Raw genomic sequence first — 71313 nt, forward strand, 5'->3', positions numbered from 1 at the left:
AATTGATCTGTTCTTTTTTCATGAATATTCTTTTTGTCATCAGCCAATTGGTTTATGGCTGGCTGTATTCAAAATCAGGTTATAATTACAATTAAAAGCATCTTGTCTTACCCAAATTCAATACTAATTATATTGTATGGAACATCAAAGCATTAGCTATCTTTTTTTACCCTTATTAGATATTTAACAATGAATGACGTAAAATGAAATGTTATTGTTAAACATCTGAATTATTTTAATTTAAAAGAAGTATACACAATTAGAGAATGTAGAATAATTGTTATTTTGATCAACGTTTGCCTGTTCTCTCCTAATGGTACCAACATCAATACAGCATGGAACTGTGGACAAAATCGTCAAAATATTATTTAGTTTTGAGTCTGAGCGGCTAAATGTCATCACATGGTAGTCTATGGCTCAACTGTTGAATAATGGACCCTGGTATCAAAATGGTTGAAAACCACTGCTCTATCATGTCAACTGCTTATAAAATAAATTAAGTTCTCATCCTGAATTAAATAACTATAAATCAAGTATTATATGTTCTTGTGAATGATGGCCTATAAATCCCCATGGTGTGTCTAAGTGTATTTGACTAATACCCGTTTTTAATTTGCAAATTTATGGGTCTTAGATTAGCATATTTAGATATTTTCTAGATTTAGGAATAAGAGATCATGGGCTGTATTTTGCGTGTCAATAAGTACCAGGTCTTATTACTTAACTTAAGACCTGGATGCGTGATTTGGCTATTCTGAGTGGCCAAAGAGCATTGACCATGCCATTCGATCCTAGGCCAGCCAGAGAACTAGGCCAACACAGTAGAAGCTATAGCAAAAAATAACTGACTGAACCCCAACTGAATCCTACGGTATGTCCAGACTTGGGACTTAAAAAATAGTTTGAATTGTCTGCAAATGAGGCTGCAGATCATATACCAAGTGTGTGGATCATGAATTACATACTTGACACACAATCTGGCTATGAGCTTGGCTATGGAGGTCTGTGTATGATTAAAAAAAAAAAAACATTTGCTAAGATTGTGTCTTGTTGTCTCATGTACTCTTGCTGACATCACTTTAGTTTAATTCCACCAAAAACGTCCAGTGTCTTCAACTTTCTCTTGTCCTGTTACTGTTTTTTTCTGTAAAGACTTTCATTCGAATACATAATATATATTCAATTCTTTACAAATTAATGTAATAATGAATTATTATTATTACTAAACTCAACAAACACAAATACCATACCATGATAGCAAATTAATTTGAAATGTATGAGACCCGCTCATACATTTGCGCATAGACACCACCACAAAGCAACTATGGAGGGTCATTTGGATGTGACTGGTTAAATGACGAGCCACGTGTTTTTCTCCCCACAAATCATGGTCAGTGTAGTCAGTATGGACCAAACCGGGAATGCATGTTCCAGGAGAGCCTGCATCAGCTTCCCAGAAATCTGGCATTGGTCATTGCACAGGCAAGTTTAGCACGACTTGTTTTCAGTATGTCCCTATATAACAATATCATAACGATTGCATGTGAAATAATAATAGTTTAATCTAAGATACTAAAACCAAGATGATTGACACGTGAAAAACATTTTCTGGGATGTGTATTTTTTGTTGTGTTGTACAAGAGAATATTCACCTTCGACTGTTGCTGCTTGACCATGTTTTTTATAATGTTCTTTCATCATAAGCGCCATTATATCAATCTAACCTGCTTCTGAATTAAAAATGTTAAAGGGATATTTCACTTTCCACATTTTGTGGTGTCATTTTATGGTCCTACTCAGGCTTTTGTGAACATCCCAGACAGTTTAGATATTTGATATTCGATATTTGATATTCATTCATCAAACCCGTTTGAACTTTCAATCTCATCTCATACTGCTTCTTTTTGTGAAATATCTCTTTAAGTGCCCACAATGACATTTAACCATGGCCTGCATTATAGTTTTTAGTACCTCTAGTATTGGGGGCCGATAATTCCAGTAAATGTCACAAGGGTAAAATTAATTTCTGCATTCTAATTATTACATAAAACCACTTAATATTGATATTGAGTTTGACAGTTTTGACTGACAGCTGGTGCATTGGTAAAACTGTGTTTGAGTAACGTTACTTACCTTACCAATAATGTCCAACATTTCTAATCTTTGCATGTTTAGTTTTGCAGTTTCTAGATATGATGTATCCTACGTTTTGTAAGTCTTACCTTTTTATGTATTTTGTGCACAAACTGGCTATCACATATATTTTGGGTGTGCATACAGATTGGGTACAAGCATAATGGGTCTCTTCATTGTCCATTTTACAGATTAAAACATGGATCATGTACTTAAAGTTGCCGACAATTATGTCCTCACCCCATATGTGTATCCAGCCTCATGGCCTGAAAATGGAGCACTACGTCAAATCATCAGCCTGCTGGTTGTCACCAACCTGGGAGCGGAACTCCTTTACCTTGGCTTTGCTTACCTCAGTTTTTACTTCATTTTTGACCATAAACTCATGAAACATCCACAGTTTGTTGAGGTAAGTATCAATGATAATGAAACCAGCACTGTAATCACTGTACTGTAACACAATACATTATATTAACTTTAGTAGGCATACTGTTCCAGAATCAGTAGTAGCCTGGCTACGGATGTCCCTGGATGAATCGGAGTCCGATCAAGGCCATATCAACAAGTCATATTATAACTAGTCAGATCTGGCCCAGAATAATTCAGCTGTATTATTTCAACTGGTGAAGACGTCCTGGAAATGACGTAAAGATCATCCCCATATGGGCTAGTCCTGAACGTCACCGGAGGACGTCATTATTATAATGTCATAATGACGTTGTTTGACTTGCTGAGTTGTCAGCTTGCACAATTAGGAGCTCTAAACTTTCTTTACTGTGACAATGACAGAACCAGCTCTAAACTCTCTTTACTGTGACAATGACAGAACCAAGTACGAAGGGAGATCACGTTAGCCACAGCTTCCCTCTTCTGGATGAGCTTACCGACGGTGGCTTTATTCTTCGCTGAGATCCGAGGATACAGCAAACTTTATAACAATGTCAGCGACGCGCCTATGGGTAAGAGTACACCAGGGATGGGCAACTTTGATGATGGAGAGGGCCACTATAGTTCCACACAAAACGCAAAAATAGCCGATATACATGCTTGTAGGTCAGCTATTTTTGCTATATTTGAATTGAAATCCTTAATTTTTGATGAGTGCTATCCTAGTGTAGATTTTTGTCCTAACAAACATTAAATGCCATTGACAATGAATGGAGAATTTACGTCATATGTAGACGAGCAAATTGGCTATTTCGTCGTACACAAATATAGGCGCTACCTATATACAGGTTTAGTTTGTTTTTAGTTCAAGGTTTGTTTTAAAAACACCATTGACAATGAAGGGAATATTTACGTCATATTGTCTCTTTATCGTTAATGGCATTTAATGTTTGTGTTGGCACCATTTGTTTTATATCACCTAATCAACATGAGTTTTAAAGCGGGTCATGTTTGCATGTTTGGAACTGTAACAGCTGAAATCAATAATATCAGTATTCTGATATTAACCTGCGGGCCACATTAAGTTAAGGTGTGGCCTTCAGGCCGCCAGTTGCCCATGTATGGAGTACACTACCTTACCTTACAACAGCTCTCAACTACCATAAATCAATTCAGAAGAAAATGCATGCATGATGAGATGCTTATGATACTGTAGATACGTTTGTCATGAGCAAAGTTTCTTAGTGTGTTACTTTGGAAGAAATACATTTACTTGTGTTAATAAAAAGTTAATTAATTTCATTGTTTGTTGTTGTTTCAGGCTGGCATGGGGTGCTCCTAAGCATTGCCGGCTTCCTGTTTTTCACTGACATGTGTATTTACTGGATACACCGGTGCATGCATCATAAGAGCATTTATAAGGTGGGTTTAATCACAATCTAAGGAGGTCTTCATCAGTTTGGCACTACAGTAAACAATCCTCTTTGTAAATAAGCCATAGTGACTAGTGGTGGAAGTCAAAATAAACAGACTAAATGTTGCTGCTTCCAGTGCTGCCTGCTTGCTGCTCCTATGGTCTTGTCTTACGAGTAGGGATGGAGCTCGAAACCCGATACCCGAAAAAACGTGATAACAAGATTATTGAGTACCCGGTGTCAATGAGCTTTGGCCTTATCAAGCCTGTTACCGAGCATAGCGGACCATGACGTCATGTTTAAACAATCAAGACAAGAGGCGATCAAGAATTAAATCTAATCACCCACGCTGGCACAAAAATGTATTGATACCTGCCAACTATCGCTGCCCAAACAAAATGTCACTTTTGAAGTGACGGCACACACATTACCCAGTTAACAGTTTCCTTAATATTAACCAAAAGTTAATAATTCCGTCTGTTAGAAAAGTAGGCTACTGTATTTGAAGGCCCTATAGCAAAAGACTGCATGGTTCTGTTCAGAATTTATTGTTGTCTCCCGTCATTCCACAAAACAGAAAATGCTCGATAGTGGGCTCGATAAGGTGCTCGTTATCAACACAAATTAACGAGCTCCATCCCTAACTGAGTCATGTCAGTTGACTGATCCATCATCATCATCATAATCACTGATCATCAGAATTGAATATACAATTTCTACATTGGTTTTCAACTGAGGTATTAATTGGTTTAAATGTTTCAGTATGCGTTTGCATTTCACGTGAGCATCTCTTGTACCACCCCCACAGCACTTACATAAACAGCACCATATATTCAAGATCCCCACACCATTTGCCAGCCACGCCTTCCATCCAGTCGATGGTTTCCTGCAAAGCCTACCCTACCATGTTTACCCTTTCCTCTTCCCACTTCACAAGGTACTCTGCCTCTTGTTCTTTGTTGCAATTAATATTTGAACCAAGTCTGTGGATTTCAAATCCATAAGCTGTAGCTAAAAGTACAAGTGTCCAACACATTATTTCTCAGTTGGATATTCTGAGCATAATTTTTTCTTCATATTCTGAACCAATGGCTTCCTCCTACTCCACAAAGGTGGTTTATCTTTCCCTATTTGTGTTCGTCAATATCTGGACGGTTTCCATACATGACGGCGACTACTGCCTCCCTGGTCCTCTCATAGAGGTCATCAACGGCGCTGCCCACCACGTGGACCATCATCTATACTTCAACTACAATTATGGTCAATACTTCACAATGTGGGACCGTCTGGCAGGCTCGTACCGTCATCCCTCTGTCCTCCTGGGGAAGGGACCACGTGACCACATCTCCAAGCTCATGGCAGAGGGGAAGCCGCAGTCACAGTGAAAAGAAAGAAGAAAAGAAAACTCCAAGAACATGGATGCAAAGTGCCAAAAGTGTCCATTGGGCCACTCGGGCAACAGGCCCAGTCAATTGAGATCTTGTCTAGTTTCTGAAATACTGGGGCGAAAAAACAAGAAAAACAACCAGACTTTCTACTTCACCTCGGAGTGACCCGATCGGCAGACCCAAAATCACACCAACCACAGCAAGCCGCCTTTGATTTAAAATGGTGCTCCATTAGCAAGCCGGCAAAACCGGGTTCAGTTGCACGTCCATCCGTCCCCCACGCGCACTGGCGATGCTAATTTGCCCAGTCAACATTTTAATCCACAATACGTGCCTGCAAAGTACAATAACCACACAGTTGGCATGTCTCTTCGTCATGTTATCATTTATTTTGTCATGCTCAACGGGGTCAATTTGGTAAATACATATAGCCACACATTCATGTTTGACACCCAGGTGATAGTTGTCATGGGTGGTCTCACTTTTCAAGTAACAAAACTCTGAGAAACACCTTCTATTTTGTCTTATATTGGTGAGTAGAACCAAAAATCGTAACAAAATAAAAACGGTGTATACAAAATGCAGCTTTCAAGTTCTGTCTATCAGTCTCTCAAATAATGGCTTGTTAAATCCCCAATTCAAAGCATAGTCAATATATTGATTACATAAATTATGGTTATTTACTAATTGTATTGATGATGTTGGAAATAACCAATGTAAAAAGAAATGCAGCCATGACTCAAATATAAAAATTATGTACAGTGTACAAAACAAAGACCTCTCTAACACCAAGATGCATTTACCATCTTTGTATTTAGCTGTAACATACTACCGGTACTTATTATTTATCAAGAGCTCTGTCCTCCCGCAAGTAAAATTAAGCCCGATTTCTACTTTTCTACGAAGGTCGATCTTGTGCCGGAAATAGCCGATCTACAAGCTCACGTGTTGCTCACGTGGTGTAGAATAGTGGTAGGTACCACAGTCATTACTACAGTACAGCCTTTAAAGTGAGTGGGGTTCAGAGGAGGTGTAGAATAGTGATAGGTAGTGGTACCACAGTCATTACTACAGTACAGCCTTTAAAGTGAGTGGGGTTCAGAGGAGGTGTAGAATAGTGGTAGGTAGTGGTACCACAGTCATTACTACAGTACAGCCTTTAAAGTGAGTGGGGTTCAGAGGAGGTGTAGAATAGTGGTAGGTAGTGGTATCACAGTCATTACTACAGTACAGCCTTTAAAGTGAGTGGGGTTCAGAGGAGGTGTAGAATAGTGATAGGTAGTGGTATCACAGTCATTACTACAGTACAGCCTTTAAAGTGAGTGGGGTTCAGAGGAGGTGTAGAATAGTGGTAGGTAGTGGTACCACAGTCAATACTACAGTACAGCCTTTAAAGTGAGTGGGGTTCAGAGGAGGTGTAGAATAGTCGTAGGTACCACAGTCATTACTACAGCAGAGCCTTTAGCTTCCTGTGTTTGGCGTGTTTTCATGAAGACTTTGCAAGGCCAGGTCAGTCCACTTCATCTCTTGTTCTTTTACGGACTCTGTGGATCCACCATTATCCTGCTCAGCTTCAGGAAGCTCGCTCTGAAAAAAAAAGAAGAGAGAATGCCATTAGTTCCACAAGTTAATAAGCCCTAAATGAATTGAATGGGGCTATGGGGTGTTGTGCTAATTCACTTATTTTGTATATATCCTCTCTTCATAATGTAAATAATATCCCAAAGCGGCACACTTTACTACTTATTTCGATGGAAATAAGCAAATTAGCATAACACCCCATAGCCCCGTTCAATTCCCATTCAATGCAATGCAATTCATTGAGGTCTTATGGTAGGGGAGTATTTTCACAAAAAAACACCTGGACCTCTTTGTTGGGGACGTAACAACTACAAAGAAAGGTAAGAAAGCATTCTAGCATGGAATTCTCCTTTAAAGCTCTATAAGGGTACATTTGGTTACCAACTCTCCATCATTTAGCTGGGGACCACCTGGAACCCCCTCCCGGACCACTGGTTGAAAACCACTGGTTAAGGCTAGGGCACTAAACTGTCATGTGGCCGAAATAAATACAGTGGGCGCCCCTCAGTTCACACGGGTGTGATTTTTTTCCAAAGAGCTTGCTTTATTAAATGTGCTGTTTCTTCTGCTTACACAAGAGTATTTTGTCATTGTGCTTTATCTCACTTTGGTTAACCATGTCCAACCCAGATTCGGCTCATAGAATCTCTTTGCCACGGTTCTTGTATTCTTTATTTTGTTTTACTGAGAATAACGTTAGAAATAAGTTTAGGGTTATGCATAGTTTTACTGGGTTTAAGTTTAGGTATAGGGTTAGGCATAGTTTTACTGATGTTAAGGTTAGGAATAAGGTTAGGTTTAACCGTTTAAGCATTAGTTACTTTAGGAATACCAACCGTGCAGTAACGGCTGTACGCCCGGGGCGAGTTGGTTTAGGGGCGACTCGTCTGGTATTCCCACAAAGTCACAGTTTTTGTATTGACTTGTGCTTTCGTAAGTTTCGTTTGAAATGTAGTTGTACCCATTCTGCATACATACTGTGATAAATGAATAATCAATAATAATAAATTTTATTTATAAGGCGCCTTTCAGGGCACTCAAGGTCACCGTACAACAAGTTAAAAACAGTTGACACAAAACACAGTTAAAAGCAATCAATCAACCAACCAAGGGTATGGTGACATCTTCATAAGGCAGTCGGTCTTCTCTCCAAGCGTCATCAGTAAGATCAAGGACTCTTCCATCGCGCTGAAATTCACTGTCCATCTTCTCCAAATCTACAGTAGCCTACATACAACAATAACAACATACATAATTACATATTATACATATCAAATACATTAATACCAACTCTACAGTACACATTATACATATTAAATACATATATTTAATACCAACTCTACAGTACATAATAAATTATAGTATAGTATACATATAAATACATATATTGAATTTAATATGTATATATATTTTTAACTCACTCAACAAGCTCCAGCAGTGTAGCAGCTCACCACTGCTAAACAAACGGTAGGTCAGGTAGGCAGTAGACACTTATTCGTTCTTTTTGTGGTGGTATGTCCCACTCAGACAGCTAATATAATAACTGTCTGCAACTCTGCATGGATGAAAGGTGACCCTAAAGCCGTTTGTTTCTGTGTTTTATAGAAGGTTTTTGTACATTGTTTTGTGAAGCATTGACGCAAAGATGTGGTTCCAATCAGTGTTGCCAGATTGTGTGAGAGAAATAAGCATCCAGGTCTATGACAACAAGCTACTGGGGGGGGGGGGGGTCCCTGGCACAAAATATTTTTAGATGTAGGATCCTTGGACAAATCTACATTAATAGTCCATTGACAATTAAGACATGGACATGTGTGAGAAATTCTGAGAATCACTGGTTTAAACAACTTTCACAACCGGTACACAAGAACTACGGTACAAATATTATTTACAAGAAACTTTACATTAAAAAAAAAAAAGAAACAAGCCCAAAATAGCTTATAATAAGCGGACATGGCAACAATGGTTCCAACGTTTTAATTGGCTAGTGTGAAACGGAACATCATCTCCGCTTCCGTCTTTTTCTGTGTCCTTGGCGAACGGCAAAGCAACACGTAAATTGGTCCATAGTGCCACCTACTGAACAGAGTGTGTAGTATCCTATTTTACAGTGGTTTTTCATCATAGATGTGACATGTAAATGGTTCAATTGAATAACAACATTGCTGTAATTTGCATCAGTTGAGTCCCAGTTTCAATGTATTGATTTATAAACAGTATGCAGAATGAGTAGCCTACATTTAATTCAAACAAAAGTACAACTCAATACAAAAACTGTGGACACTATGATGAAGCAATTCAATTCAATTCAAAGGGCTTTATTGGCATGAGAAAACATACGTTTACATTGCCAAAGCAGAAAGAACAATACAACAATACAGCAATACAATCAAAACAAACATGATGTACATTTGAAGGTCAGAATCTTCAATAGATCAAATTCTATGTACCAAGATCACTCGATGCAGGTATAGTGCAGGAATATACACAATGATCTAATGAGTCTTTAGGGTGGTTGTGTTCCATTTGATATCCTTCTCCTATCACAGAAACTCACAAATCTTGCTGCTGTGTTTGCACATGAATCATTACACTTGTTTACAATAAGGCCTACCATTTTCAATTCATCAGAACATTTAGAGACTTACAATTATACACTTCTATATAAAAATCAGGAATGATTGAATGTAATAATGTCAGGTATATCAAGTAAGTTTCAGCCTTCTAGTGGAATCTGATATTTCCTCTTGTACTGTGTCTTATTAAGAATTGCATAAATGATGTACCATAATATGACATAAGATTCAGGAATACCCCAAAGATGTATAAGCTTGTAGTATAAGGATATAATGTAAGAGGCAGTAGGCATTTCTCTGGCAGAGGATGGGGGTTGACAGACACACATTTACGAAGTGAACACTTTATGGTATTTATTAGCCGTATTATCAATTGCTATCATGGGGCCTCGTAATTGTATTCCATATGTTCGAAATAGTATACACTATTATAACATGTAATCTGAATCTGATTACATCTGCAACTAATGCAAGGCTGCAAGCATTAATGAATGAATATTATTCTGGTAGCTAGAATTTTACTAGAATTTAGAAGTCACAAGTCAGTTTGTGTTCTTGAGGAGGTGCCCCGAATGGACCAATCATTTATAAGGACGCCACGTGGTATGACAGCTTCAGAAGGAGGTGAGACCTTATGGACCAGTCACCTGTCAGAACGTCATGCTGTCAGTGTGCTGTCAGTGTGTTGCCATGTCCGCTTATTATAAGCCACTTTGGGCTTCTTCTGCAAAGTAGAGTAGAGTGTAGACTACCTTTTTTCACTGAAACAAAACTAAGCTATGATGACTATTGACAATTTCGTCAACAAATACAAAATAGACTAAAATGTTAGGAAGGGACTATAGTGGACAAGAGATCCAGTAGGTTGCATTCTGAACTATCAAGGCTCGCCAAAATACATTTTAATTTTATAAAAAAAGTAAAAAACACTTTTACGCTTATTTCTCTCACACAATAAATCTGGCAACCCTGGGGGTAGTAGGCTACTTGTTGCGTGGCGCGGGCCATGCATGCATGTATGCATGCTAGCGGTTTATAGCAGCCATTGCACCTCCGTGACCGTGTTGTCCAGCTATGCAGCGCCTCCTCATCTTAACCACCTCATTACACCGAACAGTCCCGTCGAAAGCTTTCTCTCTCCGCTCCGCAGCCATGTCCACGCTTCTTATCAACCAGCCGAAGTACGCCTGGCTCAAAGAGCTGGGCCTGGCTGAGGAAAACCACGGTGTTTACAACGGGACGTGGGGAGGACAGGGAGAGGTGAGCACCTTAAACCAACAAGATTAGCTTTTAGCTTTGACTTGAGTCCCAACTTTCCAAATATAGCTAAGGCTAAATGTGGCGGAGCAAGGGTGGTTGCAAAGACACATTCTGCAAATGCCACCACATCATGCATGCAATCTGCACTGTACAATGCATATGTGAAACAACAGCTTGTATTTGATTGTTTGAGTCGGTCGGTGTATTTGTGGCAGTGGCATTCATTAATTTTAACGGCTAGCTTCACTGCTAACGCATGGCTATTCATTGCCGTCAAGCCGATCAAATCAAAGAACGACGTGGCTAATCAATTCTGTTCTCATCAGTTCATAAATAGGCAGAATACTCTCCAACCCATTTAGACCTAAAGCCGATTCTAAAAACGCCTTCTAAAGACGACCTAAGTTTTCTGAAAAACTTAAAATATTTATATAGCCGCATCAATTTTTGGAATACTGTACATACTGTACAGAACCCAAAAATGGGTTCCCAACTTCCCGGCCTGAGGGGGTAAAACACCAAAAGGGGTTCCCGCCCAGAATGGACCAGTGATTAACCATTATGTATTCTAAAATGCATTATGGGTATTACAAGATTCTATATAGTTGTATAACTTTTACCCATAATAGTTTTCATTTTGTCCAATAAATAAACATGGCTCTGACTTGTAAAATAATAAATGCATGCACTTCTATATCCATGGTAAACAAAACACTTAAACATAAACACATTGTTACCATCAAGTTACACTGTAATCTGCATAACACATTGTTTTGTCATATTATGATCCACTGAATTCTACACTCCATGTTATAAAGTTTGTTAAACATTCTAGGGGTAGAATATTGTTTCTTACCTGGTGTTTTGTCTTCAAGGTCATCACGTCATACTGCCCAGCCAACAATGAGCCCATTGCCAGAGTACGCCAGGCAACCATGGCAGAATATGAAGAAACCATACTGAAATCGAGGGAAGCCTGGAAAGTGTGGGCTGATATTCCAGCGCCCAAAAGAGGGGAGATCGTGAGACAGATCGGCGACGCCTTGAGGAGCAAGATCAAAGTTCTCGGAAGCTTGGTGTCGCTGGAAATGGGCAAGATCTATGTGGAGGGAGTGGGAGAAGTGCAAGAATATGTTGACGTCTGCGACTATGCCGTCGGCCTATCCAGGATGATCGGCGGGCCCATTCTCCCGTCAGAAAGGCCGGGCCATGCCCTCATTGAGCAGTGGAACCCAGTGGGCCTGGTGGGGATTATCACAGCCTTCAACTTTCCTGTCGCTGTGTATGGCTGGAACAATGCGATCGCTCTCATCTGCGGTAATGTCTGCCTGTGGAAAGGAGCTCCTACCACCCCTCTCACAACTGTCGCCGTAACCAAAATTGTAGCCGAGGTGCTGGAGCAGAACAACCTGCCCGGTGCCATCTGCTCCATGGCGTGCGGAGGCGCCGATATCGGCACCGCCATGGCAAAGGACGAGCGTGTGGATCTGGTGTCGTTCACCGGCAGCACTCACGTGGGAAAAATGGTGGCCATGGCGGTGCAAGAACGATTTGGTCGTCAGCTGCTTGAACTTGGCGGGAACAACGCCATCATTGTCTTTGAGGATGCCGATCTGAATCTGGTGGTGCCAGGGACTGTCTTTGCCTCCGTGGGAACAGCTGGCCAGCGCTGCACAACCACCAGGAGGCTAATGCTACACGAGAGCCTTCACGATGCAGTGGTAGAGAGGATCGCTAAGGCCTACAAACAAATTCGCATCGGCGACCCTTGGGACCCCACCACCCTCTATGGGCCTCTTCACACCAAGCATGCCATAGAGCAGTACCTGGCTGCTATTGAGCAGGCTAAGCAACAGGGTGGTACGGTGGTGTGCGGAGGCAAGGTGATAGATCGCCCTGGAAACTATGTTGAGCCCACCATCATCACAGGACTGGCTCATGATGCTCCCATCGTCCACACCGAGACCTTCGTTCCCATCCTTTACGTTCTCAAGTTCAACACGGAAGAGGAGGCCTTTGCCTGGAACAACGAGGTCAAACAGGGCCTGTCGAGCAGCATCTTCACCAAAGATATGGGTCGGGTTTTCCGCTGGTTGGGCCCAAAAGGGTCAGACTGCGGCATTGTAAACGTCAACATTCCTACTGCCGGTGCTGAAATCGGAGGGGCCTTCGGTGGGGAGAAACACACAGGAGGTGGAAGGGAGTCCGGGAGTGACTCTTGGAAACAATACATGAGGAGGTCAACTTGTACAATCAACTACAGCAAGGACCTTCCCCTGGCCCAGGGCATCAAGTTTGAGTGAATGATTTGAACTATCTGGTACCATGAGTTCAATAACACTGGAGAATAGGAAAAAAAACTTTCCACCTTCAATAAAATGCTTTATAAAATGATTTGTGCACCACTGCATAATTCACCACCGCTTTTTAGATCCCAACCATGATTATATGGCTCTGGAATAGAAAAATGGTTATTTTCTCTGAACTGTTTTGTTGAAATGGAACCAGCCTCTATACGTGTATACTTCTCAAGCACTTATAATATGGTAGCAGATGCTTTGCTACAAATGATGCCTTATTTAGAGAATATATATATATATATATATATATTCTACACTACTAGCTAACTAACGTTTTGATGTCCATTTCTACCAGTAGCATCAGTATGCAATTGTTGTTGAGGTTTTTCAGACTAAAAATGGTTATATTTTCCTTGTTGAATAAACTTTATATGTTTGGAATTAAGTGGTTGTTTTTATTTTTGTTAAACGGTATGTTTTGAGGTGAGCAATCTAAGTAGGAGTCTAATGTGAGCCATGGTGATACATTCACCCATCTGTAAAATGTATGGAAATGGAAATCCATCCAACAATTTGGATATATATATAATGAATCAGAGCTGTCAATGCTTCCACTGGAGTTGTGCATATGCTGTAATTGGATCAGATGAACCTTGAATATTAATAAATATTGAACCACCATTAGAGTTCAAAGAAAACATTTTTTGCTACAAATGTGGATAGGCTAGCATGATACATCTAGCAGCTAGATTCTAGCTAGTCCACCTTAGGTTTTGAGTACAATAGCCAAACAATGAAGGCAAATGTGACAATCGAGGTAAGGCTTCTGGTCTGAGTGAGGATAGTTCTGGAAAAGTATCAAGGATTCACTCAAGCTACTTGTCTGTCTGTCTTTTTTATTACATGAAATCCATTCCAAACAGGTCTGTCCACTTGAAATATAGGCCTACTTCCTGAGAGTTGCAGATCTTGCCAAATTGATGTTGGTACCATTATAACAGGCAAATGTTTGATAAAAAATAACGATTCTCTTCTACATTCTCTAATTGTGTCTTGAGAGCGTAAATTAAAATGAAACCAAATGTACCTACAGTTAAAGATCTATAGTAAAGGGTCCATTTGGTTACCAGCTCCATCGTTTAGCTTAATAATACATTTTATTTATAAGGCGCCTTTCAGGGCACTCAAAGTCGCCGTACAGGTTAAAAACAGTACAAGAACACAGTTAAAAGCAGAACAAAACTAGGGCACAGCTTGCAGCAGAAGACAGGTCACACAGAGTCAAAGGACTGCCTAAACAGGTGGGCTTTGAGGTGAGTTTGAAATATAGTGATAGAGTCCATGTTTCTGATGTCAGGGGGGAGGGAGTTCCAGAGGTGAGGGGCAGAGCGGCTGAAGGCTCTTGAGCCCATCGTGGAGAGACAGGCTTGGGACCACCTGGAACCCCCTCAAGGACCTCTGATGGTCCCCGGACCACTAGTTGAGAACCACTGAAATAAAGGAATGCCCAAAGTTCCACTGACGCGAAAGCAGCAGTGGTTAGCAGTAGTCACTACACTAGTAACCATAGTAACCGAGACTTCTGTTACATACAATGATAGGCTTGTTGCTAAGTGCACTTCAAACACTGAAGACCAAGGACCAAGGCAGCCAAATCAACACATTCTGTAAAGGTTCATCTACAGATAAGGTATGTTAACTAATAAATAAAAAATTGTAGTTTCACTACAGTCGTTTAATGATCACAGTATGTTTTCAGAGATAAATTGGTAGCAAATATAGGCTATAGACTACTATGCTACTCCAGTCAATGAACTAATGCTCAACAACAATTAATAGATTTCCAAACTCTGAGCAGATCTAATTCTCACTGGGTCAAAACGTATATATATATATATATTAGAGCTGGGACTCGATTAAAAAAAAAATCTAATTAATCAGAGGCTTTGTAGTTAATTAATCTCGATTAATCGCATTTTAATCGCATATCAATATTTAACCAGAGAACAGTGAGAAACCTTTTTTTTTCAAATGTTTTTGGTATCCCAGTGAATAGTGACTACGGGATTCCACTCATTTTCAACATTTTACTGTCATTAATATACCTTAGAGTTGTTGTGTGGATATAATAAGAAAGTCCCCCCCATTCTGTGTTGCCTAGAACTGGAGGTCTGAAAAAAAATCAGTAACATTATGAAGTACATCTCAGTGACATCACAAAAATGTACTTCATAATGTTACTGTTTTTTTCAGACCTTCAGTTCTATAGGCAACACAGAATGGGGGGACTTTTTATTATTTCCAGTGCACACAACTCCATAGAAAAATGCGTTTTATCCCAACAGTGATATATAGGCAGGTGATATATATAGGCAGCAAGTGCCTATATAAAGTGTCTTCAGTGTGTATATGAATACTCAAATGTGCTTTACATTGCTGGGCATGAGAAAACAAATAAAAACAACTTTATTATGGGGGAAACAAAAAGGTGCGATTAATTTATCTGTAGTTAATCGCGATAGATTTTTCTGTAGTTAATTAATCTCGATTAACACGTTAAAGTCCCAGCCCTAATATATATATATATATATTATTATATATTATTATATATTATACAGAGAGACCCATGGATGCTTTCGTGAGTGAGAACAAAAAGCCTGTGTGAAGTAAGTGTCTCTTCAGTGCAGACACCATATATTAATAGATGACTACTTGGTATTTCAGTATCAATTTACATTTGGCCACTATAGTGTGTTTTTCCATATCTGCCTATCGAAGTCAATTCCTGTATTTGCAATATTAAAGCATAGAATTTCTGTGAAACCTTATAGGTACCAGCAGTACCACAATGATGGCAGCAGCCTTCCAAGAGCAGGAGAAACAAAATAATCCGGAAAAAACATGTGTCAACCCTGGCAACCCAGTCTTCTCTTGCACAATGACCCCATCGGTTAAAGAGTTATCATCATCACCAGTGCCATGGACAAAACCCCAGAATCTCCTGTACAAGACCTCCTCGAGTGACTACGGTAGACGCCCGCCAACGTTTGAGAGTTCACCCTGTACTTACCATCCTCGGTCACAAAGATTTACACAAGATCTGGGGAAGAGTGGCATGTATCATGACAACTCATTCAACACGTCTCTTGACAAAAGCAGGGTGTACGATTGGCCCTAATTTAAAGCACAATTTTACACATGGACAGTTTTTTTAAAGCCTTTTCTTTTTAGATAATTGCTATTTCCAGTTGAAATAAAACAACATGAAATGAAAAAAAATATTTATTCAACATCATCTCTGTTCTGTGAGCTTCATTTTATGGTGTTAAAAAAAAAGTTATGGCAAAAGTTACATGCAAGTCAAGTTGACAAGAAAGTTAGAAGTCGAGACACAATTATGCCCATTACAATGACACTGCAACAGTTCTAGTAGTAGATTTGAACACAGATTTGTTCAATATGTGTTCATTGTTTCTTTAGTGCTATAAAAAGAATAAAATTATTTTATACAATATATTGTAATAATGTAAATACAACCATGCATGGGAGGGGAGTCTATCACATGGAGCTGTTTTAAAGGAATAGTTCCCCAAAAACCATAATTATGTCATTACTCATACCAGTTGAAACAGAGGGATTCTTTGTCCACACAACATGTAAGGAGCAAGTCAGCAAAACTTGGAAGGCAAGGGCAAAAAAAAGGGCAGTAAAAATAAAATAAAATAAATACTTCATATAAGCTCATGCAGCGTAATAAATGTCTATTTAGGCATTTAGAAGACGTTATTATTCAGAGCAACTTAAAGGACCACTTCACCACTTTTCAACCTATCTTCATATAATAGGTCCTCACTAATAATCATGAAAGAATGGCAAAAAAAATTCTACTCAGTCTGTGTCTCATAGGAGGGCTGTGGTGTGGGCAGTTTAGAAAACGTCTTCCAGTGACATCATCATTAGGCAGAGTTTTTTTTTAAACCAGATTTTTTTTACAAAACTGTTTAGATTGTCATTATCGTGAGAACGATGGCTTCCATTTTTGCATTGCAACTTTTCAGGACTAGAAAGCCTGCAGTTTCTATTAACTTGTATTCCCCATCGATGATGTCACTGGAAGACGGTTTCTGAACTGCCCACAGCCCTCCTATGAGACACAGACCGAGTAGAATAAAATTGCGCCATTCTTTCATGATTATTAGTGAGGACCTATTATATGAAGATAGGTTGAAAAGTGGTGAAGTGGTCCTTTAAGTCTTCTGAAGCCAATAACCAATAGGATGCTCAGGCAGGCTCTGGACTGCATGGTGGTCAAGGAGAACTTTAAATGCCAAATCTTTGCACTCCAGTAGTGTTGTAGTGAATATCTTCATCCGGGGTGTGTGTGTGTGTGTGTGTGTGTGTGTGTGTGTGTGTGTGTCATTGGTATAACTAGGCCTTTTTGATCAACCAGAAGGAAATGTTCGATGTAATGTCAATATATATGTCATTATGGAGTGGTGGCTCAGGGGTAGAGTGGCTGGATGGGAACTGCAAGGTTGCCAGTTCAAACCCAGGTTTGTGCTTTGCATGGTTTCCTCTGCCATCGGTGTATGGATGTAAAGGTCAATCTATGTACAGATGTACCACGTATGAATGTTTGTGTGAGGGTGAATGTAATGTAATCTATGCAAAGCGCCTTGGATAAAGGCGCTATATAAATGCACCATTTACTGTTGATGATCGAAATAAACAGGATTCAGATTATATACCGTAGTTATATTCCACTGTTAGGTTCTTATTTATGTATGGTTCATGATGAGTATATTGATGTATTACCATGTTTTCGTTCTTGTTTACTGTAAATTGTTCTGGATTAAGAGCGTCTGGCAAATGCCTAAATTGCAAATGATAAATTGAGTTGAAGTCTTAAGTGTACACAGCTCTGCTCTGCTGTGTGGGTATACCAACACTCAAGTTTCATTTGCCCTTTAGCTGGTACAACTGCTGAAATAAAATGTCAAACACTTGTCACCTAACCTGTGTGGTGTATTAAATACTTCCTGCCCGTGTCCAATGTTAACATAATGGCACAAACTTTTTTTATTGAGCTTTATTTCAATTAAAACTACACAAAATAAATGTATAGAGAGAAACCATTTATCAGCTGCATTATTTGTCTGTCTCTCTCCTGATTGGATTTGGTATCCTGAAATTAGTATTTTCTGTTTAATAGTTTAATACTAAATAGCTGGAGGAGAGATGAGAAGAGAAGACTAGATAGTATGTGTTTGGGGTTTTGGTGAAAAAGTGTGTGTGTGTGTGTGTGTGATATAAAATAAACCAAGTGACACATACTGAACTCACATGAACATACATTTATTACAAATATCACAATCCAGGAAACAACAATTCCTCAGTAAATCACATCTTTGGGAACCCTGGTCCAAAACTCCTTTATAGATGTTTAAATACAATGCGGCCTGTTCCTTTTTTTTTTCCCAGTCTTGAACTTTATTTGCAGTAGGAGAGACAACTGTCAAATTGTCACGTTGTGCAAGGAGCCAATGACAAGCAGACATCTCTGCAAGGAGCCAATGACAAGCAGACATCTCTGCAAGGAGCCAATGACAAGCAGACATCTCTTCAAGGAGCAAATGACAAGCAGACATCTCTTCGATACTGGGATGAAATCAGAGATCATTCTTGTATTTTTGGAATCATTTAAAACGTTGATTTCATGCAATTCTCTGGAGTAAAAATCATTCCAGATTAATTAAGACATTTTAAGCATTATTCATCTCAAATGATTGTTTGCATCATTATGCTAAATTCATCCCATTTTCAAAATACAACTGTTAATTCTGTCAACCCAGAAATGCTTCAAGTAGGCCTAAAGGACGGCAATAAAGTTGAAGAGAGGGAGGGACAGAATGAGAGAAATATGGAGATATCAGGAAGAGAAGAGTAGAGATGTGCTTAATTGCTGCTTAAGACATGAACAAGGAACCGTATGCTCGCAGAATTCACACCAGCAGAATGCTTACAGCAATGCAAACATTTTCAAAATGTGTCTGAGGTTATGAATGACAGCCTTGTAAATAAGTGAGTTGTGCTCTGGCAACAGCTCCGGTGGTCCAAAACAAGCAACTGTACCCAGCTGGGGAGCTCACAGACACATAGAAGACATATCTGATAATGTGCGACTCTGGCAGCTTGTTTTGCTAAGTGATGTAAAATAGGTTTTCAATGTAATGGGTCCCGGGACCCAGGGGTGGTCTTATGAATGGGACCCAGGGGTGGTCTTTTAGATGGGTCCCAGGGACATTTTATGAGTCCTACTTCAACAACGTTAAAGTACAGTACTGAGTACAGTATTACATCCCAGGACCCCCGGAGGGTGACATGATTGCGTCCTCAATTTAGTGAGTCTAAAGGATGCAGGCTATTTGCATCACTGTATAACACCACAACTGTGAATTGAGTCACATCAACAGCGTTGCTTCGCTGCCATGCTCTGAGAATGCACTGAGGTTCAATGCAAAGTCTATGGAGAGGACAATTTTACCCACTGAGTCAGGGGAGGAGGTCGAGTCAACAACAAGCCAAGTATAAAACTTGAGAAAAAGTTCCAACTTTGACACAGGACCACCAACTAATCAGAGGACCAGGGGCAGGCATGTACAATCGACACAAACGAAAGGTGGTGTGGTGGTGGGTAGCAACTACTAATTTCTTACCCCAAGTGTAGATATATATTATACAATGTGCCAGAGATTAGCTTGAATGTCTCTTCTCTCCCCGTCTGTAAGCTCCTCGCAGGGGGCTTGCTCTGATCCACAAAGAACAGCAGAGCTGTCGCTCAGCCTTCAGTTCCACCCTATATGTTGTCACAAACCTGGAAATTACACTGCCTTTCAGATTGACTTGCTTCATCCAAAATGTATTCAACACACACACACACACACACGCGTACTAACCATGATGCTACTGACATGTTTAGTCACTTTGTTTTCTATCATTGGTTCATTTGACCTTCAAGTCACGTTACACAGTAGATTAGGTCATTTTTAAAGACATCCCACAGAAATGTTGAAAACTCTTAGGATTTAGATGGGCCTCGGGTCTAAATGGGTTCAACGTGGGTTTCTTACTTGCTCCCTGACTGAACATCCATGGCAACATTCACCACACATCCAAAACAAGGTTTTATATGTATACTGCCAAAATAACATACTGCAGATACTTACAGAAAAATAAACTCACCAGGAAAACCACAGCACAGGTAACTAAGGTTGGACTGGAGATTTTTCGACAAGCTCATAGCGGCACAATGAGCTTGTAGATCTTTAATTGTGAAAATGTGTCACAAATCTTTGAATATATGCTTTCACAGCGAAATATTTTAACTCAAATATTTTGCTTCTGGGGGGGTCCCTGGAACAACATATTTTCAGATGGGGGTCTGTAGCCAAATACATATCATTCTAGGGGTCCTTGACATGAAATAGTTTGAGAACCACTGACTCAGAAACATAAGGTTTTTCGGTCATGATTTAGATTAAGACATTTTGTAGAATCTGGTCTCAGTCCTAAATGGGTTAAGACATCCTACAGACAAATTCCAATACCAAGGTTTCTCCCTGGAGCCTTTTTCTCCAAAAACCTTGTTACACACAATTTGACTAGGGCAGCACCGTACCGAGAACATGTTTATAGATTAGCTTCTCCCTGCCTGTCAGCCTCTTATTGTTAAATATTGATATAAAAAATGAAATCGTGGGTAAAGCACATCTGAGCAAAAACAAAAAAGAGGAAGCACCAGGAGTTAGTGCTAGGTACCACTGGTCAACATGTGGCCAATACAGGTTATACTGTACCAGTTTCTGAAATGATACACTTTCTATTGACCCATTTGTAAATGTAATCTACTTGTATAGAATCAGACAATGTTCAATTGATTTAAACCTGGTATACACCAAAGACTGGCATCTTATTCCAAAAGGTATAAATGTCCAATACACTAGCCTGGCTTGGCCAGCCTCATAATAGCATGGATTCACTGAAAATTTCCGGAATAAATCTTCAGTGAATCGACGCTATGAGGCGGGCCAAACCAGGCTACCAATACACCGCCCAGCCCTCAAACATAAGCTACCTTGAGTGTGTTCACACTGGAACTGACTGCTGAAGGCAATTGGGAAAGGTGTTGGTAAAGAGAATATATTGAGAATTCCTAACATTTGGAAAACATACTTCATACTTTGAAGCAAATAAAATGACAATGCCAGGCAGAGGCCCTCGCCAATGGCATTATCTTCACACCAAACTGTAAAGAGAAAATATATCTTGTTTCTTAGATTGTGTTCCAAAAAATGTTCTTGCATCCTGTGCTTTATGCCTATCCAACCTTATCAGACTGTGCCTTTGCCAGATGTGTTGGTAATGGCGGCGACGGGTGACCGAGCTGAATTACAATGTGGGTTTGAGGCCACCTTTACACGAGAAGGGTCGCCAGAGAAAACGGTAAAGTCCTGTTGCATTCTCCTTTTTAATTCGCCTTTTACATGGAAATGCAACATTGATGAACACGCTGTAGTGTGCATGCCACGTCGCTAGGTGGCGGTGACGGACTGCCACGTGCCTCCTTCCCATCATACATCATGGTTAACATTCACCATTGCTAGTCGCTACAATTGTATTTGTAGGATGAGCGGGGCGAGGGAGTGCTTGCTCATTTTGCGTTGTGAGCCCACGTGAGCCATGATGTCACAAGTTTTGCAGATTCACCGTTTTGCCCGTTCACATAGAGACGGGAGGAAACTGCGTTTTAAAAGATTGCCACTCTGGAAGGCGTTTTCACTTTGTTACGTTTTCACCTCCCGAAAACGAAAAAAAAGGGACCCCCGCAAACGATACTTTATTTTACCGTTTTCTATGAACACTGTTCCTGTGTAAAGGGGGCCTCTGAGTGACCACCGTGATGTCAGATAGCTCAGCGCAGAAGTTGCAGACTGTATGGGCTCCACTTCCTTTGTCTGGATAACACACTGCTCCTCCACTCCACTCTTGCTTCTCTCGTCAATGAGTTGTGAGGGGCTTCAACCAAGCCTCCAGAATGGCTGGCCAACTTTGGAAGCGCTCGGCCGTGCAGCATCTGGGGTTTAACATTGAGCAACTCCGCATTTTGGATACCAAATTTTGGTGTCCAAATCGAGAAGGAAGTAGACCGTTCTTCCGGGTGCTTCAAAACACCACTGAGAAACTTCCATTGAAATGAATAGCAGGGGGAGGGGGCGAGGCAGTCCGCTCTCTATCCTTTATAATGCTATGGTCTTCATCAGACAGAAGATAAAGGAAAAATGAGGAAAGGATTCCACGATCCAACCATGGCTTTACTCCCCTCCTCTCTCCCTCTTCTTTTCGTTTTTCATTTTATTTATCAGAAAGGAAATTCCTATAATGCATCTCCTCTGTCCATCCCTCTCTCTTGCCAGCCCAGACCCCAGGGTTCCATTATATAAGTCATCACAATGTCATGGCAACACCCTCACAGTCCTATTGGTCACTTTGATTACGGTATGGGGCAAGAGGGTATTGGAAGAGAGAGAGAGGAAGGAACGATTGATCCATGTCCTGACTGGAGGTGAAGCAGGAAGTGTGTCAGGAGACGTGTGCAATGAGTCTGACACGGGTCTGGATGTCCTGGCGACACAACGGGCATGTCTCTAATTGTAAGGCACACTCCATACATATACCACTGCAGGGAGAGAAACACGAAACAAGAACATTCATTATTCATAACAAACCTGCACATTCAAATTTGTAGATATGGTGCGCTTAAAAAACCTTGGAAATCACGTTTTCTTGCCAATAGTAAAAGCTGTCCAACTTGTATGTCTTGTGTGTCTTTTTAAAATCAAGAGAAGGAAAGTATAATTTAAGAGGGTTGTTTATTTTTTGAAACACGTACAAAAGCAAGAACTAATATTAAAGATTTCAGTTTTGGGAGTTAAAGTATGGAATAGTCTTAGTGATGGGTTAAACTTGTGTACATCTCAGGGGAGATTTGTTTTAAAGCATTAAAAAGAAAAATAATTCAGGAGTACAGTTTTGAGTAAAACATTTTCTATTCTTTTTTATATTAAAATGTATTGTTTTTTTTTATATTAAAGTTAAGGCTACTATTCCTATTCGGTCATGAATTTGTGTGTGATTTGGATGGACATTTACATTTCTGATAATAATGTTCTTGTTGTAAGTCCACACAAATGTTCTTTTTTAAAATGTATTATTTTGATTCGTAAACAAGGACCGAAATAAACCATTCATTCATTCAAACAGGAACACGAATAAAAACAGCTCGTGCTGTGCTACTGAAACATTAGCGGATTATCAATCATTCTTTGTCAACATTCAAGTAGAACTACCAGAAGTACAACCCAGTAAAATAATGCGTCATTATAAAAATATATAAATTATGATTATAGTCCATTTCCTCCTTTTAGTATGGATGGCTTTCACATTGCAGCGATCCGTATCCAAGACTTGATTGATTGCGATCCCGGCGATCTTTGAACCAAAACATCATGCATTTCAATAATATGAATATTTTTAATATGATTGATTCTATTCCACACACATACTGTACATACCCATGTCCACAGGGTCGCAGTTCGGTGTCAGCCATGATGTCGCAGCACAATGTGCAGCAGTTGTCCCGGATGCTCACCTGCTTCAGCAAGGCCAGGCGCCGGTGTCTGTACACAAACAACCGTTAGGAAAGTGACAGCACAACAAGGGACTCTCCTATTGCCATAGGCCTGTAATCTTTCAAACCACTGACAATCTTATTTTCTTTATTTACTTTATTCGTTTATTTGGTCGGGACAGTGTATATTGATGAACATTACATTAAAAATCACACCCGTGGCCCAGGCGGTGGCGTAACCGTCTGGGCACCCGACTGGTAATCCAGTCGCAGTGTGCCGCGGGTTCGACTCCCGAGCCCGACACGGCCTTTACTGCATGTCTTCCCCCATCTCTCTCCCGTTTCCTGTCAGCCTACTGTCTGTCCCTTCAAAAAACCAATAAAAGGCGTAAGCCGCAAAAAAAAAATCTAAAAAAAAAATATATATATATCACACCCGTGTGAACTGGGGTCGGCAAAGCTATCTGTCCGTCCCCTCTTCTCTCACACCAACTAACTTCATGTCCTCTTTCATAAGTCTTCCTCTAGGCCTCCTGCCTGGCTGTTCAAAACTCAGCATCCTTCTACCGATATGCTCACTATCCTGCCTCTGTACGTGTCCAAACCATCCCAGTCTGGCCTCTCTGGCTTTATCTCCGAAACATCTGACATTTGCTGTCCCTCTGATGTACTCGTTCCTGATCCTATCCATCCTTGTTACTCCCAGAGAGAACAGCTTTACTAACTGTCTTTTCCTCAGTGCGACTGTCTAATGACCATGATGAACCAAAACTTCATGAAATCAACTCAAGTGATGTTATTATTTGGTTGAGGTATTATCTATACTGGACACCAGTGTTGATTTTCATCGACTAAAACTATGGCAAAAAATGTTCGTCAACTACCTTTTTTCACTGAGGAAAACTAAATGGAAACTAAATGAAAACTAAGCTATGATGAGTAAAACTAAAGACTAAATATATTGACAATTGTCAATAAATGTCAACAAATAAAAACTAAGGGACTTCCTGGGACAAGATGTCTAGTATATGTAAAGACAAGTCATTTTACACTTGGTTGCATGCTGAAAATAGCAGATCTACTACAAGCTCACAACACGTCGCAGTGCGAAACTTGTAGACAGCTTGTAGATCGCTGGAAAATCAGCCATTATGGAAAGTCAGCCATTATGACAGCATCAAGGCCCGGAAAAATACATTTACCATAGTCGAATAAATCAAATTATTTTGTTTTAGGGTTTCTTTGCCAGTGGCAAGCAGGTAGGTGCTGCCTAATAGACTAGTATATAAACCAAATGTACATAATAAGTTATACCTGGGCAGAATGATCTTTTCGTTGGGTAGCAGAGAGGCAAAGTCGTTAAATGTGCTGAACTTGATGGAGGGCGGGTGGCGGAAAGGCTTGGCCCCGAAGTTAAACTCACACTGCTGGTACGACATGAAGCTGGCCGCCGCGAAGAACCCAGAGCTGGACAACACAGAGAGGTGAAACAAGACCATTAGAACAAAGATAGGATGTAGGGAGGTTAACCCATTTAGACCTGAGGTCTAAATGGTCTGTGTCTCCTTCTTTGAACCACCTATTTTAACCGTTATTTTAAAGGAGCATTCAGCGATTTGGGTGATTTGGAAAAAACCCTGATCCGCCCCGGTAACAAGATGTGGGGGGGGGGGGGGGGGGGGCACGCAACAGGTCAACAGCACGCACACCAAGGTCCACCCCTGCTCGATCATGATTGGCGGAAGGCCCTCTCTATCCTGATTGGATGACGGCTGGGCCACCTAGGCAAAAACTATACCCCAGGGGTTAACTGGGGACAGGTAGGAACTCCTTAGTGAAATGAAATCACTGAATATCCCTTTAAACTTTAGCTGTTGAAAAATAGCAGATCTACAAGCTCAGTGTGGTGCCACAAGTTTGTAGATCTGCAAATTTTGAAAGAAATCGTGAAAATGTGTACAAATCTTTGAATATATATTCTTTAACAAAGATTATTTCATATTTGCTTCTGTGGGGCCCCTGGAACAACATATTGTCAGATGGGGGGCCTTGACATGGAAACGTTTGCAAATCACTGATGCCGAAACTTTTTTTTTCAGTTTTTCAGAAAACTGTCATGTTTTGTAGAATCTGGCCTCAGGTCTTAATGGTTAAAGGAGAATATAAGGGAGAAGAGGTGGGAAAAGAGGTTTGTGAATCTAGCTACTGGAAAATAAAATGAAGAACTAAAGTACAAATCTGCATGAGAGGCTTATGAGTAAACAGACCAGAGGCAGAGAGCCTTTTGTGTGTCTAGTCTGACGGCAGTCTTTGTGTCCCTGTATGTTTCTCCTTTATGTGGACATAAGTAAATGGTAAAGAGTGTGTGTGTGTGTGTGTGTGTGTGTGTGTGTGTGTGTGTGTGTGTGTGTGTTAAGGCTGTACCCTAGCCCTTATTTTAGGACTCGAACTTCGGCAGGAATTTCCGAGTGAACATTCGGACCATTTGTTTCTAATTAATTAAAAAAATAACCGTCTTGATCAGAGCGCACAGCGCGTCTCCCCCGCTCTTTACCAATCTCTCTCGTCTCTCCCAACACACACACACACACACACGGACAAATTATTTTCTGTGCACACACACACGCACAAAAAATCGATCCGCAAATCCGATCCAAAAAGCTAAAAGCTGCACAGTTTACATCCAAGAATCCAATCCAAGAAAAATAATGTGTCACTCTCTCGGTTCTGCACTGCTGTACTGGAGAAGTATATAGCACTTTCGGTTCTGTCGAGGGCAGTGCAACACAGCGCAGCGAGAGAGAGAGAACTAACCTTTTTCTCAAATTGTGCGATCGTGCTGGTGTGTGTGTGTGTGTGTGTGTGTGTGTGTGTGTGTGTGTGTAAACTTACGTGGCTGAGGAGAAGACCTGTTTCTCTGGCGGCAGCTGGTGTCCGTTCAGATAGAAGATCATCTGTTTCTTACTGAGGTCCAGTAGAAAGCCTATGGCATCTCCTAATCAGGACACACATCAGTGAATTGACAGCACATTTTTATTTTAGTTTTAGTCATAGTTTAGAATACCAGTTTTCATTTAGTTTTAGTCACATTTTAGTCACCTGGAATGTTTTAGTGTTAGTCTAGTTTTAGCTGACTAAATATCAGCTGACTAAATATCATAAGTTTTAGTTAGAAATCTACAGTTGAGTTAGTCGATTAAAATGTGTTTTGGCGGGCCATGGTGCCGTCGTAATGGCTGATTTTACACTTGCTGAAAATACAAGCTCACAACGCGTCGCGCTGCGACGCATTGCAACCAAAGTGTAAAACTAGTCCCTTCCTAACATTTTAGTCTATTCTTTTTGTTGACGAAATTGCCAATATATTTAGTTTTAGTCATCATGGCTTAGTTTTCATTTAGTTTTCGTCAGTGAAAAAAGGTAGTCGACGAACATTTTTCGTTATGTGAGGGGCGCTCTTATCATCGTACATCATAATGACGTAACGCCTATTTGCTCAGACACTAACGTAAAATTCTCCTTTCATTGTCAATGGGAATTTAGTGTTTGTGTAGGACGGAAATCTACACTAATAGCTGAATATAAGAGGGGCTGGCGCCCTTCAAAAGTTTTGCCTTGAAAATTCCATTGAGAAAGGATCATCTTAGATGTACACTACAGTCCAACACCTGCACATGTTCGGATGTGTACTAGCCTTTGTATAGGCCTATATATTTTTTCTTTCCCGTTTATATTGTACATTGTACAGTGTATTTGCTCTGTGCACAATTTTGCGCCCGGTTACTAATAGTGTACCATTTTGGAGATTTGTTGTATAATTTTCTAGGTACTTTGTATTATTGTCTGTTCTGTAACTACTTAATATATGAAAAAACATACCTTCCTTCCAGCAGGGGTGAGAGTGTGGTTTACTGCGAGCATTGTACCAGATGAGCTGCCTGCAGCCATCATACGCACACGAATACTCATCATCCCCTATACCATAGCCCTCCTGCAATACAGACACACACACACCATTTTCCAAAATGATTTAAAGATGAGTGCCATGATTTTTTCGATATTTTGTAGAACTGGCCTCAGGTCTAAATGGGTTGAAAAGAAAAACAGATGAAGAGAAGCGTACGTGATTGAGGAACTTGCTGTCCTTGGTGGCCCATCCGATCTGCATCACCCCTGACGTGACGACCGTCACCTCGTAGTACCACACCCCAGAGTCCACACAGAACGTGCAGCGCACGCTCTCAAACGACGACGCGTCGCATCGGGCCTAAAGGAAGAATGGCATAAGAAAGACAAAGAAAAACTTTTAACTAAACTGGCAGTCTATAAATCTTATTTTATTGTTGTTATTTTGTAAAACTAACTATCATTAGATTTTTGGGCTAAACCTTGGTTTAATATAAATGTTGGTGCTGATCGGTCAATGGGTTGCGAGATTAGCTACACACACACACACACACACACACACGCGTCGCACACACACACACACACACACACACACACCTCTAGTCCAGTGGGGGAGATCTTGAGGTACTCGCTGACATCATTGCTGTTGAGCATGGCGTTGATGTTTCCGAGGTTGACCTTCTCATACGTGAACTGACGGCCCTCCTTCAGGACTGTTCAGAGAACAAGGGGTTAATACAGTATACCCTCCTTCAGGACTGTTCGGAAGAAAAAGGGGTTAAAGTATAAATACAGTATATTCTCCTTCGGGTCTGTTCAGAGAACAAGGGGTTAATACAGTATTAATGCAGTATATCCTCCTTCAGGACTGTTGGGAGAACAACGTGTTAATACAGGATATCCCTTAACCCAGGGGTTCCCAACCTTTCTATTGTCACAGACCGGCTGACAGTTCATAAAACGTTCACGGACCGGCACCGAAGGGAGCGGTGGGGGGAACCTAGGAAAACCCTAACGGAAGACAGTTGACTGGTCCTTAAATAGGCTACCCGGCCGCTGCTATTATTAATATATCACAACAAAATGTTATATCATTGACCTAAATGGCGTTATATCAACAATGATAGTATGATTTTGTTTCATTAGCGCGAGCGTGATAAAATAGGCTGCAGCTGTTGTTGACCACTGCTGCTCGCTGAGCACACATGAACGGTAAAGATAGAAGGATTGGACAGTGATGTCACCGTTATTCTACGCTATTTTTGAAAAGTCGTTAAAATGTGTGCCATTCTTTTCATTTTTTCACAGCGAACATTATAACTTGTATCTTTGCTTCTGGGGGGGGGGGGGGTGCCTGGAACAAAATATTTTCAGATGGGGGTCCGGCAGACAATTTAATTACATATAATCTTTGGGGTCCTTGACATGAAATCGTTTGAGCACCACTGATTGTAGAAAGTAGAAACATAGGTTTTTCAGAAAACTGATACAGGATTTAGATGACATTTTGTAGAATCTGTTCTCAGGTCTAGATTTTCTAAATGGCTTAAAGGGACAGGACAGTGAGGACACCCAAAATAACCTTTTCTTAGATTTTAACAAAACGAATTGTGTCCTTTGTCATAGGGAGCAATATAGTTTATTAGTACAACTGCCTCATAGGCTTCTGGTTTCAGAGCATTCTGCTGTTTCTGTAGCTATTTCTGCGTGTTTCCAGGTTTCTGCCTTCTGGGTGGAAAATAAATATTTGGCGCCGCTCATTACATATTAGCTACACGCGTGTTTGATTTCTGCAACGTGACGTACAACGACGCAGCTACTCACAGAGATTGTCGAGGCTCCACTGGGAACAGAATCCAACCTGCCTCTTGAGGTAGTCCGACTGCTCTGCCCAGGTCTCCAGGACAGAAAGTCGGTCGCTGATACACGACTCACACACAGTTAGCTTGTTCTCACCTGAGGGGGGACCGGAGATTAATGAGTGATTAGAAGAAGGCATAAAGAGCATGTATCTTCTGAGCTTCACTGTGTAACATTTACATACATGATGCATTTGAAATAAATAAATAAAACAGCATGTTCACAATTTTCCGACCATTGTTTGACTGATGCTAGGTTCTTTTTAAGTTTACCTATCGTAGTTTCTTGATGCACTACACTGTCTCTCTGCATTCTATGCATGCGAAATGTCTAAAACATTTAAATTGTTCATAGAGTTCCCTAAATTCTGGGATGCAACAATTGAACGTACTTGTCTGGGAAAACTTCTCCAAGGCAATGAGAGCAAACAGCATGACCGTTGGGTGTGACTCTGAGCTCTGGAACAAGACAGAAAAGATACTGTATGTATACAAATACGTGCAATAGTCTAAAGAGGTTGCTGCTAAGATGTCCCATTTAGGAATTTGGTGCCATAATATTTCCCACAGTACTTATTCAGAAATTTTATCAACACATTTATACTTGAAGGGATGTAGGACGGACTCTGGCACAACATGAAAGGGTCATTCACACAATCATTGAAATTATTAATTAATTAATTAATGTTATGGTTCAGAAACTTGACACACTCACTGTGCATGCAGAAGAAACCAAAAACCAAAACAGAAAAACAGTACGATTATAGTTATAGACTGTAGTTTCTTTTGGACTAAGTATACCTGACAAAAGGTCACATAGGCAGAAACATTATTTGGTTATTTTTTTACTGCTATTTGGTAATAGCAGTTTCGGGAGCATTTAAAGAGGTGTGCAGACCTCCTTTTTAGCTTATCTCTTTTGTTTGAGCACTGGTTGAAATGGTTTGGATGTGCGTGCACCTCCTGACCACTACGGTTCACTAAGCACGATTCACTAAGCAATTTACGCTCATATTTTGGGCGTACCGGGATTTCCGACTATTCCTACGTTGGTGTGGGATTCCTTTTTTTTTTTTTTTTACCATGAATTTGGGTGTGCAAAATCCGTCAGCTCCGAGGCCGATTAATCAGGGATTAAAGTTTGCATAATCTATTTAGAATGCTTTAGTCTTCATGTCAGTCAATTAATAGTCCCAAAACTCAAATTAAATATGTATGTGCCCAACATTTGTCAACGCATGTAAGCAAATAATATCGTTATACCTAACTCCATTTTTTAGGTTTTGGATTTATTCTTTTTTTTTTTGCATAAATCAATGCTATTGAACACCCTTTGTCTGTGGGTTGGTTACAAAAATATCAGACTCAGACTTTATCTACGGGGGCCAGTTTCGAATTGCAGACGTCCGTAGGTGCCCTGTGTGTATTTGTATACTGTATAGGTGTATGTGTGTTTGCTCACCAGGCTCTCTAAAAGGTATTCCAGGGTTCCAGGATTCAACAGCCCAATACTGGCAGGACCTAAGAATGACAAACATTTAAGATGAACTTCCAAAGAACAAAGTAAGCCCTTGACAACGACTTCGATGTCTTGGATATATCTGTGGCAATCAATGAATATCGCTAACGATTTCCATCAAGACCTATACAGTAAGTAACTCTTGCTTTTTGGCTGTAAAGTATTTTTTAACTACATAACCCTAGCATCCCTATTCTGGACATCTCCTAATCTGCACACATTCAATAAAAATAGACAGTATCATAGCAATTTACGCTCATATTTTGGGCGTACCGGGATTTCCGACCATTCCTAAATTAGGTGTGGGATTCATATATATTTTTTTTTTACCATGAATTTAGGTGTGCAAAATCCGCTCATTCTCAAGTCAGCTCCGAGGCCGATTTATCAGGGATTAAAGTTTGCATAATCTATTTAGAATGCTTTAGTCTTCATGCTGAGACAATTAATAAATAATAACCCTAGCATCCCTATTCTGGACATCTCCTAATCTGCACACATTCAACAAAAATAGAAGATCTAGAAGCTCACAGCACTATACATTGTGAACTTGGCAAATCTGTGTAGTGGGAAAAAAGTATAGGCAAAGTATAGAACCCTGGTGCATTTTGGTCAATGAAGTATATAACTAGATGACAAATAATGCTGTCAGGACAGGTAGCATTTCAAGCTTTGGACATCTTGACGATTGTGTCAAATAGTCTGATTACAGAAGAGATTCAACAAGCAATTAAGTAAATGGAATAGTGTTGTGTTGCATTAGGAATGTATACATAATGGTCTCAAAAGACAGTCTATACTTGACATACTGTACCTGCCAGTTTCTCTGCCAGGCAGCCCAAGACAGCAGTGGTGTTTCTGTGTTTAGCTGGGATGAGAGCATCCTGGCGCGCTACAGCAGCACTTAGACTCAACATCTCAGAGAGTTTCTGCAGAGCATCCTGGAGACGGGAGAAGGGAACAACTGTTATAGTGCATGTATGTAGAAGATATTAACACAGAAGTAGGGATGCACAATATAATCTGAATCTGTCATATCGGCCATAAAAATGCCATATCGGTATCGGAACGGTCTCAAAATAATCAATAATAAGAGTATTTCATTGGTTTTCACCAGCAAAAAGAAAAGAAAAAGAAAAATGTAAACATTCATCAATGTGTTCAATATAAATCAAAAGGGTCTAGGAGAGAGAGAAAGAGAGAGAGATTTAAACTCACTGTTCTGGAATGCATCAACAGTGCACCGTGACACATACACTTGCATGTACACTCAAATAAAAACACCCACCCACACTGATAGCACAGCTTCTGTAGTGTATGCTGGACACATGGGAGGATGTGTCATTTAGTTATTTAATGTTTTCCATGATACCAAAAGGTTATTGGAGACGATGCAAACTGGCTGCCAATAAAGACAAAAGGACACTATAGCAACAAGTCAAGGCATATGTTAGCACGCACATGTAAAAACACCACACAGCTTCTGAAAAAAACTGAAAGACCCCAGGGATAAGAGACTGGTTTTACTAGTTACAAATTGAGTATTTTAAGCAGCTTAATGGATGCGCACTGTGTTTAACTTGCTGTCCACTCTTCAAACGAGAATGCATTATGTATGTGTAGGCTAAACCACATTAACCCTGTTTTGGGCAAACCTTTTCAATGTTTTTAAAAAAGAAAATAAGAAAAAATCAAGAATAGAGGAAATTAGTTGGTTATCTACGAGCTCAAAACGCACCGCAACGTGTTGTGAGCCTATAAAGTAGGTTACCCTATAAGGCCACATAGGCCGAAACTTTGTGGGGTTTTCTTTTTTGGTAATAAATTATTTCTGGAGCATTTAAAACGGTGTGCAGACTTCCTACTTCTCTTCAGCTATCTCTTTCGTTCGAGCACCCGTCAAAATAGTCTAATTTAGTCAATTTAGTCTTCAGTCTTCATTTTAGTCATTATAGCTTAGTTTATTTATTTTCCAACTTTCCATTTAAAAGGTAGTCGACGAACATTTTTTGCATAGCTACAGGGTACCTTTGTGGGCAGGGGACACTCATCCAGCAGCAGGGTGATCACAGCAGGGCCCAGCGGATCGTCCAGGGGAATCACTCGGACCAGAGATTGGACCACCTCTAACCAACCATCATCTAAGGGGGCAAAGGTCAAAGAACGGAAAGGAGTAAGAAGAGCGGAGATTAATAAAAACATATTATAGACACAAAGAGAGAAAGCAAAGGAACACATGGTAGGGTATCAATGAAATAAAGCAACTAAATTCCTGCACCGATATTGGAATTGGATGCACCACATTCAGTATCTGTACAGAAATGTAATGTAATAGAACTCAGCCTTTTATTTCAACTGACTTCATCATACCCCAATAAACCCCTATATAACCATTTAAAAAATAAACGTTCACATTAAGCTACGCCCACCACCTTATCAACAACTTTGTTTTGACAAAAAAAATATTTATTTAATCTTCTTTTAGTCTGTCCCTTTTTAGCTCACCCACAGTAACCCTCAGCTCAGCTCTTCAAATTTAAACATAGTCGTGTGGGTATAAAGGACAAAACTGCTGTCTTCACACCGGTCTGCACACAACACCTGCTATCACTCCCGCAACTCATTTCATACTGAAGGTCTCCCTATTTGCCAGAGGCTGGGGCTTCCATGGAGCAGCCAACCAGCGCCAACCTGGCGACTTAACTGTCAGAGTATATGTGGGTCAGAGCCATTGAAGGAGAGTTGTGCCATTGAGGGGGCACAAAACAGAGCTTGAGCGCTGCTCATGCAGTACTGGAGTGTGACAAGCTGGAGTTTGAAATACATCGAGGACGGTGCAAATATCAGCAATTTTAGGCATGTGTGCAACATGACAACTGTTTTAAAGTATTGTACAGTGACAACTAAAGTCTCCGTAATATTTATCTCACCTGTCTCTGCCATCTCATGCAATGTAATCATGGAGTACGGAGGCTCTTGGTCACTGAAAAACAAGCCAGAAACAATGTAACATTACCCTGTAAAAGTAGAGTGTTTATGTAATGTAAACAAACCTTTACTTTCAGGTCCAGTTTGTTACCATTTTAGATCAACCACATCTTAGTATCATTGCGGTGGTATTACTGCGTGGTGCACAGTAATTTACATTTCCATCACTTTTCATTCAGTATTCTATTATCTAAGTTGAGAGAAAACATTGTTTTACTGTGAACACCATAATAAACGTCAGATAACATCGTCATTTGTGTTTACTCTGTCCCTGTGACCACCATCATAAACATCAGATAACATCAACATAATTTGTATGTGTATGTGTGTGTGTGTGTTCACTGATCAGTGTGTCAGTGTGTCAGTATTGAGTTTGTATAGTGTGTCAGTGTTGAGTTCGTCGACTAATACTATGACAAAATGTTCGTCCACTATACTTTTTTCACTGACGAAAGCTAAATACAAACAAAATAAAAACGAAGCTATGATGACTAAAACTAAGACTAAATATATTGACAATTTCGTCAACAAATAAAAACTAGACTAAAATGTTAGGAAAGGACTAGTGGAGAGATCCAGTATAAATAAAAGACAAGTCATTTTACACTTGGTTGCATGCTGAAAATAGCAGAGGAGTCGCCCAAAAACGTAGAAAAAAGACAAAAGTGGAATGAAATATGTATATTACTAATAGAAGATTTGAGAACGGATTAATCACATTAGAAATATCAGTTGTGCTGATTAGTGTCAGAGCAGAAATATTGGCATAGGAATGGAACAAAAACGGCAGGTATAAGCTCCTGTATTTTAACAGTTTTAACAGTTATTATGGTGGTATTTGGAGAGCCAAATATTTTTGGAGGTGGCACTGACCGCTGATCTAAACTATAAACATTGTTTAAATTAAAATATACATGACAGCAGGGTGGTTAGTGAAGTTAGTGATTAGTATGAATGAATTAGTAGACTAGATTTATATCACGTTTTTTTGATATATTGTCATAGATATAATGATTGCTCATTCACATTAGGCTATTTAATTATTAGTTAGTGAATAAACTAAGTTTCTATCCATTATTAATATCATAACTATTATCTTATCATATATCGTATCGTATATATTATTACACTCACTTATCCACTAGCGTCCTGATGACAGCGAGCGTGTCCAGCACCAGACCATCCACGTTCTGTTTCTTCCGTCGTGGTTCGTGGGGCCCACGGCCCCTGCGCGGTGGCCTAACAGGGTCCCTGGGGCGACTACTCCGAGCCTCTCCACTAGCATCGACACCAACACCAACTGTACCATGATGATCAACCCGTTGCCTGGCCTGGCCTCGGGTCGCCCTGGTCGACCCGTGGCGGTCTTCCAGGTCACTCTCCTCCCGGCATACACAGCTGTTACCCATGGTGGTTACGGTGCTGGAGACCACGCCGATAAGGGTCTCCCAGAATGGAGGAGGGGGCTTTGAGGAGGAGGAGGACAGGGAAAGCAGAACCCGTGCAAGGCTCCTGCAGGCACAGAATGCGATCCAGGCGGCCACTATCATATCATTTGTAGCACGACTTTGTCTTCGGAGGGTCTCATCCTTACCGGCAGAGTGGAGTCGCTGTCGGTTATCATACTGATGCCGAGGCGAGCAGTGGGATGTGGGATTGTTTGTTGTGGGGCTTGCAAAATTATATCTGGCTGGTTAAATGGAGTGGGAAAGGCTCAAGATGGTGAAATCAAAAAAAGTCATTGACCATCATAAATGGTGGAAACATTATCCAGCTTTCACTTTCAGCTCACACACCTGAGGGTGGAACACAAACAGAGTTAGATATCAAATCAACTGTCTGTCACTCCTGCACAAACCTATAAGCGCTAATGTAAATTAATCTAGTACAATAATACTGTCATTTCTCCACACGTTATTAGGTTTAAAAACAAAATGCTGTCGATAAAATAACAAGCAAGACCACAGTTGTTGGCAATTCAATTCACACGATCATTTTTAATTCTCTCAGTGACGGGTCTTGTATTTCCATTGTGTAGCATAATAGCATTTATTTAGCATACATTCCAGAATTTCCAGCATATATTTGTTGACAAAATCGTCACTCACACCACCAGTGCTGCAAACGTTGCCTGTAAAATACCTACCCAGGTTTAACTTGAGCAAGATAGATGGCATTTCCCAATACTGCTGCCTTATCATTCACAATTTCATTTCACAGCTAATAATAATGTGTAATAATCACCCACGGACTGTTTAGTTTAACCAACACATAGCAACACGTTTCTTTTTTTCATCCGTTCTTACCTTATTATTACAATGAATCAGTTGAACAGTCCGAGTAGTGTCCATACAGTGACATGATCAGTGTCGGTTAGTTAGCACACAGGCTAGCTGTTCTCTAGATGGACTCAACAGCAGCAACCCAACATATTATTAGCTTAACGTCTGTAGCTTAATGTTTGTTGTTCTCTAAAATAAATCATTCTGCGACGGGACCGCGTTCATCCCGAGGCTACCATCATCGTGTAGGTTCCTTACTGTGGCCTTAATGCTGCTGTTATTGGTTGTAATGTTGTAATAGGTCCATGTAATAGTGGCTAACGCCCTGTAAACATGTTCTGATGTGTGCTTAAACACACACAGCATCAGGTGCTAGCTAAGTTCCGTAGCGTCTCGTCATCAGCTGTCGAATGTGATGGAGGCTGGAGGAGGAGCATAGCACACCCCCCACCCACACACACACACACACACACACGCACACGCACGCATGCACACACACACACACACACACACACACACACACACACACACACACACACACACACACACACACACACACACACACACACACACTTTCACCTTTTCACCAAAACCCCAAACGCATAAGATACTATCTAGGCTTCTCGTCTTCTCTTCTCATCTCTCATCCAGCTATTTAGTATTAAACTATTAAACAGAAAATACTAATTTCAGGATACCAAATCCAATCCGGAGAGAGACAGCTAGTAGAGATAGACAGGCAAACGTTCATCAAAATAACAATTCTTACACATACTTAGTTCTTACACACATATATAAGTGTTAAATATCTAATAAGGGTTAATTTGGTTACCAACTCTCCATCATTTAGCCGGCGGACGAAAACCACTGACTGTAACAATGGTAGGAACCAAAGAACTGACTTTGATTTACCCGGACGACACCAAGGCAAGGACGTGCTTTCTCCGTCTCCTTGGAAACACGGTTATTATTATTCCGTTCATTATATTTATTTACCAAACACTTTCGGAGCTAGAGAATAATTCAAGCGAATGAAACAAATGGATATCACTGAGCGACGTAAGGGTGTGATTTAATATGGCGTTAGAAACAACCTTGGTCTTTAGGAAACCTGTAAAATATGCAGTCTACTCTACTATACTGGAAATGTGTTAGTTTAGCAGACAGACATAGCCATTTAGCTAAACCAGTGGTTTTCATTAAGGTCCATTATTTATTCTGCATTTGAGCCACGGACCACCATTTAATGACATTTAGCCTCTCAGAGCCGAAACTAAAGAATATTTTGTTGTCGTTGGATACCGTAAGAGTTTTGTCCAGTTCTGTTGTTTGGCTATATAGAAGTGTATATTTGTACGTCTCTAAATGTTTTGATGAATTGAACAAGGTGGACCCTCTTGTAAACAAGTGTAATGCTTTATTGGGTCGTCCACTCACAAATAACAGACTTTGTATTGAGTTGTGCTTGAATTGTACTGTAATTCTGCAAACTGTTCAATCAATCAATCAATCAGTACCATTAGGAGAGACGACAGGCAAACGATCAAAAATAACAATTCTCCTACTTTCTCTAATTGTGTAGACTTCTTGTAAATTAAGTAGATGTTTAACAATAATGTAACTATTGAGAGCGTAAAAGGAAGTTTCATTTTACGCTCTCAAGAGTTAAAGATCTAATAAATAAGGGACAGGTGCATTTGTTTACCAACTCTTCATCATTTAGCTGGGGACCACCAATGCTATATGTTTTTCTCATCCTGTTCTGCCAGACATTGTGGGCCATGGAGACAACATCGTTGAGATGGTTGACATAACATTAGACGAGGACAACATTGCTGTTTCTAAGTATGTTCTTCTTCTTGGTGTGTGTGTGTGTGTGTGTGTGTGTTTTGCATTTAGCATGACGGCCGGGTTCACACTCATAGGGTGTAAGCACACCTAGGATTCCATGCGCAGCCAAAAGCCGCTGTCTGCAAGTGTCTCTTCCGGGTTTTAAGACAGCTGGTGGATGGAAATTAAGCTCCACCCACGCGGCAGATTGGCTGTGGCAAGCTTTTCCAGGAATCTGGTCGACCAGATTCCTGGAAAAGCTTGCCACAGTGGCATTGTATTAATTGATTGCCCAAGTCCCGTGGGTGGGAGTTCTGCTCTGGTTTTGGTCAATAATAAGTACTTCCGGTCATTTTGTGGGGGACACTGGGGCCACGCAGTAAAAGTAAATGAATTCACAAAACTAACGTCATTTGTATTGTTGACCTATTTCTAAAATATTAGCGCAACTTTAGTTCAACTTTGACCCCTCTATCACATGGAACTATTTTTTGGGCATAGTGATATGGACACAAAAAACATAGTTCCATGTGATAGAGGGGTAAAAAATATTAATGGCAAGTATGTCATACAGCTTAAGTTAAAAAATCTGAACTTTCCCTTTACGTACAACATTTGACTACTTTTTCCTCCACAGCTTCAGTGATCATATTAGACGTCAAAGTCACACACGCTCTTTATGTCTTCTCATTTCAGTTCATCACCTGCAGATGCTACTTTCGATGCTGTTATTGGAAACATAGAAGATATAATCATGGGTAGGATTAGTTAAAACAGATAGAGGGCTCTATTTTCGTCCATGCTAAACCCCTTATCCCTAACGTCTGTCTTTTTTTAAACTATTTTAAAAATAATTTTTGAATAGTTCAAATAGCCGATCTACATCAACAAGTTGTGAGCTTGTAGATCGGCTAGTTGAACTATACAAAAATGTTTTTCAAAATAGTAAAAAAGAAGAAAGTTTAGGGATAAGGGGTTTACATGAACGGAAATAGAGCCCTTAGTGCTTGTTCTCTACCGTCTCCTTCCATAGATGAAGAGTTCTTAGTGCATGTTCTCTACCTTCCATAGATGAAGAGTTCTTAGTGCATGTTCTCTACCGTCTCCTTCCATAGATGAAGAGTTCCAACAGCTGCAGCAGAGCTTCATGGACAAACACTTCCTGGAGTTTGACAGTTCCGAGGAGAACAAGCTCAGCTACACACCGATCTTCAACGAATATGTAAGTTGATATCATGCTCTCCCGCCTCCATCTTTACTCAGCTTTACACCCTTCACTGATTTCACCAATTAATAGCTAACTGCCATGTCGATAATCTGAGGGATGTGTAACAGTCAACCATGTACATGTAGGTCAGTGGTTCTCCAAATTGACACTTATTAGCTCGCGGACCCCCATTTGAAAATATATGCCAGGGACCCCCCATAAGAGAAGATTTTTTACGGCTCTAGCAGTGATTGTCAACCAAGGACCCCCAGTTTGACATGCATTAGGCTACAGACAACCCATTTAATGGCATTTCTATCTCTGGGACACTAATTTATATTGTAAAATCAATGTTAATTTAACTCTGAGAGTGCCATAACACCAAGACAATACAAAAACAGTGGGGACCTCATGTTTTGTTTTTGTATTGTCTTGGTGTTATGTGCTCTGTGTTGTTTTTGATGTGGGTGTTGAACAGATTGTGACAAATATCCTTCGGGACAATAAAGATTATTATTATTATAAGGGCCCATTTTGTTCCAAACTATCATTTAGCTGGGGACCCCACCCCCTGGAAATCCCTTAAGGACCCCTGGGGGTCCCCAGACCCCACCTTAAGAACCACTGATGTAGGTCCACATTTATGACACGCAATTTCTGCTCGTATTTCTAAGTAGGATATGTGTTTTTGTCTCTCCTGTAGGGTGATCTGCTGGAGAAATACCTTGAGCAAAAGCTGATAGAGAGGACCCCTGGCTTCAACATGACCACCTTCATAGACCTGCTAATGTAAGATCATGCTTTTGCTCTCACTCCATGCTTTTTGGGTATCTTAGCTTTAATAACCAAAACTGAATAATAGGCAGTTTTGATTAGGGGTAAGGTAACTGTTTCCCTGTGTCTTTGATTACACGGATGTTGTATATAAACGTCACATAAACGTTCTGAATGCCCCCAAAATAATGTATTACCAAATCATAGATGCTCGGGTCTTCGTCAGCTATATTACAGAGTCAGACTTCTACTCTCCAGCGTATCTCTTTTTGTTCGAGCACCTGTTGAAATCTTTTGGATGTTCTCCTGACCGCTCAAGTATACCCATGTCTATTATAATGCAGAGTGTTTTAATTGACAGAAAAGGAGTTCATTTTGGGCCTAAAATGCACCAGCAAGATTTTTTTTTAATGTGGCCAATGTGCAACGGCCTGCCCGAGATCAAAACACAGCAATTGTATTGAAAAAACGACTCACTGTTCCCGGAAACCTATTGATTCGAAAAAGGTTTTGGTCATTTTATCTTCTACTCGCTTATGTGAACACCCCAGAGAGTTTTTAAGTTGCTCGATTCAGTATTTAGATATTTGATATTACTTTTAGCTGCCCCGCCCCCTTCTTATACAACTTCAAACTCCTTTTTTCTGGTGACTGATATTGTCCGTGAGGGGGCTGTGGCTTTTCTTTTACTGTTTTCATTTATTTATAATAATTATTTTTGTTAACGAATAAGGAGTGGGAGGAGCCAGCGGAGACCAAAGAAATCAAAAACAATTATTAAAAATAATTGAAAACGGTAAATGAAAAACCACGTATTAGAAGGAGAATATCAGGCACAAGAAAAAAAGGACGGGTGTTTTCGATGAATCTATCATGGTTAAAATGGAGTTTGAAGTTATAATGGGTTTGTATAGGAAGGGGGTCGGGGCAGCTAAAATGAATATCAAATATCTAAATACTGAATCGAACAACTTAAAAACTGTCTGGGGTGTTCACATAAGCCTGAGTAGACGATAAATTGACCAAGTTTTTTTTTAAGTGAAATATCCCTTTAAGAAATGTACTTCACACAGCCGGCCACTAGATGGCACACTTACTTGACTTATTTCTGTAGGCTCCTTGATGGAGCATATTCATAATATTCAGACCTGGCTAACTAGGTGCAACTTCCCCTTCACAGCCCATTCATCCAAACAGAAAAGTCTATCTAATTGTTGTAGTGACCACTTTTCTCCCTTTGTGTGAGCCTCTTCATGGGCAGACTGAAACACTAAAGACTCTTGCTTTGTTTGAATGAAATTATAGAATGTCCAGTACAGTATGATACAAGATAACTGTAACTTGTAACTTTTATTTTTGTAGAAGAGGCAAACTAATATTGTTCATGCCGTTTGCTTTGATGGAATAATTGATTGAACATGTGTGTTGATTATTGTGTAATTTATTTGTATACAGTGAAAACTTGAAACATTATTGTACTGTAAAAAGGTCTCTTTTCCTTTTTAGTATAATAGTATTAGTTTACTATAATTAGATTAACACACGATAATCAACACTAACACTTTATTTATTTATGTTCAATCAATTATTCAATCAAAGCAAACAATATTAGTTTGCCTCTTCTACAAAAAAATGTACAAGTTAGTTACGGCTGCATTCTGTCACGCTTGCCAAGCTGTCATTCTCTTGTATTATTTGCCTTGCATCTCGGAGGACAGTCAAGACGGGCAGTGTCGGTATAGGCCAATCAGAGGCAGGCGGGGTGTTACCATGCCTATGCTCGGACACAATGAGATATACACCACCATCAGACTGTTTTTTTGGGGCAGTATTCTTTAGGTGGGGCCCATGATGGTATAGTTGTCTTTGACTCACTGAGTCTCGGCTGATCGCATGTAGATGCCATCATGCCATCGCATATAGATGTAAAAACATGACTGTGTGCCGTCATATCATCTTTCTGTCTGTCTTTGTCTCTAACTCTGATTTCCATTTCTCCCATGCAGACACCATAAAGAGGAAGTACCGGGTGACATATTTGACTTGCTGCTGACATTCACTGATTTCATAGCCTTCAAGGAGATGTTTGTGGACTACAGAGCAGTGAGTGGTTTTCATGCAGATTTACAAACAATTAGGGTTAGGCTCTGAAACTACCTGGCCAGATTCTGGCTCTGGTTCTCATATTGTTTTAGGTTTGACAGCTGAGAGAACGTGATCCACAAGATTAGAGACCAGTTGCCAAGAATCACATGAAGTTCAATTTATTATACAGAATTAACCAAATATATTTATTATTACTAGGATTTCGATCAGTTCACTTTTTTTGAGGGGCGCTAGCCCCTCGCTATTAGTGTAGATTTTTGTCACAAAGATGAAATTCCTATTGACAATGAATGGAGAATTTACGTCATATGCACCTGAGCAAATTATGATGATGTACGATCATCAGAGCGCCCCTCACTCATTTGTTTAACCTGTATCCTGTAGTTTTTTCATATATTTGGAAGGGAATTTTTAAATCCATGGAACAGAGACGTGTGAACTGATGTGATCGGTTCAGCGTCGGAACACCAGATGACAATTAATTTCACAGTGATATAGAACACTTTATTGAGTGCATTCATGCTGCATGCCTGGCTGTGTTTGTTTCTAATCTAGCTACAAACTCAACACCTAAACGTTAGCCAATGTTGTTTTGACAGCAAATTTAGATTTTAGTTTCAGTCACATTTTAGTCACCTGGAATGTTTTACTGTTAGTCTAGTTTTAGTTGACTAAATTCCATAAGATATTAGACGACTAAATCTATAGTTGATTTAGTCGACTAAAATGTATTTTGGCTGGCCTTAATGGCTGATTTTACACTGAAATAGCCGATCTACAAGCTCACAACGTGTCGCAGTGAGCTTGTAGATCTGCTATTTTCAGCGTGTAAAGTGTAAACTGACTTATCTTTTTCTTATACTGGATATCTTGTCCACTAGTCCCTTCCTAACATTATAGTCTAGTTTTTATTTAGTTTCCAATTAGGTTTTTCAGTGAAAAAATGTTGTCGACGAAACATTTTTCGTTATAGACAGTATTAGTCGACAAAATCAACACTGATGTTTACAATGAGCTGCCAGCATTAATCCCAATGTATTTGCAGCAGAAGGAGGGCAGAGGACTGGACCTGAGCCAGGGACTGGTGGTCACACCTCTTAGCTCCACTAACAACAAACACATCGGCTTCACTGGACCACAGTGACCCTCAACATACATCTCTGTGTTTTAGTCCACGGGAAGAATCCATCAGCCAATATGACTACCGGTATGTTGAAACCAGGGGTACTGCAACCGGACACAGGATACAAAACAACATGATTGGTGGCCTGCATAGTTGCAGCACAGACCAACCTCCAGCTTTAGAGTATTATGCTGGCTGTGCTGCCCAAAACGCTTTAATGAAACGAAATCTTGAAAAATATTTGATCAAATTTTTTTTCTTTTTTTTAATGGGTTGTTTTTCGTGCCTGTGTTTGTTATTTAAACAAAGTCTGTGTGGGATATGTTTGCATTCATAGATTTAATGTTTGTGTGGATGGAACCGTGATGTTGAACTTTGGTGTAATTCGTTTTATATAAGGTATACGTACTGTATCTGGCTAGGTACAAGCCATGGTATAAGCTCACAAAGTGATGCAATGTGAGCTTGTAGATCTGCTATTTTAAGTATGCTACACAGTGCACAACCGAGTACACAGTCAGTAAGTCACCCACCATCACATTGTTGTAATTGCTAATACAATGTATTTATGGTACCAGTTTGTATTGTAAATCCTCATGGTTGTAAATACATATGTTTATATACAATAAAGATGTTGAATATTGGTAAAATCTTTGTAAAAGTTTATTTGAAAAAAAAAAGTACAAGATTGAGCCACATATACTCAAGATTATACTAATCACACTCCTGGTACAAAAGGTTATTTCATAAAACATGTGCAAAGTGAGATTATATAAATTGGTTAAAGGAGTAGATAAGCCAAATAAACACTTTACACACCCCATGAAGCCTTGAATTGATGGAGATTTGTTTTGTCACATTCCTAAGTAAGGATGGAGCTCGATACCCGAAAGAAACCCGATAAGCTTATTGAGCACCCGATATCAGTAAGCTTTGGGCTTATCAAGCCTGTTATGGAGCATAGCGGCCCATGACTACATGTTTAAACAATCAAGACAAGAGGCAATCAATAAATAAAATCTAATCATTCATGCTGGCACAAACATGTCAGTCTAAAAGTGTATTGATACCTGCCAACCAGCGCTGCTCGGGTAAACAAAATTACGCTTTAAAGTGACGGTACACACACAGACACAAACCGGTACACACACAAACCAGTTAACTGGTTTGTGTGTGTAACGTCACTTTAAAGCGTAATTTTGTTCAATATTATTTTCCAAAAGTAAAAAGGTCAATTGCCTTCTGTCTGCATTTGTAAGAGTACTGTATTTAAAAGCCATAGTAAAAGATACTTGTTATGTTCAGAATTTGTCGTCTCCTGTCTTTCCACAAAATAATAGAAAATGCACGATAGTGGGCTTGATAAGCCTGATCGATAATGTGCTCATTATATTATTATTGTGTTCTATTATTGTCCAGTCATTTTGTACGTCTGTGGCAAAAATGTCCCGTTCATCAAAGTATTCACTCAGTTAATGCGACAAAACAAAACCAAAAATCACCCATTCAATTCAAGGCTTCATGGTGAGTGTGAAATTCAGTGGTTCGCAAACTTTTTCATGTCAAGGACCCCCAAATTGACACTTAGGCTACTGTATATCATGCCCGCGGAACCCCATCTGAAGAGATATGCCAGGGACCTCCATAAGAGAAGATCTTTACGGCTCTAGCAGTGATTCTCAACCCGTTTGATTTCGAGGACCCACAGTTTGACATGCATTAGGCTACGGACCCCCATTTAGTGGCATTTCTATCTCTGGGACCCCAATTTATATTGTAAAATCAATGTTAATTTTAACTCAGAGTGTAAATGGACCTGTTAGGGTCTATTTGGTGCGTGTGTGTGTGTGTGTGTGTGTGTGTGTGTGTGTGTGTGTGTGTGTGTGTATCATTTAGCTGTGTGTGGACCCCCTGGAAATCCCTCCTGGACTGTACATTTTTGGGTGAAAGTTACTTGTTTACTTCCATAGGGTGCTGCAAAGAAATGCATAGGCTGCCTTTAAGTTAAAGAAAATGTAAACAAAATGACAACAACAAAAACGACATAAAAGTGATATTCTAATCACGACTATAAGGAAATACTGTCATCAAGTGTTCTGTAGAAACCACAACTGTACAAAGTCAACTTTTAAATGAAGCTGGTTGACGTGATGACATGATTCATGTCAAAGATGGTGTCAGCTTGCAAAAGCACAACAGAATCATTGGGTGACAATTAATATTTATAGGAGAAATGGCTATATGCAATCGGGTGTTTGTTTTTGCAATTGATCATTTATAATTTATAGCTTAATTCACCTCATCACCATAGCAACAATAAACACTATTACTAGTATTTTCTCTGTCAGCTGGGTTGGGGTTCGCTACGACTGAATATAATACACTATCTCGCAAAGAGTAAAGTCTTTGGTCAGAGTTTGAAGTAAACTACTTTCTCATTCCCCATGGTTAAATTCTGCTGGATGTTTTCCATAGGTTTTCCTCAGGTTTCACCCATATAAACAGTCGTAAAAAAATATATAAAATCAGATCTTTTAAACATTTTGGGGAACAGAGTTGATCTTTACACAGGTAAATGTGCAGGGACGAATATTTCAGGTGTGGTTACTCCCTTTGTAGAGTGCTGTGAACAGATTAGATTTCTGCCGCAAAATATTATCTCTCTTTAGTGTGTTGCTGAGTAGGCCCAGCCTTTACAAACTCTCCAGATAGCGAATATCACCAGGAGAGGCAATTTGGCATGTAGTTATTTAAATCCTATGCAGGAGCTGTGTTGGTGGTTGCATCCCCTCCGTCTCCCCTCCAGGTCAGATAGGAGAAGAAAGCACTGGCACCGTATGCTACTGTCACCACAGCCCCAAAGAACTGCAAGGAGGACATACAGAGACACAGACAGACAGAAGGGGGACAGAAAGACAGACATTTTTAAAATAACTGGAATGTCCTGCAATGCGCTGTGTGCGTGTGTGTGTGTGTGTGTGTGTGTGTGTGTGTGTGTGTGTGTGTGTGTGTGTGTGTGTGTGTGAGAGAGAGAGGGAGAGAAAAGAGTGTGAGAGAGAAAGATAGGAGAGAGAGAGAGTACTAGATATGACCTCTATCTAGACTCTAGAGTGACTTACAAAGTGCAAGATCAAAGTAAATAAATGGCAGCTAGGGTAAAAATGGTCATGTAAATAGAGCGCTACAAAGTAACTAAGACCAGGTAAACATCAAACCTAGCATCTGTCTAAACAATATACAGTACTACAGTATCTAAATAACATTGTCTGCTAAATTACATACGGTATGCCCGTGCCACGCTCGGGAATCATTCGATTAGTTGATTTGACCCCCCAAACCGATGCTGAGTGCCAAGCAGGGAGGCATTCAGTCCCATTTTTGGTATGATCCGGCCGGGGATCGAACCCCGACCTCCCAGTTTCAGGGCTGACACTCTAAGCCACAAGGCCAGTACAGGGAGCGTAGAAGGGGTCAAATGTAGGGAGGGGACACTTTTCACAGCGCTAAGGGCATGACACCATACATGTGTGCTAGCTTCAACTTTTGTCAGCGCTCCAATGACGCAGTAAATTGTCACTCAATCATATTTTTGTTTCAACATTCCCACATTCATTCTTACTCTAAACCAGTTCCGCCCCTTTTCATGCATGCAATGCAGATTGAGCAACACTTCAACGGTGAGTCGGTGACTCAGCAGCAATGTAGCATGGCAACGTCTGGTCATGTCGTCACAGCTAGTATGAATATCTAGACACATGAATATATTATGTGAACATCTTTCGCTTCATTCTTCTCCATCCATCCATCCATCTTCATCCGCTTATCCGGTGTCAGGTCACGGGGGCAACAGTTCCAGCAGAGAGCTCGAGACTTCTACTCTCTTGTTTAATGTATCAAGTACAGCACATGTGACTGCTACTACATCTGGATTGGCAAACAGTGTAATCGAGGTATGCCTTGGGCAAACAGTCATGAAGGCACAAATGTACCATGTACACCTTAAAGGAAACTAAGTAATGGCAACAGGATGAAGCCTGATTTAAATTTAGCGTCACACACTGAAAATAGCCGACCAACCCATTTCCCTCCCAAACAAAATAAAAGGAAAAGGAAAAAATAAAACATTTTCTCCCCTAGCTTGGCTGGTAATCCAGCATGACAGTGTGTCGCGGCCTCTTGGGTTCAAGTCCCGAGCCCGACGATATTTGCTGTGTGTCTTCCCCCCCATCTCGTTTCCTGTCTACCTATACTGTGATCTATCAATAAAGGCAAAAAAGCCCCCATAATAATAATAAAATAATAATAATTGTAGCTTGTTATTGTAGCTACAAGTTACAAAAAATACCCAAAAGTAGCTAAGAAGTTACAGCTAAAATGTAGCTCAGCTTCGTAGCTCGGTTACATGTACTGAAGCTTAATTTGCCCAACACAAATTATTCATTAACTGTCAAGTAAAAAAAATATTGTGGAAATCATTGTTGATATTGGACTACAACACCGTCTGGCAGCATGGAATTTAAGTTACTGATGACAATCCCTGATCTGCATTATGCTGATCTTCATCGTGGAGATGCTGTCAAACTCTACAGATCAGTGATGGCCAGCAGAGCAGGCTCAGAAGTCTGCAGAATGGTAGCCTCGGTACCAGGCTTTCATTTTTGTTGGTGCAAAAATTGAAAGCCTGGAGGAACGCATTGGCCGCTCTGGTCTAAAAGTGGGAGTCAACCCTTCCGGGTGGGCGTTGCTCCAAATGATGTGACGTAGCGCTGCACTAGGGCGGAGAGGAGGGGCCGGGGGTGACGGACAGATCGATGAGATCCAATCAGGGCGTGCACAAATCTGAGCCGCGACCCGCCCCTCTAGACCAGAAACCTAACACGTTAGCTCAGGCTAGCAGAATGGTGTCCCCTAAGGGTCTGTTCCCTTCTCTCCCCAATGATCTGTTTAACATCTACATAACCTATACCATATAAACAACATCTACAACATGGTTTTGTGGACGGTTGGTCATCATGCTGTGATGACCAACATGGAAGCAAAGACAACAGGGTGGCCGTAGCTGAATGGGCAGAGAGCTTGCCTCGGAGGCAGAAGGTCCCAGGTTAGGTTATTTTCAGCACGACAACCACAATACAAATGTTTTTGTGAATTCATGAAGGGCACAGTGGCACACTATCAACGCGATTTGAATAGCTTTATGGTATACAAATCCAAAGGCCTTTATTTTTTTTAGTTTAAAAAGCAGGTGACTTGCGCACATCCAGTTCCTGCCTTGTGCTGGACAAAGGTAGATACATACAGTTTATTTTAGTCTCCGTGGAAACTAGGCATTTAGTTAAATGCAATGCTATTGAAACTGTACTGTTAATTTCTCTCCATGTCCATTAAACTCATCAGCAGAAAGCTAATCTTTCACTCATTACAACCGTAGTATTCTTTACTGTGCTTTTATAGCAGTGTCTCAGAGCCTCAGACTGATGGCCTCAAAAGTCTAATATCTCCCCCAGTCCATAGGGATATCCCTTTGGTCTAGTGGTTAAGATGTTGGACTTTCACGTGGGAGACCTGAGTTTGAATATTGTGTGCGTTCGACGTGCATGTGTGTGTGTTGCAGTCTTACAGCAGCAGCTGCAAAATGTCCATAGAACCAGCCGGGGATGACAGACGCAGCATTGGCCAGGAAGGCTGTGAGGTAGAGGACAGCCGCTACGCCATGGTACACCATCACCTGTAGGAGCAGAGCTACTCAGATCAGGGCTCATCAATATGCCCGTACACAGAAAAGTGTGTCCGTGGCAAGGCTTGTCATTGTCCGTGGAAAACTTTAGATTTGAATGTTAGTTTCTTCACAATATAGGAGTCCACTGGTACAGTGGTTGTCATAGTTTTATTTCGCACGACCCCCATAACTGTGTGTATAGATGTAACCACATGGACTGGAATGGATACATTTGTGCTCTCACAGATAGTTACAGACCTGTAATGGTCATTTAGGGCTATAGAGGGCTTTATGTGTTTGTCTCATTTTGTATGTCCATGACAAAAACAGAATTTTGACAGGGCTCCATCTTGCGCCACCCTTATCCCTTATCCCTAAACGTATTTGCCATGTTTTACTATTTAGAAAAACATTTTAAAATACTTCAACTAGCCGATCTACATCGAGACATTGTGAGCTTGTAGATCAGCTATTTGAACAATTTAAAAAGGTTTTTTAAAATAGTAAAAAATGGCAAATTAGTTTAGGGATAAGGGTTAAGGGGTGGCGCAAGATATAGCCCTAAATGTCCACTACAAGCCAGAATGGCGAGGACCCCTGACTCATATTTGTAAAAATACTAAAGTATTGGCAACAAAATATGCTTACACTGCAGTACTCATTCTGCAGATATTTCCCATTTCACTAAATCTTTTGAAAATAGCCGATCTACAAGCTCACAACAACGCATCACGATGCTATGCATAGTGAGCTTGGCTATTTTGAAATAGCAAAATGCCCAAAAAGTGCTTAATTAGTTTAATAATGCGTTTTAGAATAATAATCTAAATCTGCAGTAACTAAAGCTGTCAATAAAACAATTTAGTTGGGTAAAAGGCACAATGCACCATGCAAATGTACTTAAAGGACGACATCACCCATCCTCAACCTATCTTCATTATGTTCATGATAAAATGGTAAAGAAATACATCTACTCTGTCTGTGTCTCATGTAGTATAGGAGTTATAGAAACCCGCCTACCAGTGATATCATCGTTAGGCAGATTTAACGAGATTTCAAATGTCTTCATTTAGATTTGTATTAATGCACGATTAAACGGGCGGCAGTGGCTCAGGGGTAGAGAGGCCAGATAAAACCTGGGCTCCCCCAGGCCTCATACGCACGTGTCAAACGAATGTTCTGTCTTCCGTCTGTGATTAATGCTGTGATTGCTGATTGCTGCCCCATCAAACACAAATGTTTGGTCAAACGATGTGACTCCCATTGGAATTGCATTGTGGCAGCCATTAATCACAGACGGAACACAGAACCGTGTCGAAGTGTCCTTGAACAAGACTCTGTAGCCTGGCTAATAAGCCAGACGCGAATCTGCCATTGGCAAAAAACATTATGAGTTTGGCTTATTAGCCAGGCTAATCTCGATGTGCAGGTTGGTGTACTGTGCCTTGCATGGTTTCCGCCGCCATACTGTGTGAATGGGTGAATGTAATGCACAATCTATGTAAAGCGCCTTGGATAAAAGCGCTATATAAATGCACCATTTACCAATGCAAGAACAATATAGCTTCCATTTCAGCATATGCTGATTTTACGGAAATAGAAGACCTGCAGTTTATATTATCTTGGATTCCCCATTGATGATGTCACTGGCAGGCAGGTTTCAGGCAGCCCTACTCTGAGAAACAGACCGAGTAGACAAAATGGTTCCATATTACACTGAGCATTAGTGAGGACCAATTATATGAATATAATGTTGAAAATGGGTGAAGTGATTGGTTACTTTCCACCACTGCCTCAGAGAAAGGATCAAATTAGTTGTACAAAAGTAGAAAATACATGACAAGAAATGTCAGTTATGACCACCTATGGAGCCTGTGCTCATCATAGGACTAGAGACATAACTTTCATTCCTAACTTTCGTCCTTCCTCTTTCCACATCAATGCCCCTCTTGTCCCCCATGGTGGCCAATCATCGTTGTACAACCGCGTCACTCACGTGTCAACAAGAACAACCAAATTCACTATTTGTCAGCCTTCTGATTCATCCCTGACCAGCAGGCTCTTTCTTCCTTGTTCCGCCCTGTTTATGTTGAATTTGGTAAAATATTTTTTTTTGGAGAAAAAATAACTAAAAACAAACCCAGTCACCATGCTGCACCTGTGATGTTCCTTTTTACTGACACCAAGTTTAAAATAAGAATTGAATGCACAGAATATCAATACGAAGCAACTGAAAAACACGTTATTTCAATGGTAGGCCTAGTGGATGGAGAGAGAGGATTTTTGTCCAACCACGAAACGGCAACCAATGGGTGTGAAGAGGGGCACAACTACGGGCGGGACTTGACAAAGGGTGAATTAACTAAACCTTTATTCTTTTATTTTTCCATGATGCGACAAAGCATAAATAAATAAGACTTTCATTGTCCCTCTTCTTACCGTCAGGCTCCAGGGAACCATGGTGAGTTTATGATGAACGCCACAGAGAATCATGAAGAACAGAATGGTGGTGAGGATCCACAGAGTCACCGTGACAAACAGAACCCAGCCATATGCAGGAACTAACTTATAATTAACTCCGGCTATCAACGACCACTGTAGCAGACCTACAACCTAGTGGGGGGGGGGGGGGGGGGGAGAGAGAGAGAGAGAGAGAGAGAGAGAGAGAGAGAGAGAGAGGGGGAATTCAGTATCAAAATTTTATGTAGGAATCACCTTGATAGAGGAAAAAAGGTTATATTTATAGCCTATTGGCCATTAAGTCAGCTGTATCTAAGCGAGCATCCCAAGACCATGCATCGCTCTTCACAGAAATGACAGATTATTATTGTGTAATTGGAGGTTGAATGTCTATTCACACCCCATACACATGGGAAGTTTAGGCACACACATTAGGCCTACACACAGAGTAGGGAGCTCAAAGGTTGACCTAATTGTCCATCCCTTTAACAATGGAGGCCGCTCTGAACAAGAGTGACACTGAGAAGCCTAATAACCCTGCTTTTACAGGCCGAGGTGGTAAACCATTAACTGTTAATGTTATGTGCCATTCAGGCATACACTTGTGTCTGTGTCTGCTGTTTTCTTCTCCTGCCTTTTAGTGGAGGAGCCTAGGGATATTTCGTGCTAATTCGTCTAAAAGTGCCAAATGTTGCACAGATGTACTGTAGCCCAGGGCCTGCTCTAATTATTAAAGCTAGGGCGCCCGAGCCGGCGACCTTTGGGGTCGCCACAGCGGCCAAATCCATATGCCCACCATTAACATCCTATAGCAGGCAACATTTTCTAAATTTCATTATGCTTTAACCCATTCTGGGCGGGAACCCCTTTTGGTGTTTTACCCCCTCAGGCCGGGAACCCATTTTTGGGTTCTGTACAGTATGTACAGTATTCAAAAATGTTAAACATTATGCTGCTATATGAATATTTGAAGTTTAGAAAACTTAGTTCAGGATTTAGAGGCGTTTTTAGAATCGGCCTTAGGCCTATGACGTGTCAAACTAGGGGGTTTTCATGATTCTGAATCCATTGCAAGCATTAGTTTTGCACGAAAAACACTCCTTCGGCTAAAAACGGCTATAGCAGTCATCACATTTGGGCACATGGCTATGGCCGAATTTAGCCTGGCTCGGGCTTTGGTTTGCTGTGAACTGGGGTGCTACTACCCTGGATTCTGCCTTTGTTTTGTACAACGAACTTGTGTGAGTGAAGAGTCACAATTGTAATCAGGGAGTCTTTGTTGACTATCCCAAGTATTTCCTGGGGTGCAATTATCCTAGGTGGCCTAGTTGGCTATAATCCTTAAAGGATGTTTAGTATTACATGAATGTTGGGATATACTGTATTAGAAAGCTGAAACATATGTTTTTGTCAGTGAGGACAGAAAGTATATTTGAAAGAACACAAAGAATGCTAGATTCATGCCTCACTGGCATGAATCTAGCATTCTTTGTGTTCTTTCAAATATACTTTCTGTAAATGTGTCCATGATGTTCTGGCTCTTTCATGTTGCCACCAGCCAGCTAGGGCACACCCGGGTAGCTTCAATATTAAGGACCCATCTCTGGATGCATTTTCAACACGGTCTGCAGGATCCATGCTTTTATATTAATATTTGATAGCAGAGATAATGGCCTTGGCTAGAATTTCACTTGGCATAGAGAGCCCGTTATTTTTATCAGACCTCTGTCACAGTCTGCCATTTTTATGTCTCGTCCCATGCCTCATAAGTTTGACCACAACACACATAATTACTAAGGATTCTGTATGTGGATTTACTTATATATAGTTTGTCCCAAAATCATATCAGTTTCATTTTATACTAATTTCATTTTTGTGTTGAGAGCATACTGTACGTCCCAAAGCCGAAAGAGGCGTCTACCTTTCTATGTTGATGGTGGTGAGCACTGGTGACTTATGTTGTTTTCCATTAGCTTGGAATCCTAACCAATGATGTCACTGGTAGTGGTAGGCAGGTTCCTGAACTGTCCACAGCCCACCTCTGAGACAGAAATGATGCCATGTTATAATGAGATTAGTGAGGACCAATTATATGAAGATAAGGTTGAAAATTGGTTATATCATAGTGTATAGTATCAAGCCTGTAAGGGCTTGACATACTCTTGATATATTAAGTGTCACACACTGAGCACTATAAATATACAGATAACTATAACTACGTATATTGTATTTGTATTTGTTGAGAACTCTGCCATGATCTACTTGACTTAGAACGATTTTTAAAACTACATTTTTATAGTTATAGTGCTCGGTATGAATTATAAATCCTTGCTTCCCTGTCCAATTTTGCACTATGATAGATAGTAGTACATTTTATGACATGTCTATTTTTTTATGAGGTCACGTACATCCAGAACAACCCTGTCATAGACAGCCACGCTGTAAACACACGGCTACACCTTACTCCTCTCACTTATGTGCAAATCAAATTGAAGCTATTTGATCAACGGGTTTATGTAACGTAGCGGCCATGTTCAATGACATAGTGACGTCGTGGGGTTACCGGAAGCAGAACAGCAGGCCAGGAGTTCCCATACCTTTCAGTTTGATACCCAAAAGAGACATTCGGTGTCTCCTCAGCCAGGACCCAAACACAAGAATACATCACACATCATGAAACCATCTATGCCCTATTAATAAACAATCACAACCGTGTGAAGTGAGGGGTGCTCTGCTCTTATCATCGTACAGTACATCATCATGACGTGAAATTTAGTGTTTGTGTAGCACGGGAATCTACACTAATAGCTGAATATGGGAGGGGCTAGTGCCCCTCAACAATACTCAAAATGGCCAATGTGCATGCAAGCTCACCACACGTCAAGGCTCAAGGCTACCTGCAAGACATTGCAGGTAGCCTTGAGGAACACCTCCACAAGAAACTCCTGGTAGTAAAATATGCATTTAGGAGGTCCAATTTAGATAGCAGCAATTTAGATGTGCAGCGGTGTGGTAGCCATAAAATCATGAACTAATGAACTAATGAACTAATAACACTAATTATCAACGCTCTGTGTGTGCCATAAATTCAAAAGAGAAATATTCATGGCCCAGATCATTTAACAGCCTTCCTGTCAACAGGTCAATAAAGGTACATGGCATGAGCAAGAGGGGTGCGAGAGGCAGCAGGAGCTGATGGAGGGCCTCTAGGGGACAAAGATCTATCTGTCAGTTAACCAGCTATAGTCACATGCTGTCCTCTGTGTGAACAGAGTAGATAACCAGGCGGAAAGCCTCACTATATGTGGGAGTTAATGAGATCGGGACCAATTCAACTGAAATCTTTATAATTGTCATGACATGCCAGCTCCCAGTTCTTCACGTGACTGTGAAGAACAGTCAGGTGAAAGTCTAACAGGCTTGTCGTGTAGACATGCTGCACTGACAAAGAAAAAGGCCTTGACCAATGGCAATTCTATATCTTTTGGTCATAGATAGCCAGTGGCATTTATGGTGTGGAAGTTTATACTCAAAATACTTCAGAGACTAGAGCAATCTAGTGTGTGTGTGTGTGTGTGTGTGTGTGTGTGTGTGTGTGTGTGTGTGTGTGTGTGCGTGCGAGCGTGTGCACGTGAATACAGATTTTTGTAATAGTGACATTTATTTTGTCACCATTAGTTGTTGCCCTATTGTGCAGTTATAATGAAAACTATGGAATATATATATATATACCGGTATATATTTAATTTGTCATCTTGAAATTGAACAGTACACAGCAGAACAGAAATAATCTCCAGTAAAGGCCACTCACTATTTCACCCATCATCAGAATGCTTGGTATACTCTTGACGAAAGGCATGTCCACCATGGAGCCAACGCTGGAGGCCATCCCTCTGAGGCGGTTCCCCACCTGAGAGTCCTGGGACTGGGGGGAGCTGGTCTCTGTGGTCACCTTGTCTGGGAAGTCTGCCATGGTGTACGTTTCTCCTGGACAAGACCCACCGAAGGAAGGAAAACCCCTTCTGGTTGTATAGTGGGCTTGGTCCAATTAAGTCAAGGACAGAACCGCCAGACTTATATATGTGTTGAAACTGGCAGAGGGCTGGCTGTCTTTCTGTCCTCAAAAAGAAGCTGACACAGCGCTTATAGTCAAGTGCACTGTACGTGTGCTCCCTCTGTGAAGCTCGCTTATTTATTTATTTTAAATCGTTGGAATTCCTTGATGTAACCAAATGAAGTCCTGAGATGGAAGAAAACAACAAGACTAATTCCCAAAGCGCAATAATTTCCTGGGAACCTGGTGAAGTATATCAAACTGTAGACCAGCAAATCTTCACAGTAGTACAACTTACAGTATACAGTTCAATGTCGTTAGAAAGTAGCTGCCCTCCAGGGAAGAAGTCCAGGTCCAAATAATGTACTGTAGCTAGCAGTCACATGCTCCACCTGAACAAACAGGTGTGTGATGGCGAGACTCTCTCTCTCTATCCCCTTCCCTCTCCCCCCTCCCTCTCTCTCTCCCTCTCTCTCTCTCCCTGAGGCACCTCCCATATGCCGCTTGAAGCTCTTGAGTGACTCATAATTCATGAATATAAAGGAGCACCAGTTTGAATCCTGGGAGGAGGGAAAGGGGGGAGGGAGAGAAAGGGAGAAGACGGAAATTGCTCTGCATATAATGGAGTGAAAATGGTATACAAATAGAGGGGGAGAGCAAAAGAGCGATAAAGAGATGAGTAGGCAGACTATGCAACCATAGCTGCACGTAGTGAAACATTAACACAAACAAGCACATGCATCAGGGAGGGAGGGAGGGAGAGCACAGGGTTTGTTGCACTCACATGGAACAGCAGTCAACACTGATAGGACAGCCCTAGAGAGGATTATCCTCCCTCAAAACACTGGAATAGCCATTGTCTGTGTAGATTTTGACAGGACATTTATTTATTTTTTTGAATTTACTTTGTCACATTTTAGTCACCTAGAAGGAACAGGGGTCGCTGCTTTTCCGTTATTTGCCGATGGGATTCTCAGATTGCGGTGTACATGTGTATGTATGTCTGTAATCCACGTAACTCAAATTCGACATACGCATTCAACATGAATGAAAGAGTTGGGAAATAAAGAAGTTGACTTGAGTTGGAAAAACGGAGTTGTCCACACCACCACAGGGAGTGCAGTGCCTGGCCTTGAGTCCGTCGGACCCACGGTTGTCCAGAACCAGCTCAAACGCTCTGCCCAGGCTCTGGACACTATAGGGCCCCTGCTAGATCTCCATATATGGAGCTGGCCTGTTCTGACATCACAATGATCCACGCATTCCACACCACCAATGATGCGCGACCTCGCCCTTTATTAGCCAATTGATCACACCCCAACATTGGGGCATTGTTGTAGTCTTCCTAAATTAACCCATTTAGGCCTGACCTCGAAATTTAGAAAAAATCTTCTAAATCCTAAGCTTGTGAGCTTGTAGATCTGCGATTTTTCAATAGCTAAATTATAACATAATGTTTAAAACACCAAAAGGGTTTCCCACCCAAAATGGGTTAACAATCTTTGTTGTGTGTGTGCACCTGCCTGCCATGCCTACCTGAACTATCACTGCGCTCGGATCCATTTGTTGTATAGGCCTAGAGATTATGCTCTCTGTGTGCAGGTGATGGGGGAGATAATAGTAATATTATATAATTTGTGAGAACGACTACTCTATTAGCTGTCCCCCCCCCCCCCACCCCCCCCCCCCCCATCAGCAAGCACCTGCACACAATGAACACAATGAAACCTCTGTTGTTCTCACTCTTCTATTTCTATTTATACTGGGGCTCCGCAAGAGGGCGACATTATCCCAGTTTTATTTACCCTCTATTCTACAAACAAATGTAGAACTGCAATGAGAAACAGAACACTTTAGTTCAGTGGTTTTCAACCAGTGGTCCGGGGACCACCAGTGGTCTTTGAGGGTTCCAGGTGGTCCCCATGCAGCTAAACTTAAATCATGGAGAGTTGGTAAAATGGACCCTTATAGATCTTTAACTCTTGAGAGGGTAAAATTAACCAAATTTGGTATGCTCTCAAGAGTTAAATTATTGTTAAATATCTGCATTACTATAATGTACAAGAACAAGTCCAAGTACACAATTAGAGAGTACACAATTAGAGAATGTAGAAGAATTGTTATTTTGATCAACGTTTGCCTGTTATCTCTCCTAATGGTATCAACATCAATACAGAATTGAAAAATCATATTCAACGAAAACAAAATATTCTAAGTCTTAGGTCTGAGAGGCTAAATCTCATCAAATGGTGGTCTGTGGCTCAAATGCCAAATAAATAATGGACCTTGATATGAAAAGGGTTGAAAACCACTGCATTGGTTTATAGTTTGTGTGTGATGTAAAAAAGGTGTTCAATTTGACTAGTAGCCTACTCACAGAAGTGTGATATCAAACCCAAATTGTGTACAACAGGGGTGCCCACACTTTTTTTTTACGTGAGAGCTACTTTCACAATGACCAGCTCAACAAGATCTACCCAGGAAAACCATTATTATCCTGTTGCTGAAAATTGTTTAAAATGTACCTTTGGAATGAATGGCAGCGCTGCCTGGCATTACATATAAGCCAAACGCACGTGGAATGGGGAATAGAATTGGTAGTGTTTTGTATAACGTTGTAATGCTACTGATGTTTGTGCCATAGACTGTAAAAAATGTGGACAAAGCGTTCCCCGGGTCTAACATGGACGTAAAATGAAGCCTGTTATTCCTGCACTGTAAGTCGCCATCTTTCTAGATCCATTTGGGCCCAGCTGGCCATTGGCTGGCTCCGTTTGGGCCCAGCTGGCCATTGGCTGCCCAGACAACGAGGCGGGACTTCCCCCCTTCTTCTCCGTTGGTTTTTATTTTGACTCGAGTGGGGACTCCCGATCATAGACTGTAACGGTAGCCACGCCCCTCAGAACATACGCGACTTTATGGTCATTTATTTTATAAATGGGACCATAATTTTCCAAAAAGAATATTATGACATTAGAAATGAGACTTTAAACTAGTGACTGGAAGCAGAAAGTATTCATGACCATGTTTATTAAGGTAATACAGTCTAGGTTAAGTTGGGCCAAAATACATGGACTTCTATGGGGCTATGGGTTTTTTTGGGTCCAGTGACAGCGCCACAACAGGCCATTATATGAACTTTCAGGAGTTTCAGGCTTCACAAAATATCTGTCTGACTGCCCCCCTGGTTTGTGCGGCAACACTCTTGACAACTAAGTATTGCATTGTGGGTTTGAGTTGACAGGCTCGTTTTGATGTAAATCAATCAAGTGGTGCTGTATATATCATATCAATTATATATATATATATATTATTTTTTTAAATATATTTCAATTATATATTTTTAGGGGCATTATGAAACATTTAGAGTCATGCTTTCAGTTCCATCAGGAGGTCGCTCCAGACACTCAGACCTTTGACATCAAAGTCTCCATCAGAAACCTTCAGATGGTTCAGGTCTTCCAGCACAGAGGCTCTGACTGAAGGACCAGCCTCCAACAACAAGACCCGGAAGCTCTGGGTCAGCATCTGAAAGCTCACCTCCCCGAGGTCCGTCTGGAAGTTCTGGGTCACCCCGAGGTCCGTCTGGAAGCTCTCGGGGACCCACCGGGCCTGGTGGAGGTCGTAGGTCATGCGTGAAGCCCGTTTCTTCAGAAGGTCGACGTAAGGAACGCCAAAGTTCTCCTGGTGTCGTCGGAGCAGCGCGGCCAGGCATCCGCTCGACAGCGTCGAACACACCTGCTGCATCACGTCCTCGTTACGCCGCAACCACTTCAACAGAAACTCCTCTGAAGGAGAAGAAGAAAACATATCCTGTGTTCATTCCGTCAACTAAAACTATGACGAAAATGTTACCTTTATTTCACTGACGAAAACTTAACGTAAACTGAGAGAATACTGGACTACTCGCCCCGGTGCTTGCCCGTTTTTCCTCCCGGAATTTTCCTCAGTGAGGGGGATAACTTGTAATATGCTATTGGCTGTTTGTATTCTTTTTGGAAAAATATAAAAAGATACTCCTGTGGAAAGGCTATATTATTTGACTTATATTGAACCTATAAACAATTTAGTATTATTTAGTATATGTATCTACAACAACTTCTGTGAACAGACTTCACTGTAGTAGCTTTTCATAAATTATATTTGTACTTAGGCTGTTCTGCTGTCATGAAAGTTTATAGTTAGAGAAATTCAAAGTCCAGCCGTCTGCTGTCCAGCCTCTCCCACCCCTCACTGGGGAGAATTCTGGGAGGAAAACAGAAACAGGGCGAGTAGTCTTGTTACCAACTGAGATATGTCTAAAACGCTGACTAAATACATTGACAATTAAACTAAATTCAACTGTAGATTTAGTCGACGAAACCTGTCGAAAAACCTTGTTTTCACCAGAAACGACATTCATTGCGCCGATTTGGAGATACAGGCCATTGAAAGCAGCACATAGAGTGCAAGTGGATGTGCGCGCATCTTCAAAATGGCCGCGGCCACTGTCCCACTTTGACTGTTATGCTAACTAGCGGCAGCTGACGTTTCGATCTGATCAAAACATGGATTAAAGAATATAAACCCTGGAAAACGTAGGCTACGGTTCTGGCGGGCTACACGATTAATTTAATCCTACGGTTACTACGGTTCTGGCGGGCTCCGTGCTAAAATACGACTAAAACTAAAATGGAATTTTATACAAAAGACTACGACTAAAGCCTAAACCACACCAACTTGGGTCGCAACAAAACGGTTTTAGCGTTCGTCCCAGCGGTGTGATGATGTCCTGTTGCGAGTAGACCCATGCAGACGCATGTCGACGCATGTCAAGTTGTCAACCAATTGATTCAATTAGTTAAATTCAATGGTTGCTTGCAACTACATGCGTCTACATGGGTCGACTCGCAACCGCTTGGTTTGGTGGTTTGGGCTTAAAAACACATGAAAATTGAACAGAGGAAATGTCCCAACCTGCCGCATCCTTTCTCCTGGTCTGGAGCAGAGCTGCAGTGACGACCAGACAGACATGGCGTGTTGGCGGCGGCGCTGCCAGTATGGAGTCCAGGAACCGCTGTGCCTTCATGCCTGCTGGGAGGCCGGACTGTTCTGCCCCGTGTGGGAGGAGAGTCTCCAGCCTCTCCATCAGCATCTCCCCCTGGACCTGGACCTCAGCAACACCGGAGAACCACCGCGCAGAGAGTCCACCACCCTGGACCTCGGCACCACCAGAGGACCACCGTGCAGGGAGTCCACCGCCCTGGACCTCGGCACCACCAGAGGACCACCACGCAGAGACCGGACTAGGTGCTCCGCTGCTTACCGTGGCGCTCAGGACTTGGCACGCCGATTTGTACTGGAGGACACGCAGGCAGTGACCGCTAGCGTCCTCCTCGGTAGTGTCCAAATCACCTGACGGGTAGAGGAGGAGGAGGCTATAGGCTATAATAGATTCACTAAAAGTATCATAATAACAAAACAACCTGGCCTGCATATGGAATAATTCCCTCATGCATAACTTGTGCTAGGCAACCGTTCCTCATATAGATCAGGGGTTCTCAACGTTTTTGGCCTGGGACCCCTGGAAATGCTTTGGCCATGTCTCGCGACCCCCGCCCACCACTCCCTCCCCACCCCCAATACAAACTGACTGCAAAAATAACCTTAATATTAGAGAAAATATATCATAAATGAATACTGAAACCGGATATAATCATTAATGAAAGTTTATGTATGTACTACAGTATGTGTACTATGTAAACTCTTCATTTCCATTTCCAAGCCATTCAGTTGAAAAACATATACACTGTATATATATAATTTGGGGGACCCCCCAAATTATTTGGCGACCACCCTAGGGGTTGCGACCCACGGGTTGAGAACCCCTGATGTAGATTACCTTCCTACTTCCTTAAAGGGAATGTCATTAATATACCATAGCTGTTGTGTGGAAATAATAAAAAAGTCTAGAACTGCCTAGAACTGGAGGTCTGAAAAGAATCATTAACATGGTGAGGTAAATCTTAAATGTCATAGTAAAATGTTGAAAATGAGTGGAATTCCCCTTTAAGAGTATGTGGCTTTACTTACCTTGTGTGGATTTTACCTATGCAATTCAGGCATTTATCAGACGCTCTTATCCAGAGTGATTTACAGTAATCAAGAACAACACATGCACAAATACATAGAAATAGTCAACTAGGATCATAAGTAAACTAAGAACCTAACATATCCGTCTAACAGTAGAATCTGTACAATGAAACTATGAGTATACACTACTATAGAGTGCTACTGCTATGTCTACATAATAGATCTAAATTATATCAGTTGAGCCTTTGCATTCGTCTGCAAGGTCGAACTGTGCTACTGTAACTGTGCTTTTACCTACTGTATATACATTTAAGTGGCGTTGCGAGGCATTTTGAACTTGTAGATCTGCTATTTCAAAATGCCCTCTTTCTTAGGTCATATACTCATATTTGGCCAATGTTTGGCCATTTTTCATAGTATAGTTTGTTGATTACATTTGACACAGTAATGGTCTTATTTATTTATTCATTTAATTTGAGGTTTATTAAAAAGAAGTGTGCAGATAGTACCCTGTATACACGTATACGTGCATGATGGCTTGTTTACTGGGGATCCGATGGTAATTCCGACGGAGCATTAGTCCGACATGCAGGAACGGTCGGACTAGCGCTCGGACAGGCACTGCTCCCGTGCTTGTGGTTATGGTTAGGTTAGGGTTTGAGGTAGGTTGTCGGACTAATGACTGTCGGGCTGTTGAGTCACTGAGAAAACAATGTTGCACATCATTGAGCTAATAATTTGGGGGAGCTTTTAAAACCTGAAAACTGAAAATGAAATGAAAAATAAAAAATCACACCTGTGTGAAGTGAGGGGCGCTCTTATCATCGTACATCATCCATTCATTGTCAATGGGAATTTTGTGTAGGACAAAAATCTACACTATAGCTGAATATAGGAGGGGCTAGTGCCCCTCAAAAAGAATGTACAAATTCAAACCTGTACTAACCCTGAAGGGGAGGAGGTTCAAACAGCATCCTCAGGATGCGTGCAGGCGTGGCGGGGTTGTGCAGCAGCCTCCCAACCAACAGGTCCTGACAGCGGGCGAGGTCCAACAGGGTCAGATCCTCGTACCCCTCAAAGTTGTCCTGTAGACGCCGGTTGGAGTCCCGGAGAGTCTCCTCCAGGACGCTGCAGATGGCCGGGTGGGAGTGGAACCTGTGGATAGGGAAAGAGAAGACCATGAGATGGCCGGGTGGGAGTGGAACCTGTGGAGAGGGAAAGAGAAGACCATGAGATGGCCGGGTGGGAGTGGAACCTGTGGAGAGGGAAAGAGAAGACCATGAGATGGCCGGGTGGGAGTGGAACCTGTGGAGAGGGAAGGAGAAGACCATGAGATGGCCGGGTGGGAGTGGAACCTGTGGAGAGGGAAGGAGAAGACCATGAGATGGCCGGGTGGGAGTGGAACCTGTGGAGAGGGAAAGAGAAGTCCATGAGATGGCCGGGTGGGAGTGGAACCCGTGGAGAGGGAAAGAGAAGACCATGAGATGGCCGGGTGGGAGTGGAACCTGTGGAGAGGGAAGGAGAAGACCATGAGATGGCCAGGTGGGAGTGGAACCTGTGGAGAGGGAAAGAGAAGACCATGAGATGGCCGGGTAGGAGTGGAACCCGTGGAGAGGGAAAGAGAAGACCATGAGATGGCCGGGTAGGAGTGGAACCCGTGGAGAGGGGGGGAGAAGTGGGGCAGAAGGACAGAACAATGGACTTGTAGTAACTAGCAGTAGCAGATTGCTGCCTGGGTGCACAGATTAAAGCAAAATGAAATCTAACGACTGAAGAAGTGTGTCCTAACGTGCGATTTGTGACGGTGTGAAAGGAGTTTGTTTAAATCTAAATTCAGATCTGATTTAGATCAGGTTGCATTCAGAGTTCAGACTGAGACAGATCGCCTCAAATCAGATTTGAAACCACCTCTGAATGTGGCTCAATTAAGTCACATTGGGGGAAGAAATCTGATTCCATATGACTTGTATAACTATTTGTGACCTGTCTGCATTTAGTGTGCGACCAGCCGTCAAACAAGTCGTGTGGGACAGTTGTTTAATAGAACGCTGTGCGTGACGGGGCATCCCCTGCGTCCTCGTATTATTTATTTCTTCTTTTATTTGGGTGTTTAAAGGTTCTATTAAACAAGCGCTCTCCTCCACTCTGTTGTAATATACAACATGCTGTGTACTGATACTTGGTACTTGTACGTGAATATGCAATGTACTTATATGTATTGTGCACTGCCTGAACTGTAACATACTTTAGAGCTGTGTTAGGGCACGCTGAAGGCCGCGTGCTGCAGGCAGTGATTGTGATGTATAGTCAGTGACGTCATTAGGACATGAAGTATCCAAGCTATTCTGTATTTGTTATGAAACTCTGTTCTAAGTATTGGACCCTCGTCTGGTTCTGGTGTGTGACGACCGGGTTGACCCTTCCATGGTTACGGCGGCGGACAAGACGGAACAGGCCTGCTCCGGGAGAACAATAACATGACACGACACTTGGTCACATTAAAACGTTCACACCGTTTATTACACACAGAATCATATATAGCTTGGATAGTTCATGTCCTAATGACGTCACTGACTAGACATCACAATCACTGCCTGCAGCACGCGGCCTTTTAACACAGCTCTAAAGTATGTTACAGTTCAGGCAGTGCACAATATAATTACATTGCATATTCACGTACAAGTACCAAGTATCAGTACACAGCATGTTGTATATTACAACACACTCCACTAACCTAACGCCAGGGCTCCACTGGGCGCGTCTGCGTCGCGTCTCCGTCAACGTCGGGAATGTGCCCTTTTAATCAATGGAGAGTGGCTCCACTGCCCGCGTTGCGTTGCGTTGTGCTGCGTTCGGTGACTCAAAAATTGCCCCGGTTCGTTTTTTGACGCACGCACCGCGTTGACAGCAGTCAGCAACATAAAAGAATGTTGCTGACGCGCAGTTTTCAAAGGCCCGCGGTGGAGCACCTCTAGCGTGACGTTGACGTTGTCATGACACGAGCAGGACGCGACGGAGACGCGACGCACCCAGTGGAGCCCTGGCGTAACCCTGGTTGACAGTAGCGGGTCCAGCTCAGAGCTCTGCCCGCCTCAGGCTCTCTCCACTCGGCCACTAACCTGTGGTGGATGTGGTGACAGTAGCGGCTCCAGCTCAGAGCTCTGCGGGCCTCGGGCTCTCTCCAGTCGGCCACAGAAGCCGTGCAGGACACGGCGAGAAGCTCCACGGAGCGGCGGACGTTGGCCAGCAGCGCCTCCATGCGGCGCTGTACTATACATACGACTGTCTGAAAGTACGCTTTAATAAAGTTTTACGCTTTTACATTATTTTTCACATTCTGTAGAATATAGATAAGTTCATAATTAATATACTATAACTTGTAGAATAAGGTAGCTAATAATGATTGAACTATAACTTGTTTTAGGTTTTATTTTCGTCGCTGTGCAGCAGAAGAAAAAAAACATGCTGTTGTTTTGTTTTCCCTTCTCTCCTCTGCCGGTGCGCGCATGCGCCGTGAGAGGGCGGCGCGTGCTGGAAAACAACAGATCTACAAGCTCGTTGCGACGCGTTGAGAGCTTGTAGATCTGTTTTTGCGCAGCTTTTCTTTTTGACCGGTTTCCTTCAAAATAAGAGCTTTTCTAATATACAACTCAAAGTCTATGAACTCAACTGAAGTTGTGCAAACGTGTGTTGTGTTTTTATTTTGATTTATTTACACGTTTTACCGTGTAAATAAATAAAATAAAAATAAAAAAAATTACAGTCTATGGTTTTACCCTAAACTATATGGTTTTACCACCGTGTTAAACTAATAGATAGAAATAGATGAGCTAAATAATATAAGAAACACATTCTTAAAGAAATGTTAGAAAGTATAGCTCCAACAACATGTATTTTCTTGCACTGCAAATGTAAACCAAATTAATTAAGGTGTAGAGTAGATATTATACTACTATTATTATTATATACTATTACTAGTATTAGTAGTAGCTACTGTAGTACTAGCCTACTACTACTAGGCCAATTCCTCCTCCTCCTCCTCCTCCTACTACTACTACTACTTTTAGAAATAGCCTACTCGGCGCTTTCCCATAACAAAACAAATAAAAACAACTTTTATACGGGAAAAAAGTTAAAAGGCTAAAACAACAAAAGAAGAAAAAAAGAGAAATCCCACCCCTCCTCCCACAGTCGCATGCACACACGCACGCACACACAAACACACACACACACACACACACACACACACACACACAGCCACCAGGAGAGAGAGTGACAGACAGGCGGACAGACAGACAGACAGACACAGACAGACATACAGACAGACAGACAGACAGACCAGATGCTCCCCGCTGTGAGAAAAGCATGACCTGACCACCGAATCAAAGTTTCAAACTCTTTAACCAAAACAGCCTCGGCTCCAACTAAACAGGGTGAGTAGACAAAGCTGATCACTTTATTATTGGCTGATATTAATTAAAGTGGATCGATCAGGTCAATCGATCAAGCATGTTGTCATTGTTTAGCCTGTTACCGCAGATACGTCTATAGATTTAGACTCCCGTGGATGTATTCGATCGATTCTGAAAATTTCAAATGTCAGAATAAAATACGTTGCAATACATCTATACGAGAGTGTAAATCTTGGGCTATAGCGCCGTTATACCATATCAGACTGCGTTTTGGAAAGGGGAAATACTCGTATGATTAATTGTCTCTCTTGTAACACTATAACAGCTGTTTTTAATATGTTTGTGTAGGCCTATTGTGTGTTTTTAATTTACACTCCGACTCCGAGTCTGCACATGTAGATTAAGCTGATTGATCGATTGATCGCTGATCGTACTAGCCTATATTGATTATTGACTTGAAGAAAGAAGCGCTGTTATTGCTTTGCATTGCACTGCACTTGCAGAACCTCAGCATTTAGTGTAGGCTATCAGATATCGAGAGCGTTTTTATTGTCATAACAGCCGAGCAACAATATTGTGGAGTTTTGATTTGAGCGCTTGGCTTGGCTTAGTAACGAGCTCGCGGCTCGCCTCTACGCAGATCTCCAAGTTCACAACCCGTCGCGACGCGTTTGTGAGCTTGAAGATCTGCATAGGCGAGCGACACCTCGATCCGTGCGCAACACTTATACTCCATTCTGTGTGTGTGTGTGTGTGTGTGTGTGTGTGTGTGTGTGTGTGTGTGTGTGTGTGTGTGTGTGTGTGTGACACAGAGTCTATAATAAACCCACTGTTTCTGTTCTGGTCTGTTTTATATCAGCTGAAAGTCATTCAACGAGACGTTAATTGAATTCATATGAAGGAATTTGGACTTTAATGACGTTAAAATGGCAGCTTGTGGTGGTGGTCACTGGTGTGTGTGCGTGTGTGTGTGTGTGTGTGTGTGTGTGTGTGTGTGTGTGTGTGTGTGTGTGTGTGACTGTGTACGTGTATGTGTGTATGTGTGTGTGTGTGTGTGTGTGTGTGTGTGTGTGTGTGTGTGTGTGTGTGTGTGTGTGTGTGTGTGTGTGTGTGTGTGTGTGTGTGAGGGTGGGTGTGTGTGTGTGTGTGTGTGTGTGTGTGTGTGTGTGTGTGTGTGTGTGTGTGTGTGTGTGTGTGTGTGTGTGTGTGTGTGTGTGTGTGTGTGTGTGTGCGTACATGTGTGTGTGTGTGTGTGTGTGTACATGTGTGTGGAATGGATGCATGGGTGGTGACTATATTGTCCTAACTTTGACCAATAACTTTGATCTTTGTTTTGAAGTCTGTTTTTGTATTTTTGACGCAACACTTGTGAATTGCTGTTGCAGATGTCAGTGCACAACCATCAGGCTGGCACAACGCATGCATATACGGCCTATACATGTAAACATTTATATATTATATGAAAGATTATCATCTGCCGTAATATTCACACAAGTCAAGACATATCACCATATTAATTATACACATATTGACAGCATATTCCACATGTTGGTCATTACTTGCGCAGGCAGAGCACCCAAGTAATAAACCTAATAATTCAATATTTCAAACTTTCTTTCACAGAGAAGCTGAGATTTGACAGTTTGTAGCGGTCGACAGTACTTGCACGCTCTGCTTGCGCACTACTAGGCCATAGATGGCCTACTTGTGTACAACAAGCAAGTAGGCACTCGACAGATTGCAGTTCTAGTTTTGAGCTGTGGTTGTCAAAGTAGGGTCCGGGGTCCTTGAATTGAAGGGGTTCCCTGCCCAGGGACAGGGGTCATTGAATTGAAGGGGCTCCCTGCCCAGGGACAGGGGTCATTGAATTGAAGGGGCTCCCTGCCCAGGGACAGGGGTCATTGAATTGAAGGGGTCCCCTTCCCAGGGGTCCTTGAATTGAAGGGGTCCCCTTCCCAGGGGTCCTTGAATTGAAGGGGTTCCCTGCCCAGGGACAGGGGTCATTGAATTGAAGGGGCTCCCTGCCCAGGGACAGGGGTCATTGAATTGAAGGGGCTCCCTGCCCAGGGACAGGGGTCATTGAATTGAAGGGGTCCCCTTCCCAGGGGTCCTTGAATTGAAGGGGTCCCCTTCCCAGGGGTCCTTGAATTGAAGGGGTTCCCTGCCCAGGGGTCACTGGATTGAAGGGGTTCCCTGCCCAGGGGTCATTGAATTGAAGGGGTTCCCTGCCCAGGGGTCACTGAATTGAAGGGGTTCCCTGCCCAGGGGTCCTTGAATTGAAGGGGTTCCCTGCACAGGGGTCACTGAATTGAAAAAAAAGAAGAAAGAAACATCAATCAACCGTAATTAACATTAGTTCCTTCCTGTTATTTCACCTGTTATTTCACCAGCTATTAAGTTATAACCCACTGAGCACTCTGGGAAATACCTACTTAGTAGAGCTTCAATCCTTCTATACCAAGTACCACCACAGAAAACAGGCTTTTCTCTCTGTCTTAGGTTGTGAGCAGGCTTTTCTCTCTGTCTTAGGTTGTGAGCAGGCTTTTGTCTTGAGTAAGGCTGGGACAGAGGCTACCCACCGAGGGAATGTTTAAGAATGTTTCTCTCTGCTCTGTTACCTATAGCAGCCTACTAGATAATTGTACAATTATGTACTAAATAAATCTAATGAAATTTAAAACACAAATCTTCTCTTATATATGTGGGGGTGCAGAAACCTTTCAAATTCTGGGGTCTACGTATACACAGCCTTGATACATGCCAATTTGGGTGGTCCTCATCATGAAAGTGTCAAAAAATGTCTTTGACAATCAATCGATCGCGTTAAATGTTAAACGTTTAAATGTTACAATTTAGATTTAGTATGTTATTTAGACCAGGGGTTCTCAACATTATTGGCAGGGGACCCAAGGAAATGCTTTGGCCGTGACCCCTCCCCACCCCCAATACAAATGGACTGCTACAATAACCTTAATAATAGAGAAAATACATCATAAATAAATACTGAAACCAGATATAATCATTAAGGAACGTTTATGCATGTACTATGTGTACTATGTAAACTCTTAATTTCCATTTTCCAGCCATTCAGTGGAACAAAAATAAGTACGTTTTATTTTTTTATAAATAATTTGGCGACCCCCAGGTTGAGAACCCCTGATTTAGACCAGTGGTTATCAACCAGTGGTCCTTGAGGAGGTTCCAGGTGGTCCCCAGCTAAATGATGGAGAGTTGGTAACCAAATGGACCCTTGTAGACCTTTAACTCTTGAGAGCGTAACGTCAAGAGTTCAATTATTGTTAAACATCTGCATTACTTAATTTACAAGAACACATTTGAGAATGTAGAAGAATTGTTATTTTGATCAATGTTTGCCTGTTATCTCTCCTATGGTACCAACATCAATACAGCATGGAATTGTGGACAAAATATTCCAAGTCTTAGGTCTGAGAGGCTAAATGTCATCAAATCGTGGTCCGTGGCTCAAATGCCAAATTAATAATGGACCTTGATATGACAACGGTTGAAAACCACTGATTTAGACGGATGCTGTTTACCTTGCTTAATGTAAGGTACTGTAAGTCACTCTGCATAAAGAGCGTCTGCTAAATGCCTACATTGTAACAGAATATGTGGTTTATAGAGAAAGCTCCCCCAGTCAGTCCAACCGCTTCCACACACCATGCAATGAGATCATTGACATTCTACTCTCTGTCTGCTGTTTTCATTGTTATTGGAATGTAATAGGAGACCTTGCATAGTTTCTAACTGCTGTGAATCAGTTCCATATTGGAGGAAGGCTATAGCTTTCATTTCATAGCTTCTGGAACACTTCTCTCTATTCATATACAGTATATGCAGTGGTTTAAATTATAAGTACATGAACTCAAGTTTCGAGTTTGAGGCATTCTACTTTACTGGAGTATTTCCATTATGTCAATGAATGCTTTTACTTCTACTCCACTACGGTACATCACAGAGGCAAATAATATTGTACTTTTTTACTCCACTGCAATTCATTGAAAACTATAAGACGCCTATATTACCTAAGACGCCTAAGTAAAGGGCGAGGTCACGTGCACGCATCTGCCTCGTTGACGGCAGACTGCTGGGCGAGCGCTGGCACTTTGGCATGGGGGGCTCAGAGTGCGTCCACTAAGGAAAGTAGGCTTTCTAGTTAGACAACCCGTCTTTGTATTGGTGAGTAGGTAAAACGTTCTTTATATTCCCGTTACAGAAGAGAGGCTGGTCTGCATTTCATGAGAGAGCTAGACGCGATAGTTCCCATAGCCTTAATGCAGGGCAGAATTAGCATTACGGCTATGGACCAGAGCTATACGAACAGTAGGAACATGTTGGATTTCAGGCCAAGTCACGTCAGCTCCTCAGATCACATTACGTACACAGAACAAGCCCTGAGTGTTCTTTTAACTCTCAGAGTGTACAAACAGACCCGGAATTAAGGCTAGGGTTCATTAATGTGTACTCTCTCACTGAGGATTGGTACAGTGTGCGCTACAGTGTAATGAAAGGTATACACACACAGAGAGGTCCTTGTTGTTCACTAATTGACGTGACGAAGCTCTGCACAGTTCCCATCGACACACCGCTGTACTACTAGGACCTGCACACATAATTATATTTATATTTAGGCATAATATACTGCTCTATTCCAGGGTTTCTCAAAGTGGATGACACAAGTCCAGCGTTGCCTCAGAGTCAGAATACTTTGATAATATTTCTAATTTATCTATGTCACTTCAGTTCAACCACTTCTTAGACCCCTCTAGACTATCACTTCAGTTGCTGTATGAACTGTATGCAAAATGTTGTATGAACATTTAGTGAAAATAGCCATAGCCTACAGTGTATTATATCTATTAAGCGTGACATGTTCAGAGCTTGTGGATGTTCTCGGTGTAGAGATGGTACACAACGGAACCTTTATTGTTATCAATGAAATACTTACATAGGCCTTTAAATTAATTAAATTAATTAAATTAGGCCTTTAAATTCCCTGAGGAACATAGGCCATTGATGAGGTTCCTGCATCCCCTTCGGTCTTGTGCCCTCCGCTCCAGTCGTTGCCATGACAGCCCTTGTGCATTCATCTCCTGCTCTGTGGTTCTTCTCCAGGTGGCTCTATACTAGGCCTTCCTTTCTTCCTCTTGCCTTGCGGGTTCCATGTTGTCGCTGCCATAATGTATTGTAATTTTGCTTATTTATGTTATATAATTTATTTTTTATGAACTTGAGTTAGTCATGTATGTACTGT

The 71313-nt window shown here is 41.3% G+C and overlaps 8 protein-coding genes across 10 annotated transcripts in view; 4 read left to right on the top strand and 4 right to left on the bottom strand.

Annotated features, from left to right (window-relative positions):
• The window catches only part of anapc13 (anaphase promoting complex subunit 13), a 250307-nt gene extending 241748 nt beyond the window's left edge, over nucleotides 1-8559 (bottom strand). The window contains exons 1-3 of one of the 3 annotated variants that reach the window (XR_014569110.1): nucleotides 8326-8559; nucleotides 8012-8131; nucleotides 6280-6910 (exon numbers count right to left, since the gene is read on the bottom strand). Coding sequence is in view for 2 of the 3 variants with exons in the window: in XM_083762485.1 (XP_083618611.1) it covers nucleotides 6785-6910; nucleotides 8012-8110 (225 nt within the window). In the remaining variant the exon portion in view is untranslated. Of the gene's footprint in view, nucleotides 1-5691; nucleotides 6911-8011; nucleotides 8132-8325 lie in introns of those variants that run through there. The other 2 variants (XM_083762485.1, XM_083762484.1) reach the window with 2 other exon arrangements.
• Nucleotides 2333-5602, top strand: LOC310856926 (lathosterol oxidase-like; the record flags this gene model as incomplete). The annotated part of the gene is made up of 5 exons (XM_083762479.1): nucleotides 2333-2542; nucleotides 2960-3092; nucleotides 3842-3942; nucleotides 4744-4872; nucleotides 5048-5602. 5 exons carry the CDS (start codon nucleotides 2333-2335, stop codon nucleotides 5318-5320), a joined length of 846 nt encoding a protein of 281 aa, XP_083618605.1. The 3' UTR covers nucleotides 5321-5602.
• Nucleotides 8560-10485: 1926 nt separating the features above from the next.
• aldh7a1 (aldehyde dehydrogenase 7 family, member A1) lies at nucleotides 10486-13483 on the top strand. Its single transcript, XM_083763260.1, has 2 exons — nucleotides 10486-10740; nucleotides 11616-13483. The coding sequence occupies exons 1-2, from the start codon at nucleotides 10555-10557 to the stop codon at nucleotides 13041-13043; spliced, it is 1614 nt and encodes a 537-aa protein (XP_083619386.1). The 5' UTR covers nucleotides 10486-10554; the 3' UTR covers nucleotides 13044-13483.
• A 4905-nt stretch (nucleotides 13484-18388) lies between these two features.
• On the bottom strand, nucleotides 18389-36643 carry rspry1 (ring finger and SPRY domain containing 1). The gene is made up of 15 exons (XM_083762476.1): nucleotides 36306-36643; nucleotides 35134-35795; nucleotides 33942-33994; nucleotides 33040-33152; nucleotides 31826-31952; nucleotides 30955-31013; nucleotides 29885-29951; nucleotides 29458-29589; nucleotides 28231-28346; nucleotides 27851-27994; nucleotides 27607-27718; nucleotides 26620-26722; nucleotides 25042-25194; nucleotides 23672-23776; nucleotides 18389-22776 (listed from the first exon to the last, which is right to left on the bottom strand). The coding sequence occupies exons 2-15, from the start codon at nucleotides 35547-35549 to the stop codon at nucleotides 22680-22682; spliced, it is 1797 nt and encodes a 598-aa protein (XP_083618602.1). The 5' UTR covers nucleotides 35550-35795; nucleotides 36306-36643; the 3' UTR covers nucleotides 18389-22679.
• Nucleotides 36644-37217: 574 nt separating this feature from the next.
• arl2bp (ADP-ribosylation factor-like 2 binding protein) lies at nucleotides 37218-43920 on the top strand. Its single transcript, XM_083763825.1, has 7 exons — nucleotides 37218-37340; nucleotides 38051-38126; nucleotides 38808-38869; nucleotides 39227-39333; nucleotides 40022-40107; nucleotides 42099-42195; nucleotides 43244-43920. The coding sequence occupies exons 1-7, from the start codon at nucleotides 37313-37315 to the stop codon at nucleotides 43340-43342; spliced, it is 555 nt and encodes a 184-aa protein (XP_083619951.1). The 5' UTR covers nucleotides 37218-37312; the 3' UTR covers nucleotides 43343-43920.
• Nucleotides 43921-46078: 2158 nt separating this feature from the next.
• pllp (plasmolipin) lies at nucleotides 46079-55473 on the bottom strand (the record flags this gene model as incomplete). The annotated part of the gene is made up of 4 exons (XM_083762683.1): nucleotides 46079-46186; nucleotides 48942-49049; nucleotides 51480-51653; nucleotides 55312-55473. 4 exons carry the CDS (start codon nucleotides 55471-55473, stop codon nucleotides 46079-46081), a joined length of 552 nt encoding a protein of 183 aa, XP_083618809.1.
• A 2225-nt stretch (nucleotides 55474-57698) lies between these two features.
• On the bottom strand, nucleotides 57699-65095 carry fancf (FA complementation group F). The gene is made up of 5 exons (XM_083762446.1): nucleotides 64746-65095; nucleotides 62573-62781; nucleotides 60511-60948; nucleotides 58756-59342; nucleotides 57699-58199 (listed from the first exon to the last, which is right to left on the bottom strand). The coding sequence occupies exons 1-4, from the start codon at nucleotides 64883-64885 to the stop codon at nucleotides 58924-58926; spliced, it is 1206 nt and encodes a 401-aa protein (XP_083618572.1). The 5' UTR covers nucleotides 64886-65095; the 3' UTR covers nucleotides 57699-58199; nucleotides 58756-58923.
• An 853-nt stretch (nucleotides 65096-65948) lies between these two features.
• The window catches only part of gas2a (growth arrest-specific 2a), a 35894-nt gene continuing 30529 nt past the window's right edge, over nucleotides 65949-71313 (top strand). The window contains exon 1 of the mRNA XM_083763253.1: nucleotides 65949-66059. The gene's annotated coding sequence lies outside the window, so the exon portion shown is untranslated. The remainder of the gene's footprint in view (nucleotides 66060-71313) is intronic.

Source organism: Protomyctophum parallelum, assembly GCF_964188405.1.
Source record: "Protomyctophum parallelum genome assembly, chromosome: 4".
Classification (NCBI taxonomy): domain Eukaryota; kingdom Metazoa; phylum Chordata; class Actinopteri; order Myctophiformes; family Myctophidae; genus Protomyctophum; species Protomyctophum parallelum.

Excerpts from the sequence above, each read along its gene's own strand:
- fancf (XM_083762446.1), bottom strand. The coding sequence starts at position 64,885 with ATGGAGGCGCTGCTGGCCAACGTCCGCCGCTCCGTGGAGCTTCTCGCC. Across the intron at positions 62,782-64,745 it reads TGTCACCACATCCACCACAG|GTTCCACTCCCACCCGGCCA; the intron begins GTTAGTGGCCGA and ends CCCTATCCACAG. Across the intron at positions 59,343-60,510 it reads CAGGAGAAAGGATGCGGCAG|AGGAGTTTCTGTTGAAGTGG; the intron begins GTTGGGACATTT and ends CTTCTCCTTCAG.
- aldh7a1 (XM_083763260.1), top strand. The coding sequence starts at position 10,555 with ATGCAGCGCCTCCTCATCTTAACCACCTCATTACACCGAACAGTCCCG. Across the intron at positions 10,741-11,615 it reads CGTGGGGAGGACAGGGAGAG|GTCATCACGTCATACTGCCC; the intron begins GTGAGCACCTTA and ends TTTGTCTTCAAG.
- arl2bp (XM_083763825.1), top strand. The coding sequence starts at position 37,313 with ATGAAACAAATGGATATCACTGAGCGAC. Across the intron at positions 37,341-38,050 it reads AATGGATATCACTGAGCGAC|ACATTGTGGGCCATGGAGAC; the intron begins GTAAGGGTGTGA and ends CTGTTCTGCCAG. Across the intron at positions 38,127-38,807 it reads GACAACATTGCTGTTTCTAA|TTCATCACCTGCAGATGCTA; the intron begins GTATGTTCTTCT and ends TTCTCATTTCAG.
- rspry1 (XM_083762476.1), bottom strand. The coding sequence starts at position 35,549 with ATGATAGTGGCCGCCTGGATCGCATTCTGTGCCTGCAGGAGCCTTGCA. Across the intron at positions 29,952-30,954 it reads AATACCTTTTAGAGAGCCTG|AGCTCAGAGTCACACCCAAC; the intron begins GTGAGCAAACAC and ends GTCTTGTTCCAG. Across the intron at positions 28,347-29,457 it reads GTGGAGCCTCGACAATCTCT|TCCTGAAGGAGGGCCGTCAG; the intron begins GTGAGTAGCTGC and ends TTCTCTGAACAG.